This window comes from Cajanus cajan, chromosome 3 (genome assembly GCF_000230855.2).
Source record: "Cajanus cajan strain Asha chromosome 3, NIPB_CcT2T_4, whole genome shotgun sequence".
Taxonomy (NCBI): Eukaryota; Viridiplantae; Streptophyta; class Magnoliopsida; order Fabales; family Fabaceae; genus Cajanus; species Cajanus cajan.
Window position 1 is genome coordinate 22,346,686 of NC_138519.1, and position 72,089 is coordinate 22,418,774.

A 72,089-nucleotide genomic window follows, 5' to 3' on the forward strand; every position below is an offset into this window, starting at 1 on the left:
AAAAGAATTCTTATAACAGTAGCATTGTTTGCTTAAATTATTTATTACAACAAATCACATTCTTATTGCTTTTTGTTAGCTTAGTTAGTATAACAAGTGAATTTGTAAAGTGTTGCGCAAGTCCCTTGGAAGACGATACTCATACTTTCATTGAACCACTTATGCGATTTGGTACACTTTTCAAGGGAGATAACACTAATCATACAACAGTCATTATTAAAGGATACATTGTAATTATTTCACAAAACTAGCTAATATTGAGCAAATTATATTTAAGACCTTTTACATATAGAAAATTTTCAATAAGGCTATTAGAATTGTTACCAATTGTCCCTGAACCTAGTATTTTTCCTTTTTTTGTTATCTCCACAGGTTACTATACCACTTTCTCTTTCTCTTAGGGTAATAAAATTTCTTTTATACCCTATCATATGCTTTGGGCAACCACTTTCTAGATACCACATTATTTGCTAGGCTCTCAAGCCCACCTACAAATCCAAATTTTACTTTATTTTGGTACATACCCAAAGGAACTTGGGTCCTTGAGAATTAGTGTGTACATAATCAAACTTTTTAATCCATCTAAAACCTCCACGAGGAACACCATATTTCCTAATCATACATATAGAATAATTGTGTCCAAGTTTCATACAACAGTTACATGAATAATGTGGAGTCATGAATTTTCTATAATTATTATTCAAGTCAACTCTATTTGAACGTGCTGCCCAAGAGCACTCTTGACAAGCTAACAATCAAGGGGGCCCAAATATGACCAAGCAATATAATTGTCCAATCCAAGTCTGGCCCACCATCTTCAATATAGAGTTTCAAGTGATGGACATTGCTCCCACCTATAGTTGCCTCCTTGGAAGACCATGGATACATCAGGAAAAGGTAGTACCTTTAACACTTCATAAAAAAATCAAGTTCATATTCGATGACAAGCTAATAGTTGTGCAAACAAAAAAAGACATGATCATTAGCAAATCGTTGACCATTTCGTACGTAGACCTAACTGAAGAAGCCTTGGAGACAACTTTCCAGGAATTGGAGATCGCCCATGTTGAGAAGGTCTCAAGCAAAAGGAATCTAGTAACTCAGATCTTATTCAAGAACGATTACTGACTAGGTCAAGGGCTTGGTAAAAATGCTCAAGGAATAATAAAACTGTAAAATTGTAGAAGCAATCCAGGATGACAAGGCTTGGGATACGAACCAACAATGTCATACAAAGAAAAGAAGCCAAGCATCCCATTACACGAGATCTTCCAAAGTGTTAGTGATGGAATAGCACTAAGGCCAAGAAGTCCAAGAGGTGATGTATTGAAGGAAGCAAAAGGAATGGGTTAGTATTGAAAAATCATAGGAGGAGTGAGGCCACTTTTGGACCTTAGCTCCTAAGTTTTTATTTGCATAGCATTTACTTTTATTCCTATTTTACCCTTGTCTTTGATTTTCCATTTTTACCCTTGTATTTTGGGGTATCTTAGACATAGGATCTATTTTAATTATATTTCCAATTTTACCCTTGTATTTTGGGGTATTTTAGTCATAGGATTTATTTTCTTTTGTATTTCCCATTTTACCCTTGTATTATGGGGTGCTTTAGATCATAGGTTTTTATTTTTGGGCTAAGGTATTTGATTAGGGTGGGAGAAAAACCTAGACATATTTTTTGTGGCTCTTGGACCTATTTTTGGTGTTAGAAAGGCTTTGGCCCAAGTGGAGGGCAAAGGTTGCATGGTCTTATCATGCACCTGGATGTAGCCTAACTAATCCCAAAGATTCCATCCTTGGCCACCAAGTTGCATCTAGGGTTCATTTGCATTTCATTTGGTGCACATTTGGCTTGTGAATTTCATCGATGCACTCTCCAAATGCAACCCTACATGCCTCCCACTCCTATAAATACCCTAGGTTATGCATCATGTAAAGACTTTGGAATCTATGAATTTGAGTGAGCATTTTTGCCTCAAATCCTCTTCTTAGTCACTAGGTCTACATGGCCTACCTCTCCTATCTCCTCCCTAGAGTGAGTTTAGGGTTACCTTGAGTGGCCTTCATCTCCACTTGGTGAAGAGAGCCAACTAGAACACCCAAAAACACCATCCTCCCAACCTTTCTCCTATTCTCCCAAGACTCCACCTTTCACGCCCACCATCACTTAGCCTCACCCTTGAAGGAACATCCACCCCTTAAGGTCACTATCTTGGCCTTAGCAAGGAGACTTCCCACCTTGAATGTCCATGATCAACCCCTTGGTGGAAGGAGTCCATCATTTGATACTATCTTTTAAAGGGCCAAGACCACTATAGTAGCCTTGATGAAGTTACTTCTTCTTCTTCAAGTCATGAAGAAGACATCTTAGAGTCCGAGGAAGAAACCTACCCTTATGAACCAGGCTCTGATACCACTTGATGGAGACCTCCCTTCCATGGTTGACAATGGCTTCTTGAAGAAGGTCACCTTTCCCTTGATCTAGGTTCACCAAAAGGGAAAAGATTGGGGGTGTTTAAGGTGGGGTTGTTTTGGACGTGAAAGTAGAGGTGAAATGGTGAGGGGTGGCGGAAGTGTATGGTGCTCAAAAGATTGGCTCACTCCAAGTGAAGGTGGAGGCCACTCTAGGGTTTCACTCTCCAAGGGTGGAGAATGAAGGGGGTTAGCCGAACTAACCTAGGGACTAAGGATAGGATTTGAGGCAAAAAATGCTCACTCAAATTCATAGATTCCAAAGTCTTTACATGATGCATAGCCTAGAGTATTTATAGGAGTGGGAGGCATCTAGGATTGCATTTGGAAAGTGCATGGACAAAATTCACAAGCCAAATGCACACCAAATGAAATGCAAATGAACCCTAGATGCAACTTGGTGACCAAGGATGGAATCTTTGGGATTAGTTAGGCTACATCCAGGTGAATGATAAGACCATGCAACCTTTGCCCTCCACTTGGGCCTAAGCCTTTCCAACACCAAAAATAGGTCCAAGAGCCACAAAAAATATGTCTAGGTTTTTCTCCCACCCTAATCAAATACCTTAGCCCATAAATAAAAACCTATGATCTAAAGCACCCCATAATACAAGGGTAAAATGGGAAATACAAAAGAAAATAAATCCTATGACTAAAATACCCCAAAATACAAGGGTAAAATTGAAAATACAAGTAAAATAGATCCTATGTCTAAGATACCCCAAAATACATGGGTAAAAATGGAAAATCAAAGACAACGGTAAAATAGGAATAAAAATAAATGCTATGCTAATAAAAACTTAGGAGCTAAGGTCCAAAGTGGCCTCACTCCTCCTATGGTTTTTAAACACTAACCCATTCCTTTTGCTTCCTTTAATACATCACCTCTTGGACTTCTTAGCCTTAATGCTATTCCATCATTCCCTCCCTCTTGAAAAGGATTTGACCTCATATCAAGAGGTTCCTCATGGTGGGCATCATGACCAACAAAAACATAAAAATAAGCATTAGAGGTAATAGTATATGGTAGAAATGGAAAGTGTATCCTAAGAGGAGTTATACTAAAAATGCTAAAAAGATTGTCTAAATTAAAAGGACTAGACTCTCTAATGCGAAAGATAGGATCCTCCCCATGGTGAAGTCTAGATGTATAACCAAAACCTAAAAAGGTAAAAAGACTAAAACTATAGCACCCTAATGCATTAGTCCTAAAAACTAAAATATCTTGTTGGAGGTACCCAATGTAATGATCTAGGTATGTACTAGAAAATAAAGAAAACTTAACTAAACAATTACCTAAACAACTTTGTATTGCATTATTTGTTAGATACTTATGAGAAAAAAGTGTTAAGAGAAGTCTAGAAAACTCATATAATCTAAGTTTGTCTTGTAGGGAAGTAACCAAGTTAAGTTCAAATAAGTTTGAACTTCCCTCTAGATCAAAAATAGAAAATAGGACATCATGAGATGTATCCAACAAACCATACAAATCAAAAGTTGGGTGCTTTTTGAGGACAAGTAAAGTAGAAAGAGTTTTAAAGAAAGAAGGTTTATCTTCCTTAGCCACCACCAATGGAGTAGCACAAGAAGTGGGACTAAGTGAAGTCCACTTCTTCTTCACTAAATCTTGAAGTTGAGATTCTTTTTCTTTAAAAAGGATTTGTTTTTGAATCTCCACTTCATGACTAGTGGCAAAGTGAGAGAAAGAGTTAAGCTCTTGATGAATGAAAAGAGTCCTTTCTAAATCATTTTCAATGGGAAAGTGACTCTCTTCAAGCATAAGCCCTTTGGAAGAAACATTATCCTCCTTACTCTTCTCTAAGAGTGTTGGTTGTTGTCTTTCATAACCACTCTTGAACTTTTTCTATACTTTTCTTTACTTTTTCTTTCTTTTCTATTTTCTTTTCTTTTTCTTTTCTCCTAAGTCCTACCTCTCTTGTTGTATTTTCTTCCTCATGCATACTCCTAGGGACTCTAACTTATTTGCCTATTTGAGATCTAGTTGGAACAATCCTAGGTTTGGATCCACTAGTTTCTCTCCGCTTAACTAATTTTGCAAGTAATTGTTTTATTTCCTCCTTATTCCTAGCATTTTCTTTTTCCCTTTTTCTAATTTCTTCCTCTCTTTTTATGTGTTCCTCTTCTTTTTTTCTTATGTACTCTTTTAACTCTCTAATCTCATCTCTAACACTAGACCTAGAACTACAAGAGTTATGACCATGTACACTAGAATGATCACTCATCTTTGATCAAAACAATTTTCAAAAAGTTATTTTTAAAAAGGTTTGGAAAAGCTTTTCACAAAGAATGAGTGAGAAAAAGTTTTCCACAAATGGTTTTCAAGGTTAAAGATAGGTAGAAAAAGGCCTAAGTGTACAAAGTGAACTATGAAAGGGAGGTGGACTACTAGGATCACTTAATAACCAAGCCTTATCAAGTAAAAATCACTAAGCCTTTTCTACTTTTCTCACAAAACAATTTGGCACAAAAATAAAGTGTGTTTGTGCACTTTCCCCCTAGTAGGAAAAAGCAAGCCTTCTAAACGAAAATTAAGACAAAAATAAAGTTCTAAGCAATTATACTACTAAAAGCTTTAAAACATGCAAAAGAAAAACACCTTCAACTACACGAACTAAAACCAAAATGAAGAGGTTTAAAAATGGCCAATTACAAACCAAGATAAAAGAAAGCAAAGGCCAAAATACAAAAGGCCAAAAATTCACAAGAAAGAAACAATTAGGAAAACAAAATTTTCAAGTCTTCAACTCCTCCAATTCGGATCCTCTTCACAAGGAACAAACAAAGTTAGCCCTCTCCTTTGGTGTTTGCACTCTTTGAGATATGATATCCTTCTCCAAAGCACTTGGGACCTCACGGATTTAGTCTCCACTCAATCCCCCAAAGAAATTTTGCTAAGGGTATCTTGGAGATAGTACTTCACCTACACTCAAAGACAACAAACCAACCAAGACAAAGAAGGAGGCCAAAGGAATAAAAACTGAAAAAAACTCAATTAAAAAGCTAAATTCAAAGAGAGATTAATGAGACAAACATAAGAATTTCAAGGAAGACAAGCAAAAATTAAGACACATTAAAAAGGCTAGCACTCAAAAGAGAAAATCCTAGAATGACACTAGAATGGAGTGAGTCTTTAAAGGTTTTGCAATTGTAAACTTAAGTCCTTTTTGGTAAAGGTCCAGCCACGATTTTGTGTCTCAAAGAGGGTCCAATAAGGTCCAAAAATTCAGTCAAAGTCCAACTCCAATGTGCAAGGGTAATTAGGTCAAGTCCACAAGTCTAGCAACAAGTCCTTTTTGTTTACTTTTTGTTCCTTTTATTTCCTTGTGGGCCTTTTTGGTCACTTATTTTTAATTTTCTGTCCAGATTTTGTGTCTATTTTTCTTTTAAAATGTTGCTTGTTTTTTACACTTGTGGGTGAATAAAAATTCAGCACATAAAGGAGTCAAATTTAGAGAGACAAGTGGCAACACATGAGTGGGTGATAAGGCATATTGTGAGTGAAGTGTGTCTTGTACTAATTCTTTCTTTTTGTGCAGATTTTGTCAAAGATTCCAGCACTCACACACAACATTTAATCACTTCACACATGTGCACAAAGGACAAAGGAATAATCATGTAATGATATGCATGGAAAGGTGGCTAATCATGTATGTGTAGAAAGCAAATAACACATATATTTCAACACAAATTTGGAGCATGCCAAGGACTAATCAACATGCATGAATGACTTCTAAATGGTGCAGTAAATTTTCAGCCACCTCATGGAAAAGCACATACATCAAATATTTTCATTTTTTTCATACATCAAATGGGTGCATCATACATATAGATATTTGTCTTTTTGAGATGGGTGAGAGAAACACACTTTTGACAAAACTTAAAAGGTAAAAAGAATCAAAAGGAGATGCAATATATGTTCTTCATGTTCTTGAAATATTTTTTCTAGCAAATAAAAATGAAAAGCAAGAAATGGCATACAAGAACCTAAGACTCAAGAAAAATCCTAAAGCACAAAAGGAGGCTCATGAATAAGCAATGAATCATGGAGTAACATAAAAGACATTTATAACAAGGTTTTCATGGATGAAAATAGACACAAAGATGCGCAAATAATGACTCAAAAAAGATAAAGACTCAAAGAAAATGAAAGAACACTAGTTACCCTTGAAGATAACCAAAGCTCTAGATACCAAATGATGGACTCCTTCCACCAAGGGGTTGATCATGGACGTCCAAGGTAGGAAGAATCTCCTTGCTAAGGCCAAGATAGTGACCTTAGGGGGTGGATGTTCCTTCAAGTGTGAGGCTAAGTGATGGTGGGCGTGAAAGGTGGAGTCTTGGGGGAATAGGAGAAAGGTTGGGAGGATGGTGTTTTTAGGTGTTCTAGTTGGCTCTCTTCACCAAGTGCAGATGAAGGCCACTCAAGGTAACCCTAAACTCACTCTATGGAGGAGATAGGAGAGGTAGGCCATGTAGACCTAGTGACTAAGGAGAGGATTTGAGGCAAAAATGTTCACTCAAATTCATTGATTCCAAAGTCTTTACATGATGCATAGCCTGGGGTATTTATAGGAGTGGGAGGCATCTAGGGTTGCATTTGGAGAGTGCATGGACGAAATTCACAAGCCAAATGCACACCAAATGAAATGTAAATGAACCCCAGATGCAACTTGGTGGCCAAGGATGGAATCTTTGGGATTAGTTAGGCTACATCTAGGTGCATGATAAGACCATGCAACCTTTGCCCTCCACTTGGGCCTAAGCCTTTCTAACACCAAAAATAGGTCCAAGAGCCACAAAAAATATGTCTAGGTTTTTCTCCCACCCTAATCAAATACCTTAGCCCAAAAATAAAAACCTATGATCTAAAGCACCCCATAATACAAGGGTAAAATGGGAAATACAAAAGAAAATAAATCCTGACTAAAATACCCCAAAATACAAGGCAAAATTGGAAATACAAGTGAAATAGATCCTATGTCTAAGATACCCCAAAATACATGGTTAAAAATGGAAAATCAAAGACAAGGGTGAAATAGGAATAAAAATAAATGCTATGCTAATAAAAACTTAGGAGCTAAGGTCCAAAAGTGGCCTCACTCCTCCTATGGTTTTTCAACACTAACCCATTCCTTTTGCTTCCTTCAATACATCACCTCTTGGACTTCTTGGCCTTAGTGTTATTCCATCAGTTAGCATTCAAGAAAGTGGAGGAATAACTTTAATAGTCAGACCATCAAGACTCCCTATGGAGCAATCTCTTTCTATATCTCTATGTACGAATCATGAATTCAAGGTAGGCTGAGCCCCTAAGCTACGTTAAAGGGCACATGTAAATTGGAAGTGTCGCCTTTAATGCCATAACATTCTATTATGTTTTATTTCTTTTCTCTCTTCAAACACATATTGTAGGCATCACTAACTAACCCATAATAAACAAGGCATATTCAGAATAGGACCGCAGCCTAACATGCACAAAAATTGGAAAATGCAATAAAAGGAATAATCACACAACACTAACATGACTAGGGTTAATAAAATCAAGCTAAGAAGGAATTTCACATCTCAAACAAATGCTACAAGAATTAAAAGTCTGGCAGCAAACTCGCTAAGGGGGCTTCACAAAAATGAGGCAATTTCTGCTAGGGCACACATCATAAGTAACTTAGGCAAAAGTTAGGACGCCAAGGTAGCAACCCGAAAATCGAAAGACGGCTCAAGGAGACATCATTTAATCAAAACATAACCTCAATTTATCACTCAATTTCTTAAAAGAAAAGGATAAGCACAAGAATAACTTCCCTATAACGAATATGCCTCACTTATTAACTTAAACATCAACCTACCTCAGCTAGTCGTTCTTCTTAAAACAAGTTTTTGAAAAATCCTTTCTAACGAACCCTTTGCGAAAACATGTACATCCCTTTTTCTTCTTTTCACTTGACCTTCATGATGTTAAGACGTTACCTAGAGAGACACAAAAAATGCCAAATGAATACTCATAGAGTTAAAACTAAGTTATCCCTGAATGAAGCCTAGGACATTTGACTTAACATGGTTCAAGATAAACAAGGTGTGACTAAAACCTTGGGCTAGAGGAATATATCCTGGTAGTAATAAAAAATGGCACGAATAAGGAAGGAATCGTTTTCTTTAACAATAACATATATAGTTTAATTTCCTGACATTAAAATTGAATTTCACTTTTTAGGGATAAAAAACATGGGCATAAGTCGCATCACATGCATCTGATCTAGGGCATATAAAAGGGCATTAAATTTTTTTAAGAAAAACCCTTTTTGGTTGGAACGGGTCATTCTAAAATCAGAGCACTCGTTCCCCTTCTTGTTACATAGAATGGGTCATTAAGAGAAGCAAAACAACCGTTCTACGTGTTTTTAGTGCCTATATAACGGGGTCCCCCACCCCCATTTTCCTTATCCACTCCAAAACTTCCATATTTGCTTTCCCTAATTTCATTTTTAGCATATTACCTACATTTCCCTCCAAACCCGTCACTCTAAAATGAGCCAAGGTGAATCCTCTCACGCAAGGTCCAACAAGGGGACTTGAGGTCCTCCTCTGACAGCACCAATCCCAGACCCACCAATAACTAGCCCTACAGTCATGAGCAACAAGACTCGTAGGCATAAGCCTGCTTGAGGAGCTTTGATTTCACTCTCGCTAGGATGCTGGATTTGGACATCCTAGAGCAGGTGAGGATTTTAGGCAAAGTCTAATATCGGTTGGTAGCCATTGGATGGGAGTTTCTCATAAAGCCACTTAGGTGTGCCTACAAGGATGCCATTATCGAGTTCTTGGCATCTGTCGCATAGTACACCACCAAGGATCATATCAAACTAGATGTCTCAATCGTGCTCTTTTGGATGGGAAAATTCCTCTACACCCTCACCTTGGTAGAGCTCAATAGTTTCATTGACTTTGTAACTTTGGAGCAATTCATGATGGAGAGTATGCAATCGGCCTTCTCTTTCTTATCATTGAGACTTGAATCAACGTCATATGGCAGAAGCTCACTAGTGAAGTTGTCATGTCAAGGACCGCCGAGGCCTTAAAAATTATGGACCCAACAATTTGGGTGATCCATAAGCTTATGACAAGCACCATTCATGTGTGCTTCTAAAGCATAGGCTTTGTGACTTAGAGGGACCTCTTCCCTCTCTACTACATGACCCATGACATCCACTGTAACCCTTGACTATTCTGTTTATAGCAAATCCATGACTATGGCAAGCAGGTTGGAACAACCTACCACTCTAGATATATAGTGGTGTGAGCTTTGCTTGGGCATATAGTAGAGCACTTTGCAGTTGTAGACGATGATGACACCAGACCAGTCCCTCAGCTTGGACGACCTTAATGACCTTTTTCAGGATGAGACTGTTTGGCTTGAGGATCGACCTGAGGATCGAATGGAACCCTCCTAACCACGAGGGGGAGCAGACATAAAGAGCCTCTACCAACAAATGGAGCAGTGGCAACTGGCCTCTGATGCTCACCTTGACCAGTTGGGCTAAAGCATCATGGGCTTAGAGGCTTAGATGCATCGTTAGCACCACCAACAATAGCAATGGCACAAGCAATAATAGAGCTACCATGAACAGATGATGGGTTGGCTACAGTGTCGCTTCCTAGATCCTCCAGTTGAGGATTATGATATTTTATTGCTTTATTTGTATTTTTCCTTATTTCTTTATCATTGGATCCCAAAAAAATTTGAATAATGAGATCACGTTCTTTTCTTGTCACATCATTGCTTACATTTACTTTACAAATTGAGAACATGGGGTAAAACAAAAGAAATAGAAGAAAAAAAATAATAGCATAGAAAAAAGGCCAAGTTTCCACAAAAGAAAAACTTGAAGCTAAAAGTAATAAAATCAACCCTCAAAAAATTCTCAACATAGGGGGCCTTAATTATAAGCAAGGGATAGGTAGCCCTTCCCAGAAGTAGTCCCATCATATAATTAAGTCAGGTAGTCCGACAAGACCAAGGCCCATAAAACATGAAAATCAACCACTCTTTCACCCCAACAAGTTAAAGGAACAATCTGAACATCAACACAAGACCCTTCCACCGACAATAGAAAGTGCGACATAGAAGTTCTCTAGAGTCTTCCTGCTCCTTATCCACATCTTCCCCTAAGTTCTTTGATGGGATCATACCAAGAAAAGATCACCCTTGAAGATCACCTAGCACTCTCGACATTCACTCAAATCTACTCCGACAAGTACCAAGCAAGCAGCACTTCAATAAGCGCCACTCAAATAGCACTCCAACAACATATCCACTTGAATCCATCTCAGCAATCATCATTCAACAAGAACCTTGACAACACAACCATTGCCTAAAGAGGCATCAAAATACTCACATAGTAGGAGCACCAAGTTCCTGTTGACCATAACCCTAACTAGGGGCACATTAGCATTTTCTACCTATCTTCCCTAGGGCAATTCTCATAAAACTAAGTGAAAAAAAAGAACATCACATGATTCCTTGGAATGGAGAAGAAATAAGATCACAAAATCATGATCCTACAGAAAAATCATGCACCTATCAGCATAAGGGGCATTATCTACAACTTGGAGAGGCATCATAATACTCACACAACTAGAACAACACAAGTTCTGGCCCACAACCAACTACTCAACAAAGGCAGACCAAATCAAGGGCACTAGGAAGTCACTAACACACCATCAAGAAGCACCACTTGCCGTTAGAAGAAAATAAGATCCTAGGCTACAGTCCTCCTCAAAGCAAAGATGAAGGACTTTACTTCTACAAAGTCCCTCAAGTAGAAAGAGGCGAGGTCCCAGCTCATGATCTCTCTCAAAGATAACATCTCTCTCATCATCTCAAGGGCACTCATCATCAATTTTCAAAGCAATAAAGGAATTCTACCAATAAACTCCCCAAATTCAAGGCACAACAAGAACACAAACTATGGTCCTCCTACAAGGATACATTCATCCGCCCTTCGATGATAGGGGCACCTCAGTAAACCACCTACAAATAACTTGGTTTAAACAACCATCAATCTAGAGAGGCACAACTAAAAATAGTTGATCATTAGTTTGGAAAGGCGCAACTAAAAGTACTCAACCATCAGTCTGGAGAGGTGCAACTAAAAATACTCAACCATCAGTCTGGAGAGGCACAACGAAAAATACTCAACCATCAGTTTAGAGAGACGCAGAAAAAAATACTCAACCATTAGCCTGGAGAGGCACAATAAAAAATACTCAACCATCAGTTTGGAGAGGCGCAACAAAAAAATACTCAATCATTATTTTGGAGAGGCATAGCAAAAAATACTTAACCATCGGCCTGGAGAGGCACCATAATACTGACCGGCCTAGAGAGGTCACCTAAATATATGCAACCTCAGCCTGGAGAGGTCACCTAAGAAATATTCACCCCACACAGATGGTTGGATCCTCTAATACCAGCCTAGCATAAAGAGGTTGAGCTCAGAACATACTTACTCTACAACAGACTTATAAGAGATCTTCACCTCACCACCATAACAGAAGTAACCAGGAGAATTGACATGGAGCATTCACACAAAGTCAAAGGTTCAGAAGGTAGACTTTTCCATCCTCACCCATCTAGCCAAAGGAAGTAATGTGGAAGCCCCTACATGAAGAAGTAAAGAATAGATTCGAAAAAAATATTTACATCTTTATCTGTCTTTTGAAAAAACATCTATCCATCCAAAAGACAAGTAAAGAAGGGTAGTTGTAGACACTAGATTTCGTCCAAGCTAAGAAGACCAAGGGCAATGGAGTACCAAAGCAGCACAAAAGCCCCCTAAGGGCCCAATAGAGCACTGGCATGGACCAGTATAGTAACAAGAGGCCCAAAAACTCAAAATAGGGTTTCTAGGCATGGAACAGGCCATTCCAAATAGAAAAATTGGCCTAAAATCCTAATTGGCAATGGCTTGTTCCCAATTCAATTTTGAAAAGATGTCTAACTTGATGGAGAAGAAGGAAAGATACAAAGAGGCAAAGGAAAATATTTGGAGTGCCATAAAAGAGATCTCAAATTTGGATTATCGAACTCGCTACATGGTAGCTAATTTGCTTGATACTAATACAAAGAAAGTTTTTCTTGATGATGTCAATAGAAGAGTGCTCAAATTGGATAAAGTACAAGCTAGGATGAAAAATATTTTTTTGGTGTTATTTTGGTTGTGCTTGATTGAAGTATTTTTTTCATAGTTTGGTTGTGTGTTAACACATGTTGGATTTGTCAAACAATGTTGTATTGGTGTTATTTTGGTTGCACTTGATTGAAGTGTTTGCTTGATATTTTGGTTGTGTGTGAACACATTTTGGAATGATTGAACTATTTTGTTTTGGTGTTATTTTGTTCGTACTTGATTAAAATATTTTAGCATATGTAATGGCAATTCATCCATTAATTCATGTGTTGATTTAGTTTCTAGTTATCATATGTAATGAAAAAATTGAGCGTCCAATAAATTGACAACAAATTACTAACATGGAAAATGACTATATACATTGAGTATTAAATGATGATCTTGTAATATTTTGACAAGTTTATAAGATGTATCCAGATGTGTTTTGAAAGTTATGTGCAATTCTTAGAGAAAAAACACCTTTAGAGGATACACGATGTATTTGTGTTGAAGAAATGCTTATATCATTACTACAAATTGTTGGTTAGAATACTCGATATTGAGTAATTTGTAACATATTTGGCCAATCACAATTTGCTACAAGTGAAAATTTTCACAAGATCTTAAAGGCTTTGAATACGATAGCACCTACATTGATAGCTAAACCAGGATCAATTGTGCCAGCTAAAATTAGAGAAAGCACAAGGTTCTTCCCTTTCTTCAAGGAATGTATTAATTATCTTAAAATAAAAATTATAATTAAATTTGACACTACTATATTTATATTTTTCATATAATGAAGTGTTATATATGCTAAAATTTAGGATTGCATTGGAGCTATTGATAGTACATATATTCCAACAAAGGTGAGAGGATGAGATGTAAGTAGTTATCGTAATCGTCATGGAAATATATCACAAAGTGTATTAGCCCTTTGTAATTTTGATTTGGAGTTCATGTATGTTCTTAGTGGGTGGGAGGGTTTAGCTCATGATTCTGAGCTACTAAACGATGGTATAACAAGGAGGAATGGACTTAAAGTGACTCGAGGTAAATGCTTATTCTTTAAATAACATTAATACTAATAATAATAACTATTATTATTATTATTATACTAATATTATATATATTTCATATATAATTAAGTAAATATTTCTTGGTGGATTGTTGATTTCCTAATTGACGCCAATTTTTAGCTCTATTTTGAGGTGTAAAATATCATCTACAAGATTTTGCAAAGCAGGATAATGATCCTAAAAATGAGAAAGAATTGTTCAATCTTCCTCATGGGTCTTTAAGGAATGTGATCAATAAAATATTTGGTACTTTTAAATCAAGGTTCACAAATTTTAAGTCAACATCTCCATTTTTATTAAAGCACAAGTAGAACTTGTGTTAGCATGTACAATACTACATAACTTTCTTCATAAAGAATGTCGTTCTGATGAATTTTCAATTGAACTGGTGGACTAACCTTCATCTTTAATATTAATGGTTAATGAAGATCATAATTTTAAGCCTATTATTCAAATGTAGGAGCAAGAGCGAGAATACGTTAATGCTTGGAAGACTAGTATAACTATAAATATGTGAGTGAAAGTTATTTACGAGGACATAATATTATGGAGAATTATTATTGTTATTATTATTATTATTATTATTATTTATCTAGACATTGTTGTTTTCCATTAATTTTGTCTTCGACTCCTTTTAACTTTGAATATATGAAAAAACATCTTGAACTCTTATCATATGTCAAAAATCCATGAAATTCCGCAAAGTCCACAAAGTTCCACATAATCCATTAAAATACTGACTTAAAAGTCTTGTAGAATCCATTAAAATCAAGACTTAAAAGTCTTGTAGATCCATTAAAATCCTAATTTAAAGTTTTGCAGAATCCTGCAAAGTCTTCAAAGTCATGAAAATTCTACAAAGTCTTTTAAAATCTTTAGGACTTTTTTCAACTAAAACAGTCCTGTAAAACCTATTAGGCAATAATAAATTTCGTAGAATACCCCCTAATAATCATTGAAATGCTGATGAAAAAGATTATAATGTTAATCAATCATGAATGATCATGTAATAAAAAAATTATTAATTAATATAACAATTACTTTTAAAACATTCCATACACAATGTTATAAAAGCTAACTTAAACCAATAAATTGGACCAATCTCAATTTGTTGAATAAAAGTTTTTATAAAATAAAATCAATGTAAAGAAAATTTATTTATTTACTCAATGATCTAACAAGGTTATAAGTGAATCAATATGTTGATTTTTTTTAACTATGGTGTATATGTGTATATATATTAAAATAATTAATTATAAATTTTGTTATAAATAATATTTTTTTTTATCATATATAACTTCGTGTTATTCAATTAATGATTCATTAATTCAACCCAAATGCACTGAAATCATTGTAAGAATAACTTGAATGGAGTAGAACATAGCATGACTAGCTAGTTTCTTAATAAATGAAGGTAAAACAGGAAAATGTAGAAATAAAGAATAACTCAAGTCTTGAATTTCTTGGAGTGTTTTCAATGACACGTTACTTGATTGTAATAAACTTGTTTGGAGACATGAGAATCACAATACCTTTGACCAAAACACTGACTCAAGAGAAAACAATAATCCATGGAGTTTGAGTGGGTTAGAAAGGATTTGTGTTATTGGCAAAACCTTAGACCATAAGATATTCTCAAGGCCAAGAACTATAATTCCAACTAGGTAACCACAAGGGGGCCAATGCTTTCTTGCATGCTTCAGCTCCATAGATACCACATAGGACAGATGAAAATTTTTTCAAGTGTAGAAATCAATGACTATATAATGATAATCCAACAAAACTCTCGATGGTAGAACTATTGAAACTTTAAGATTTGGATCAGAACTAGTAAAAGATTTTCACATGTGATGAATAAATAAGATGGATTGGAAATCATTGCAACATATATGATGTTAATAAAAGTCATGTTATTTCGATTTAGTGGTAAGCAACTTCTAACGACATTGTCACTTTTTGCACATCAAGAAAGAGGGGAAGGTTGGCCACATTCTAGTGATTGTCTTAGTTAGATGCTAAAATTTTAAAGGTGACGAAATTAGTAATCTTGTTTTACTATACTCCCTTTGAATCATTTATATTTGGAAGTAAAAAAGAAAAAGTAAAAAAAAAATTGATTTTAATAGAAGAATGCCCTTAGCTCATTTTCTGTTATTAGATGTTCAAGGAAAGTACTAAAGCCTTTCTTAGACTTCAATAGGGGAAATGCAATTAAAATGAGATTACACATATCAAACATAATAAGATTAACACAATTTTGGTATTTTATAAGTAAATTATAAAGCAAATGATATTACTATTAATTATAGAATTAAAATAAATGTTTTTTTATTTTTGTATTTTGTTTAAAAATCTTTGAAGACCGATCTATGAATAAAATATTTGAGAGAAAATCAATTTTATTTTTGGAAGACAAACATTTTTTTTTTCAATGATTATTATAAACATAAAGTAAATTAAATTCATTCAATCCATAAACATTCAACCATTAGCAAATAGTAATAGCCAATAAAATCATCCAACTATCATGTTCATACATTAAATGGAAAGGTTCAGAAACCACTTACATAATTTAACGTAAATTCATATAAGCAAAGCAAAGCAAAGCACATGGGGGGAGTTTAAATCCAATATGGCAAAAACAAACTTGGAATGTATTCAAGGAAGGAACGTAAATCATCTACTTCAAAATGGTTTACTCTATTATCTTTCTTATTGTAGACAATGTAATAGTGATATTCTTGGTTTTTAAACAATAGGACATCTTCATCTTCAGACATGCACAAAGGTGTGCACAATTCTTTTCTATGAATAGGTTCATGAATTTGAAGATGCTCATAACTTATATTCAGCAATTGAGTCCAAGATTTATCAACTCCATATTCCCTCATTTGCCAAACAAAAAAATAGGTTTTCATGTGATCATAATAAAGACACAAATAATCCTATAGAACCCTAAGATTAGGCTCAGTATCAACATGACTAGGCATCGACATATATGTGCATGTCTCATTCTTCATATCAAAAGATAAAATTTCCATTTGATCGATGGTACCAGTTTTGCCTTGATGATGGGAACACAACTTAGGATGATCTACCAACCAATTAATAGTGCCACTCACAAACTCTCCAATCATTTCATGTCCCGTAATGGGATAATTAGACAAAGTTAAAATCTTTTTCCAACAATTTTCACCTAAGTTGTAAGATATCACCTCCATTTGTTGTGCTTCAGTATTCATAAGGACTACCACCACCTTGAAAATGTCACTTTGATCATTGTAACCAAACCCAAACTTTTGATCCAATAGATCAAATTTATCATTGTTTTCATAAATACGGAAACGTGGTGATTCTTCAAACATAAGCTTAGCGGCCGGGTTCCAAAGTTGAACCCAGAATTCAAGATATTGTTTATAAGAAAAATCAAAATAGAGTATACAAACCAACCCTTTGCAGACCATTAAGACATTATATGTTTCTAATATTTCGCATCCAGGTTTGATAACAGAGGATGGGTCCTCCAACAAGCAATGTAAAGAGCATGATGAGACACTATATCTCGATTCTATGAAGACATGAGTGTTTCTTGAAGATCTTTGATAATGAAATTTAACAAATGTAGGAGTAAACATGAGGGAATTCCAAGACTTAGAGACACAGATGAATCGCATTAGAGCTTTTACTGGAATCCATGATAGAATTTCCATTATAAGTTCCTCAGGAAGTACAAGAGCAGCAAACATTTGATTTTAGTGAACACACAAATTTGAATCTTGAGGGAGAGTTAAAAGGGACGGGTTGAGTGCTCTATTTTTCACATTCCCTCCCTTGGAAAATAGCGGTTAAATAATGTTACCATTGTTATTTAAAGCAAAAATTCATTGAAAGACATGTTCTTTTGGTGAGGAAAAATAGGAAAACCAATGAATTAAAAGAATGTAAGAAAATAGAAAAACAAATATGAGATAATAGAAATTTTGTATAAATGTATGAATAACACCATACAATAACTACAAAAAGTAATTTCAACTATGATAAAGATTAATATGTAATTAAATTAAAAGTAGTTAATTAATATCAAAATTATTTGGATGATTAATTTTTCATTGATTATTTACACAAATAATTAATATATTAATTTTTAATAATATATAATTTAATATTTATATTTTTTGGGTAGATATTTACTGTTATATAAAAATAATAGTAATAATTGTTTAATATTTTTACTTGGAAAATTGTTAAAAAAATTTAATGTATTTGTTAATAAATTTTTTTAACTTATTGATTTAATTAATTAAGTTAAATTACAAATCATTAATTAGCTAGTATCAATCTTGTCAAAATTAATATATATATATATATATATATATTATTTATTTAATATTGGAAAATTATATAAAAAATATATTTAAAAAAAATTTACTTATTAACTAATGCAAAAAATTAAATATATCAAATCAACTTTAAATCCTGCAAATAGAGAAACACATAGTTAGGAGAGAATATTCTATTAAAAGTGGTTACTCATTTTTTTTAAATATGAAAATTGGTCATTGAAAAAGCCAAAGAATACTCCATATCAATAACATTTATAAAAAATCAAATAATTTATTTGATTGATTCAAGTTAACTTATTGGTTATGAGTGATAGTGTATTTGGGAAACATATTTCAATGTATTAATTTGGAATGATTGATATTTAATAGTGTAAATAATTGATATATTAGATGTGATTTGTATTAATGGATTAAGTCAGTGATGATTGTCAATTCTTATTAATTTCATAATTTGACGCATTTTTACACTTTGTTCTTGTGTAAGCCATATATGGAGCTCCTAACATTAGATTCAAACATTCTTGATGTCTTTAGAAAGATAAGAGAGATTAATACAACTTCTTTGTATGGAGAAAAGGCCAAATCAATCTTAAGTGAATCAAAAATGTATTGCAATATTGCAGTCTTACACAATATTTTTTTTTTTATTTTTAGAATATAATGTTAGGACTTATTTAGTGATGTAATTAGTTGATTTAGTAAGTTGGGCCTTTAATTACTTTAATTTGACTGATTTGTGTACTCCATTAATAAGTGTAACCCATGTAAACTTGATATCATATACCTCATTTTTTTACAAATTGAGTTTTCTCTCTTAGAAGTCTCTCAAAATTTTTTCTTTCTCTCTCATTTCTCTTTCTTTGCCTGAATTTTATTCTTTGTTCTTCTCAACATGAATTTGTATAGCATCTTAATCAAGATGTTTGACTATTTTCATTTTACTGATTCAAGGATTTAATAATTGCGATAAATTTTCGTTTATCCTAATTTCAATTTTGTTTTTTGTTTTTGCATGTGAACGTCTTAAAACGCCAAATTGTATTCAATTCAGATTCAATTTCATATAGTTAAAAATTTCAATTGCATTTACATTTTTGGTGAAATTTCATAGAATGTGATTGCATTCTTTATTTCTTTGTTTGAATTAATTTTTAAACGATGAAATTCAGATTATTCTTTGTAATCACATTAATGATTGTCATCTTGAGTTATAATTTTTTTATTTGAATTTAATTTTATTCTATAATTTTCATACATTTTAGCATTGCATTTAAACTGTTTGATAAAAATCCCCTTGCTAATTTGCCTTATGAAATTCATGTTCAAGGATTTGTGTCTCTAGATTCTAACTTAGGGTTCCCTATATTAAGGGGAAACTAGTTTGATTTGGTAGCATCTCACTAATGCTTATCAATGACAACCTATGTTAAAGTTACTATGTATGTATATCTATGTGTGTGTATATTATATATATATAAAGCATATGCAATGAGAGTATGTCTTATATTGAGAGTGATAAGTGTGTATGTTAATTAAAGAATATATTTTTCTTGACACTTATTTGGTTAGGTTTAAAAGGAAAAATTACTTTTAACCCCAAAAATATTTTGAAAATCAAAAGGATGTGTAAATTGGTTAGTTGTTGAAGAGTTGATAATATTTGGACTAATGAACCTCATTTTCTTAAAAATTTGATCAAGTTTCAAAGGTATGCAAATTTATGGAAAACATTGAGTCAAAGCAAATTTCGCTCAAAGAATCAAGGAAAAATAAAGGGGAGTCATTGCCAACATTTGACTCAGCTAAATTAGAAATGGCTATGAAAAATTTAATCAGATAGTAAAAGTTTTCTACCAAATAGAAATGACTAAGCGAATTTAATGACACCCTCTACCGCACATGCATAATAAACAAATAAATATCATAATAATTTTCTTAATAGACTAAAACTCAAGGTAGAAGTATTAAATTATACGAAACTCAACATCAAACAAACTAAATCCAAAAGTAATTATAAGAAATTAAAACGTGGTACTAAAGAAATTTCAACTAATAAGTCGAAACTCCTAATGCAAATACTATAAGAAATGGTTCCCTAAATATCGCTCTAATGTCACATTTGTTAAGTCAAAAGATGATCTTGGATCCTTCAAGTTTTAATGTTAACAAATGAAATATTTTCTTCTAAATAAAATGAATTATTTGCAAAATATTCCATATCAAAGAAAGCGTAAAATATATATTGTCTATAAGATGAAAAAAATCAGACAAAATATATAGTTTGTCTTATTATTCATTAATTGTAATATTTCAAATGAAACTAGCAATAAATTTCATCAAATGATTTATTCCTTAATAGATCAAACAAGAATGAAATTTTGGAACCTTCAAAATCTTTTAAAGAAAGAAAAGTCGAATTATTTGTTAGAAGGCCAACTCAAATTGTCACAATGGTCATCTTCTTTGAAACTATTATAAAAGGATTAAGTCTTCAAGAAAGACACAATAATCATAAAGAAAATAAAAAGACATATAGAGTAAAAACTCACTACAAAAAAACACTTGTTATAAATTTTGTATATATTTCTTTGTAGAATACTTGTGCTTTCATTAATGATTACACCATATCTAGAAGAGACAACACAATATTGCAATCATCTATTACCTTTGTTATATGGGTTTAGCCTGGAGAGACTTGCTTGAAAGAATATGTAGTGTTGAGTCTGAAGAGACTTGATTGAAAGAATACTTGGTGTTAAGCTTGGAGAGGCTCATTGCTCAAACAATACCTGGATAGTTGCTTGAAGAGATGTAGACACCAAATTTTGTTTGGGCTACCAATATTAAGGAGAAAAGGATACTAGGATGACACGAGCAGCCCTTAAGGGTCTAATAAAGCATCGAAATGGACTGAAACAACATCAAAGGGCCTAGAAACTTGAAAAGTAGGTTTTATGCGTGGAACAATCGTTCCCAAACTAGAACAGGTCATTCTAAACCATAAAAATGGTTTAAAACCCTAGTTGGAAAGGGTTTGTTCCCAAACCAGAACAGGTCATTCCAAGCCACAAAAAATGGCCTAAAACCTTAGTTGGGAATGACCCGTTCCCAAACCAAAACAACCCAGTCTCAGCTTAAAATTAAGCCTAAAACCCTTATTTGGAATGGTCTATTCCAAAATCTAGAACAACCATTCTATGCCTTAGACTACCTATAAATATGTGTTCGATGCACATTTTCCCACACACCTGAAACTACCTAACTCCCCTCTTTCTATGTAAATCTCTGAGTGACGGTGAGGCTTTTGTAGAGTGAAAGATTGCCAAAATGCGCCTCCATATGTATTTGGGAAGATTTTTATTATAAAAAGCTTGCTTCAGAGGTTCAAAATTTCTTCTCTTTTATTTATTATTTTATTCATTCTTTTATTTATTATTTTGTTTATTGTTTTATTTATTATCTTATTGATTGTTTTATTTCTTGTTTTTATTTATTATTTTTAATATGAAATAAATAAATAAATAAATAGTCATGTAAATAATACATTTTTATCCTGTAAATAACATGTAATATAAATTATCATGAGCATAATAAAAAAGGGTAAATATTTAATTATGTTTATTATTATGCTAAATTCATTATAGGGTAGCAAGTTAGGGTGCTATGGGGTGCTTAATACCTTCCTCGCATAATTGACCCCTGAGCATAATTTTAGCTATAAAGGCCATTATTAATTTTGAGTTAATCACTTATACACTGTCAGTGTAAAGTTTTTTTTACACTGGCAACCAATCATATCTTTTAATAGTGACATGTCAGTTGCTTATTTAATGAAATAATAATAAAATAAGCAACTTTAAAAGATATGATTGGTTGCCAGTGTAAAAAACTTTACATTGAGTGTATGAATGATTATCTCATTAATTTTTGAAAACCCTTTTCTTTTTTCCAATTTTTTGAGTAAAATATCAGTGGCGACTTCTTCGAATTCTTTTCAAAATCATTGGTGAATGATTAGTCTGGCCCTCGGGCATTCCTAAACTAATGTGATTTTCAAAATAAAGTCCAAACTATATTTATGGGCAATATCAAAATTTTCGGGTTCTGACAGATGGCGACTTCACTAGAGAAACTTAAAGAGGGTTAGGCCCATTTAATGATGAATTTGGCATAATAAAAATAATAATCAATTTTTTACCTCTTTTGCCTTGTTTTTAAACACCTATTTTCTTAGTATAACTTTAATATCTGCATATTTGTTTAAATTCCACACTTGATTGAAATTAACTGTACACGAACCTTTTCACACTTTAAGTTCCATCTATACTTAGGGGTAAGAGAGATAACCATAGGGAGTGGTTGATGTATGGTCGATCGAAGGGATGGCCTTCAGCTTGCATGTCATTATCTAAAGTCACACTCAAGGTTATAATCAGTTACTCTAGCTCAAATACTTTGGATGGACCGTAGAGTTTGCTAGTTGATAGCGATAGAGATACTAGGTCCCTATAATGGGGGCACCTTGGGAGCCTTTTAAAGATCGCTGAGAATAGTTAGAACTACCTTATACCACACACCTTTCTTTATAGGGACCTCAATCCATGGATTTGAATGTAACTGTTCATGGGTGTACATTGTTTGAGCATATGTCTGTACATTTGTTTGTCTATATTGTTTGATTTTAATATGAGTGGATTGGAATTTTAAAACAAGCAAACAAATAATAAAAAAATATAACAAAATAAATAAAGAAATTAATACCCATTTGTGCATTCTTTGGCCATCATTCCATTAACATTGTAACAACCCAATTTTTCAAATTGTACGAGGACCCAAAGCCCAATAGGGGTGATTTAGTAGCCTAGAACTGGCCATTCCCAAATTGGAATGGGCCATTCCAAACTACTAAAGCAAAGGTGATTTAGTACCTCAGAACAGGCCATTCCCAGATTAGAACAGGTCGTTCCAAAATACTAAAAGTGCCTACATATCTTAGTTGGGAGCAAGGGGTTCCAAATTACCAAAAAGGCTTGTAACCTTAGTTGGAAACGGACCGTTCTGTTTTAAGAAAAGTCTATTTCAAATATGGCCATTATGGTTTAAATACAACCCCAGAACGACCCGTTCTGGTTTGAGAATGGGCCGTTCTAGTTTGAGAATAGGCCGTTTTGGATGTGAAATTTTATGCATGACAAAAAGTCCAGAATGGGCCGTTACGGGTTTGAAACGGGCCATTTCGGACACTCTTGATGCCTATAAATAGTTTCTATTGAGTATTGAGTATGATTCCTCTTTTTAGTCTCATAGTCTCTATTGTACATTGTAGACCCCTAAAATTGTCTGGGTCGGAAATAAAGCTCGAAGACTCTCAAAGACCGAAGGAAAGTCAGCCGGAAGGACTCCTAGAAGACCCTAGGATGATTCTTTGTAGGTCTAGAAGTCTTAGAATAGCTTAGAATAAGGGTGTGCGAGGTTTGGAGCTCAATACACCCTCCCAGAGGTTCAGTACGGCCGTACTGAGCCATTTGAACTGCAATACGGCCGTACTGAACTCAATACGACCGTACTGAACTCAATACGGCCGTACTGAAGTTTTTGAACTTCAGTACGGCCGTACCAAATTCAATACGGCCGTACTGTAGTTCAAAAACCCAGTACGGGCCGTATTGACCTCCCAGGCCGTATTGCGCCTCAATCCTATAAATAGGACGTCATTGGCACGTCCTTCCACACTTTTTACTGATTCCTCAACCCTCCTGCTGAGTATTCTTGGGTTTTTGAGCTTTTCTCTGCCCTAGATATCTCTCCGGGAGCTGATCCGACGAAGTTCTTGAGTCATCAGCCATTAGCTTGAGATTCAAACAAGTCGAAGGGAAATCTCTTTGATTTCCATAGTAAAAAATTTTGTCTTTAGGGGAAAGGAGCGAGTGGACGTGTAGTGGGAAGGAGCGCCAAAAAGCCTCCTAACGTTGTTCTGAATATATAAAAGCCCGCTTCGAAGGTTTCTTTCTAAATCCTTTCTTTTACTGCTTTCATTTATTGCTCTTTGATTGTTGCATTGCATGTTTAGAGCTTTCATCATGTAAACATTTTATCTATAATCGTTTCTAATAAATAGGGGTAATTTAGTAACTTTATACTATTATTTATGAAATAATTCGTCATAGGGAACCCGAAAGGGGCGTTGTGGGGTGCTAACACCTTCCTCGCACGTAACCGACTCCCTTACCCGACTCTGGTTGTAATGGCCAAAGTTGATTTACGAAAATCAATTGCCTTATATCTTTTTCCAATGTTTTGAGTAAAATATTGGTGGCGACTCCAAGAACCCTTCTTTTTACGAAAACCGCTAATCTATGGAGGGTCCCGTTTGGGATTAACATAGGTTGGTGATAATCATTTAATAAGTATTGTTAGTTCGATGAGGTCTCAGTTTGAGAATAAGTCGCTCTAACAATCCAACACTTTTCCAAAACTTTAATAAGAGTCCAACCATCGTCGCGAATGCCAACGTCCGTTTCGGCGGGTGGCGACAGATGACGACTCTACTGGGGAAGCCTCGAGAGTCAGTCCCATTTAGTGATGGATTGTTTCTAAAATAATAGTTTAAAATTACTTCATTACCCCTCGCTTGTATGATAACATGTTTTACCTAGTTGGCTTCAATAACTGTTGGATGTTTAAAATTTTTGCAATTGTTTGAAATATAAACTGCACATGAACCTTTGCACACAACAGTTCCCTCTATACCCGGGGGCATGAGTGGAAAGCCATAGGGAGTGGATGTTAGTACGGCCGGTTGTCGAATGGGTCTATAGGTGCCCGTAGACCGTTGTCGGAAAGCATCACTCAAGGTGATAACCATGAACTCAAGTCCGATAGTGCGTTGGAACTTTCCATCGACTTACGACGAGAGGGATTGGGTCCCTATAATGGGGGCACCTTGGGGGCCTCATACCAGTGAGAACAGTTAGAACCTCCTTGAATATGCACTTTTCTGCAGGATACCCCTACCTCGTGATTCGCTCGTGACTGTTCGTGGATGAGTGAATTGTTTGTGTATAGGTCTATGTGACATTGTTTGTGCATTAATAATAAACCTCGTAATAAGGTCTAAGAATAAACCCCATGCATGAAAAAAAAAAAAAAAAAGGTCATGACATGAGAAGAAAGACCATGTGTGAAAATATAAGTAAGGAGCATGTGCATCATTATCAATAAGACATCATGCATCCTCATAATCATTCATTTTGGGCTCACCAATACCCCTTGACGTAAGTGAAAGAGACCCATGACTATTGAGATTCTCCGTTGGGGAGAGATCATAAGTCAAGGAGGGTGGTAAACCTCCGTCTTAAAAAGGCAGCGCCTTAAAGATGGAAGATTATCAAACTCATGTCAAGAGTGTATTCATTCCATAAATAAACTAATTAGATCAAGCATTCATTTTAGAAAGTGGCTGGTCATCTCTCTGTCCTCACGCGCGCGCAAAAACTCAAGAAAATGGAAGCGTTGGAGGAACAAAATAGGAAGCTTATAGCCGAGCTCTCACAGCTCAAGGAGCAAATGGCGCAAATGATGGAACTCATGCGTCACCGAAACGAACACGGGGCTCAACACAGTGACCATGAATCCCATCATGAGGAGGAACAAGAACAAGAGCCTCCGCAAGCTGTACCCCCTAGGGCGGGGATTACAATTAAAGAGCCCGAGATTTCAAAGGAGCAATTCCACGCTCTCGAGGACCGGCTGAGGGCTATGGAGGGGCATGACTTTGATATCAAAGATGCCGCCGACATGTGCTTAGTAAGGGACATCCAATTCCCTCCCAAATTTAAAGTGCCCGATTTCCCAAAGTATGTGGGATCGACTTGCCCCAAAAGTCATCTCACTATGTACTGTCGAAAGATGGCTGCATATGCCACTAATGAAAAGCTCTTAATCCATTGCTTCCAAGAGAGCTTAGCTGACATCACACTCAACTGGTATATGCAGCTGGATGGGAATCAAGTGCGTACATGGAAACAGTTGGCTGACGCGTTTCTCAAACGCTACAAGTATAACATCGACCTAACACCCGATAGGTCCGATCTTCAGGCCTTGAGTAAGAAAAATGATGAATCCTTTAAGGCGTACGCCCAACGATGGAGGGAGTTGGCGGCACAAATAGAGCCCCCGCTGTCGGATAAGGAGACGGTGTCCCTATTTATAAACTCGTTGACCGGTCCCTATTATGACAAGATGATAGGGAACACGACAACGCTCTTCTCGGACGTCATCACCATCGGAGAAAGAGTGGAACAAGGGCTGAAAAGTGGGAAGCTAGCTGGGCCTTCCCAATCATTTGAAGCTAAGAAGACCTAGGGGAAGAAGAAAGAAGGAGGAGTCAACGCCGTAACTATTTCTTCGTCTTCCTCCGCTTCGAAGTCAGGAAAGTCGCAGTACAACCCTGTGAAGAAGTTTGATAAACTTCCGACCACATATAGCGACCTCCTGCCGAAGCTAGTACAAGCTCATCTTCTAGCTTATATTCCACCAAGGAAAATTGATCCACCTTACCCCGATTGGTACAATCCGCAAGACAAATGTCTATACCATTCGGGGGCACCGGGGCATTCAACGGAGAACTGTAGAGCTCTCAAATATAAGGTCCAAGACCTTATCGATGCTGGGTGGATCACTTTTGATTCGACAGAACCCGACGTGAGCAAGAATCCTCTGCCGAAGCAGGAATAGAGAGAAGAGCAAGCCACGATAGGGCCCCTCCATGTTTTTCTTTTCTTTTAAGGACTCATGATCAGTACCTGAGATCATGAGATCCTTTTCATATGAATAAGGGTTTTTTTGTACAGTTTTTTACATATCAATAAAGAGGCATTTTTCACATATCATTCTCTCATTTGTTCTTTTCTCTCTTTCTCTCATTAACATTAATAATTCTAAACCAAAAACAGAACCGATAAACCAATTATGTCTGTGATTGTTCGCTCCGACCGGGATCCGAAAGTCAAGGATGAATGGGTTGAGTTGGACAGTGATGAGGAGACCATCTCTCCGGATCTGCAAAGACTGCTAGATCAAGAAACTCGCCTACTCCAACCGTATCAAGAGAAGTTGGAGACCGTGAATTTGGGGCAGGGCCAAGAGATAAAAGAGGTCAACATTGGGACCCATATCAACGATGAAGTAAGGATACAATTGATCCAATTGCTAAGGGAATATAAGGACGTATTTGCATGGTCGTATCATGATATGCCCGGTTTGGACTCTAATATCGTCGAGCACAAGTTACCGTTGAAAGAAGGGTTTCGACCCGTCAAACAAAAGCTCCGACGAATCAAGCCCGAGTGGTCTTTAAAGATCAAGGAGGAGGTAGAAAAGCAATTAGATGCGGGATTCTTGGTTGTATCTCAGTATCCCGAATGGCTGGCTAACATCGTGCCGGTCATTAAAAAGAATGGAAAGGTTAGAGTTTGTGTTGACTACAGGGATCTGAATCGTGCCAGTCCAAAGGACGATTTTCCCTTACCTCACATCGATACACTAGTGGATCATACAGCCACGAACACACTCTATTCCTTTATGGATGGGTACTCTGGGTACAACCAAATCAAGATGAATGTGGAAGACCGCGAGAAAACTTCCTTCATTACACCCTGGGATACTTTCTGCTACAGGGTGATGCCTTTTGGACTCAAAAATGCGGGTGCCACCTACCAACGAGCAATGGTGACGTTATTCCACGACATGATCCACAAAGAAATTGAAGTATACGTGGACGACATGATCGCAAAGTCGAAAGACGAAATGGACCATATCCAATATTTGAGAAAATTATTCAACCGGCTTCGCAAGTATCAGCTTAAGCTAAATCCGGCTAAGTGTACTTTCGGAGTTCGGTCGGGTAAGCTTCTCGGGTTCATCGTCAGTAAAAAGGGCATAGAGGTGGACCCCGATAAAGCGAAGGCAATAATGGAAATGCCTCCTCCTAAAACCGAGAAAGAAATAAGAGGATTCCTCGGCAGGGTGAACTATGTCGCAAGGTTCATCGCACAGTTGACCGACACGTGTAGACCAATATTCAGGCTGTTGCGCAAGAATCATTCCGAATCTTGGAATGAGGATTGTCAACAAGCTTTCGACAAGATCAAACAGTGCTTCGCCAATCCACCAGTATTGGTGCCACCTGTCGAGGGAAGACCATTAATCCTCTACTTAACCGTGCTTGATGAGTCCATGGGAGTTGTGCTAGGACAACAAGATGAAACGGGAAAGAAAGAACGAGCCATCTACTACCTGAGCAAGAAATTTCTCGACTATGAGACCCGCTACACGCCATTAGAAAAGACGTGTTGTGCATTAGCATGGGCAACGCAGCGACTCAGGCAGTATATGATTAGGCATACTACTTGGCTGGTTTCCAAAATGGATCCAATTAAGTACGTGTTCGAAAAACCAATAATCACTGGGAAGATTGCCCGATGGTAAGTACAGTTATTAGAATTTGACATCATACATGTCACACAAAAGGCCATCAAGGGCAGTACCCTAGCTGATTACCTAGCACACGGGCCGACCAACGACTACCAGTCCCTTCAGGATGATTTCCCCGATGAGGATATAATGAATCTACAACATGAAGAACCAAAAGATGATGCATGGACCATGTATTTTGATGGAGCCTCCAACATGCTTGGACGAGGGATTGGCACAGTGCTAATCTCTCCACAAGGAAAATACATTCCCATAACGACAAGACTCAACTTCGATTGTACAAACAACATGGCTGAATACGAGGCTTGCGCATTGGGAATCCAAGCGGCCATCAACAATGGTATCCTAAAGCTCAAAGTGTTTGGTGATTCGGCCCTAGTCATCCACCAACTACGAGGTGATTGGGAAGTCCGAAATCCTAAACTGATACCATATGTTGAACATATCAAAGATTTGACGCATCTCTTCCAAAGTGTCGTCTTTGAATACATTCCAAGGGAGGAGAATCAGTTTGTCGACGCTCTTGCTACACTCTCGTCGATGTTCGCCTTGGATAAGGAGCATGAAATGCCCATCATCAATATCCGGCGGCACGATAAGCAAGCATTCTGCCTTCTGATAGATGAAGCTGTCGATAGTTGTCCATGGTTCCATGATATCAAGTAATATTTAACAAAAGGGGAATATCCTGATGCGGCCAACGACAATGACAAGAAGCATATCCGAAGAAGGGCCATGGGATTTCTGCTAGTCGGTGAAACCCTCTACAAGAAAAATTATGACTCGGTCTTGTTAAGATGTATAGACCAAGTCGAAGCTCAAAATATGATCAAAGAAGTACATGAGGGGATTTTCGGCACCCATATCCCCGGGCTTGCAATGGCTAAAAAGATCCTCAGGGCGGGATACTATTGGTCGACCATGGAAAGGGATTGTTACCAGTACGTGCGAAAATGCCATAAATGTCAAGCATACGCCGACAATATTCATGTCCCACCGACTCCACTCAATGTATTGGCTTCACCTTGGCCATTCGCAATGTGGGGCATGGGTGTTATTGGGCCCATCGAGCCGAAAGCATCCAATGGACATAGATTCATCCTTGTGGCCATTGACTACTTCACCAAATGGGTAGAAGCGGCATCGTATGCTCATGTGACCCGAAAGGTGGTAACATCCTTCATCAGGAAGAATATTATATGCAGATACAGTATTCCCGATAAAATCATAACTGATAATGGGTCTAATTTGAATAACAAAATGGTGGAAGAACTGTGCCAAGAATTCAAGATCCAGCACCACAACTCTTCCCCATATCAGCCAAAGATGAATGGGGCAGTCGAGGCAGCCAATAAAAACATCAAGAAAATAGTGCAAAAGATGGTTGTCTCATTTAAAGACTGGCATGAGATGTTACCCTTCGCTCTTCATGGTTATAGGACTTCAGTACGTACATCTACAGGAGCTACTCCATTCTCCCTCGTCTATGGGATGGAGGCAGTTCTGCCTGTCGAAGTCGAGATACCTTTTCTAAGGGTAATCATGGAAGCGAAACTTTCCGAGGCAGAATAGGTTCAAAGCCGATACAACCAGTTGAATCTTATCGAAGAGAAACGGCTGAACGCCATATGCCATGGTCAAGCCTATCAGAGGAAGATCAAAAAGGCTTTTGACAAGAAAGTCCACCCTCGAGTCTACCATGAGGGAGAACTGGTAATGAAGAAACTGCTACCGGCTCAAAAGGACAAAATCGGAAAGTGGGCCCCGAATTACGAAGGACCATACGTGGTGAAGCGAGCCTTCTCAGGAAGAGCATTGATCCTCACGGACATGGATGGAGAAAAACTTCGATACCCGGTCAACGCTGACGTGGTAAAGAAGTACTATGCTTGAAGACGTTGCTTGCGTAGGCCCGCTAGGACGAAAACCCGAAAAGGGCGTCCTAGGCAAAAGTTAGGGCAAAATAAAAAGCCCGCCAGTACAAGGGTACTAGGCAAAACAAAGGCAAATTTATCCCCGCTAGGATACGTCCTAGGCAAAAATTAGGGGCAAAAGAATAACACACAAAAACAAAGCAAGCAACGATCACTTGAACCGAAAACCAAAAGGCGGTTCAAGTGATTATCTTCTAGAAGCAAGCGTCTTGCAGTGTCTACACTCCTGGCTCAGGCATCTCACCCGAAGCGATTAGGGGAACGTAAGAGCAACAATTACAGATATAATTGTTAAGCCTAATGTATATAGCCTACCCTGCCCTGGCCAGCCATTCTTCAGAAATTCCTTTTGTATATCTTTCTGTAAAAAACATTTGTGAATATCAATAAAATATCTATTCATTTCTCTTCTCTCTTGACCATGTGATTATGCCTCTAAATTGGTGTTTCTTTAAAATTGTACGAAATTCCTTTAATAATCGGTCAATAAAGAAAGTGAGAGGGGTTCCTATAAAATTCGTAATCTCCTGCGTAAGAGGCTCACAGAAATCCTCCCTCACGTCGACGACAGAAATTCCTCCAAAAAGAGGAGGATAGGGAGAACCATTCATTTTTCTAAAAACATTAACAAAATAATTAAACTTGCATTTTGTACATCACGCACATTAGTTGCACATTCAAAGACCTTATTACGAGGCAATCGCATAAAATAGAAAAATAGGAAGAATTCTTGTGTATGACAGAAGAAAAACAGAAACAGCCAAAATCAACAAAAAGGCAGAAAATCCAACAAATTGTACAGAATAACTGAGCCTGGAGAGGCTCGCAGAAATAATACTCCCCAGAGACATCTCAGCTTGCACTCTTGGGCCAAATTCCCAGTGAAAGCTATCAGAGCAAGATCAGCAAAATTCCTCAACGGAAGCATGATCGTCCAAAACAAAGCATCCGAGTCGAAGGACTCAGACTTCCTCAGTGGAAGATGGCTTTCCAACTCAAGCGACGAGTGAAGCTAAGCCTGAAGAGGCTTTCTAAATAATACTCTGGGATACATAAGATCCTCAATTCCCATTCGCCTACTCAGAGGCACTCCTTCAAAAAAGGAGAATCAGAAAAGATCAAAATGACAAAATCCCCCAGCGGATAACAGCCTACGCAGAGGCAACAAAACCAAAAAATCAAAAAAGAGCCACCCGAATAAGGATAATCGGGATACTCCACAAACGTCGAAAGGACGTCAGCCAATCATAAGGCACCGCTCACCTCAGAAAGAGCATCTTTGTGTCTACATCCCCAAGGAATCAGAAATTCCCCAGTGGGCACCGACTATGCAATGGAAAGTTGGGACACAAGAACCTATGAGTAACTGCACATCTCCTAGACGGATCCCTGCATTATCCAGCCCTCAGCGGCAGCAAAATCAACAACGACCGTCGAAGCAGCATCATGGACTGTGGAGACAAAATCATCTCAAACCCCTGGAGAGGGCAAACTCACGCTGCCAACGTCGTCAGAAACACGGAGGCATGCAACCCTGGGGAGGGCAAACTGCAGACCCTGGAGAGGGCAAACTCACGCTACTGAGGTTGTCAGAAACACCGAAGTATGCACGAGCCTGGAGAGGCGACGACTAATACTCAGCTACCGACGTCGTCAAAAACACGGAGGTATGCAGCTGCCGAGGTTGTCAGAAACACCGAGGTATGCAACGAGCCTGGAGAGGCGATGACTAATACTCAGCTACCGACGTCGTCAGAAACACGGAGGTATGCAGCTTGATGAGTCATTATTTTCCCTTATTTTCTTACCTTTCTGTGCTTATCTTAATCTCTGATTTGTGCTTAATTGTTTATATTCTGCACTGTTTTCTATTTGGGCTTTAATTGGACCGGTAATTCATATTTTAACTAAATTGAATTTTCTAGATCTTATTATCCCAATTTTTATTTTCAGGGCAATTTAATAATTATTTGGGCTTGGAATAAATTTTTGGACTTCAAGAAGAGCTGCCACGTCATCTGCCACATCACATGCCATGTCACCATTGCACCACTTATGCCATATCAACATTTTATTTTATTTTTCGTTTATTTTTCGTTTTCTGCTGGTGGCTCTTTGTTCTTCACGTTTTCTGGTTGTTTTCTGGTTGATCTTCCTCTTGTATCTGAACATTCACGTTTTGCTATTATTATTCACATTTTGTGTTCTGTTCCTGCTTCCATTTTCGTTTTCTTCTTCCTCTTCTCTGTTACGTTTTGCTTGCATCGCTGTTGCCACTTTCATGTTTTCTTCTATTTTCGTTTCTGTTGCTATTTTAATGGAGGGCTAAATCCCAGGGTTTGGGCCCTTGGACAGAATGCAATCCTCTGAAAGAGGTTCTCTATGCGTTGCATTTCTGCTCCGCTTGATCCTCCCTTGTGGGATCTCTGTTCTGAGGCGTTCAACATCTGAGCCATGCTTAATGACTCTGGGTTGTTCACGTTCAGTATCTCAGGTTGCTTAATCCTGGGGAAGGAGGTCTTGCAAGGTTCACGTTTGCTTAATTCGTGTAGTGAGGTCTCATGTTAGTCTTCGCTTAGTTGATTAATCATGGACTGAACAGGATTATGTTGGACAGATTATTTGTTGTGAACCAAGGAAATCAGAGGTGCATTATGTTCAGGGGTCTGACCTATTTTAATTACTGCAAGTAATCCATACTTCTGCTCGTTTTATTTAACTCGATAATCTGAACCAACCCCCCCCCCACTGTGTGTTGGAACCTTTGACTGAGACAATTGGTCCTTGGGAGACGACCTAGGAGTCACTTCCTAGTACTACATTAATTGTTTTTTTTATTTGACCGGGTACGGCCTCGATCAAATTTGGCGCCGTTGCCGGGGGACCATCGGTTCTTGTCAAAGGTTTTGTGTTTGTTGTGTGTTTTGTGTTTTTGTTAGTAGTTTTAAGTTTCTGTTGTGTTCTGTTTGTTCTTGGTGTTCTTGGTGGTGTGTTAGAGTGTGTCAGTTCCATATCAGTTTCATTTCAGTTTTGTGAGTTAGTTTGATGCTTGCATTTTCGTGTCATATTGCATGTTATGTTGTGTAATTTTGTGTGTTATTAGTCCCTAAGGTCATGCAATTAGAGAACCAATTCAACAGTAAATCAATGGAACAGTAACTTAGTCTGATATTTGGTTCAATTTTTGGTTCGAAATCTGGTTTGGTTTCTGGTGCATTTTGGTTCAAATTCTGGTGCATGTTGGTTAGAAATGTGGTCCGGTTTTTGGTTTGATTTCTGGCTCATGTGGTGAAAAATCTGGTCTAGTCTGGTGCCAAATCTGGTGCGTTTTGTGGCTTGAATTCTGGTCCGTTTTGTAGCTTGTTTGCTCTGTTTTTGGTCCGAATTTTGGTGCATGCTCTGTTCCGGTTGTGCATACTCTGTTTTCTCTCCCTACTAATACTCTGTTCGGGTTCCAATTTGGTGGGAAAGGGTGTGAAAATTGGCTCAAAAGCTGGTGCATCAAGTGGCTGAGAATAGTGCTGAATAGTGCTAGAATTTTCCAATTAATTGTGATTTTTGGTTTCCATAGCTAGACTTGTTATTTTTGTCTGATTTTTTTTGTGGTAACTTCTTTCAACCTATATTTTGTGTAAAAAATAGCTAGGGCACATAGTTTGGTCAAAATTTGGAGATACAAATTTTTAAAAAAAACTTTTTCAGCAAAACTTCAAACGGCCATAACTTTCGCTCTGGTTATCGGAATTAGGCAAACTTTTTTTTCATTTTGTGTAGAAAAAAAAGATCTATCCAACCCACACAGCTACGCCGTGTGGCCCCAGCCAGATCTTCAAAAAAACGTCATTTACTATTTCTTTTGTATTTTTGAAGTTTTATTTCACTATTTTTCCAAACTTTTATAATTTTTAAAAAATAGTTAGGTTTGGAATTTTGTTCTCAACTTTTTTGTGGTAGTGTCTTATGATTTTAGGATGATGTTGGTGCATTAGTTTTGATATTTTCTGAGCTTTCATGGAAATTCCCAGTTTACCCCTACTGTTCACGTGTCCTGATGCATGTGTTGCATGTAGTGCATGACTAGGAGCAACCCTGGATTTTTGTATCGATTTGATCCTGAGATTGATAGGACATTCCATAGATTAATTAGAGAGCATATCATTCCATCTTTAGATAGTGATAGTGATAGTGTTAGTGATAGTATAAGTGTTGCATCTGAACTTCATTCAAGTCAACAACAAAACATGGGTGAACATAATGGACCTCGTGAGAGGACTCTTAGGGAGATGGCTGCACCTGATTTCACTTATGAGACTTTGTGCATCCAATATCCTGAAGAAGATGTTCCTTTCGTGCTTAAAACTGGACTAATTCATTTGTTGCCCAAGTTTCATGGTCATGCAGGTGAGGATCCACACAAACATCTAAAGGAGTTTCATATTGTATGTTCTACCATGAAGCCTCCTGATGTTCAAGAGGATCACATCTACCTGAAGGCATTTCCACATTCATTGGAGGGAGTTGCTAAGGACTGGCTGTATTATTTGGCTCCCAGGTCCATCACTAGCTGGGATGATCTCAAAAGAATGTTTCTGGAGAAATTCTTCCCTGCCTCACGGACCACTGCAATTAGGAAGGATATATCAGGGATCAGACAACTCAGTGGAGAAACCTTGTATGAGTACTGGGAAAGATTCAAGAAATTATGTGCAAGCTGTCCTCACCACCAGATTTCAGAGCAGTTGTTGCTACAATATTTCTATGAGGGGCTGAATAACATGGAGCGGAGTATGATAGATGCAGCAAGTGGTGGAGCACTTGGTGACATGACCCCAGCTGAAGCCAGGAACTTAATAGAAAAGATGGCCTCCAACTCTCAACAATTCAGTACCAGAAACGACAATGCAATTGTTGTTAGAGGAGTTCATGATGTGGCCACTGATACAGATAAAAAGCTGGAGAGTAAACTTGATGCCTTGGTCAGCCTGGTGAGTCAACTTGCTGCGAATCAAAAGTCAGCATCTGTGGCAAGAGTTTGCGGCCTTTGCACATCAAATGATCATCATACAGATTCGTGTCCATCATTGCAGCAGTCTTCTGATGTTAATGCTCCTCAAGCCTATGCTGCAAATATCTACAATAACAGACCAATGCAGCAGCAGCAACAACAAAATTGTGATTTGTCCAGCAACAGATATAATCCAGGATGGAGGAATCATCCTAATCTTAGATGGTCTTCGCAGCAGCAGCAACAACCTTCACCACCATTTCAGAGTTCTGCTGGTCCAAGCAGACCTTATGTGCCTCCACCAGTTCAGCAGCAGCAACAGCAGCAATATCACAGGCAGCAGAATGAAGCTCCTGCACCATCAGCTCCTCAATCTTCTACTTCCGAACCTTCATTGGAGGAGTTAGTGAGGCAGATGACAATTCAAAATATGCAATTCCAGCAAGAGACCAGAGCTTCCATTCAGAGCTTGACCAATCAGATGGGACAGATGGCTACTCAACTTAATCAGGCACAGTCACAAAATTCAGATAAGTTGCCTTCACAGACTGTGCAGAATCCAAGAAATGTGAGTGCCATCACATTGAGGTCCGGGAAACAGATTGACATGCCCACTATAGTACCTCCACCGCCATCTGCACCTGTACCAGTTCCAGTTCCAACATCTGCATCTGAGCAAAATGATCAACCAGTTGGTGTCAAAAATTTTCATGCAGGTGGACCTTCTTCCAGCACCAGTTCAGATTTGCAGCCTCCTATCCCTCTTCCATTTCCTCCTAAGGTGATTCCAACCAAAAAAATGGAAGAGGTGGATAAGGAAATCTTGGAGACCTTCAGGAAAGTAGAGGTGAACATACCTTTGCTTGATGCCATAAAGCAAATCCCGAGATATGCAAAATTCCTCAAGGAGCTGTGCACTCATAAAAGGAAGATGAAGGGAAATGAGAGAATCAGCATGGGCAGAAATGTGTCTGCTTTGATAGGTAAATCTGTTCCTCACATTCCTGAAAAATGTAAGGACCCAGGTACTTTCTGCATACCTTGTATTATTGGGAATAACAAATTTGAAAATGCCATGCTTGATCTGGGTGCTTCTATAAATGTCATGCCTCTGTCCATTTTTAAATCTTTGTCTCTTGGTCCTATGCAACCTACGGGTGTGGTGATACAGTTGGCAAATAGAAGTGTTGCCCACCCTACAGGTTTGATTGAGGATGTTTTAGTTCGGGTTGGTGAACTGATTTTCCCTGCCGATTTTTATGTGCTTGATATGGAGGAGGGATTCTCCCATGGATCTGCCCCAATCATTTTAGGCAGACCATTTTTGAAAACAGCCCGAACTAAGATTGATGTGTATGCTGGTACATTATCCATGGAATTTGGTGATAGTATTGTCCATTTTAACATTCTTGATGCCATGAAACATCCATCTGAAAACCATTCTGTTTTTCGTGCTGAGATACTTGATGATATTGTTGATGAGTATTCTTCTAATTTTCATTCTCTGCATGATAAGAAACATTGTTTTCTGTCTGATCTATATACTTCTCTTGCATGCACTGATTCTGATTCTGTTTTTGATTTTGAATCTGTTTCTGTATCAGATTTTGATTCCTGTCCCAAGAATAATTGTGATTTTGTAACTGATTGTGCATATGATGTTTTGGGTGCTGTACCTCTGGATATTATCTCTTTAGAGTCAGAATGCACTAACCATGTTTCAGGAAGTACACGTGAGTCTGACTTGCAGGTTGAGGTACATGCTGTGGAACCCTTAGTTCCTTCCACTGTTCAGCCAGCACCCATTCCAGAATTAAAGCCTCTACCAGAAAACCTCAAGTATGCCTACTTGGAGGATGATGAGAAGTTTCCAGTTATCATTTCCACCTCCCTTGATGCTGTTCAAGAGGAGAAACTGTTGCACGTTCTAAAAAAGCATAAGAAAGCCATCGGTTGGACCCTGGCGGACATCCCTGGTATCAGCCCATCCACTTGCATGCATAGGATACTCTTAGAGGATGGAGCTAAACCAGTCAGACAACCCCAGAGGCGACTCAACCCTGTCATTTTGGATGTAGTGAAGAAGGAGGTGACCAAGCTTCTTCAAGCTGGGATCATTTATCCTATATCAGATAGTCAGTGGGTGAGTCCGGTCCAGGTTGTCCCCAAGAAGACAGGTCTCACTGTTGTGAAAAATGAGAGGGACGAGCTCATTCCCACTAGAGTGCAAAACAGTTGGAGGGTCTGCATCGACTACCGGAGGCTGAATCAAGCAACTAGGAAGGATCACTTTCCTCTGCCCTTCATTGATCAGATGCTTGAGCGTCTGGCAGGTAAATCTCACTACTGTTTTCTTGATGGTTTTTCTGGTTACTTTCAAATCCACATTGCTCCTGAGGATCAAGAGAAAACCACATTCACCTGTCCCTTTGGCACTTTTGCCTATAGGAGGATGCCTTTTGGCCTATGCAATGCCCCTGGTACCTTCCAGCGATGCATGCTCAGTATTTTTAGTGATTTTCTTGAAACTTGCATAGAGGTGTTTATGGATGATTTTACTGTTTATGGATCCTCTTTTGATGCATGCTTGGATAGTTTGGATAGAGTTCTGAATAGATGCATTGAGACTAACCTTGTTCTTAATTTTGAGAAATGTCATTTCATGGTTGAACAGGGTATAGTTTTGGGGCATATCATTTCTAGTAAAGGCATTGAAGTTGATCCTGCCAAGATATCTGTTATTGCACAATTGCCTTACCCCTCTTGCGTGCGAGAGGTGCGATCTTTTCTTGGCCATGCAGGTTTCTACAGGCGCTTCATTAAGGACTTCAGCAAGAAAGCCCTTCCACTATCCAGCTTGCTTCAGAAAGATATTGAATTTGATTTTGATGACAGGTGCAAGGAGGCATTTGATTGCCTCAAGACAGCCTTGACCACCACTCCTATCATACAGGCACCAGACTGGACAGTTCCCTTTGAGTTGATGTGCGATGCTTCAAATTATGCACTAGGGGCTGTCTTAGCACAGAGGGTTGACAGATCACCTAGGGTGATATACTACGCTTCCAGGACATTGGATGCTGCTCAAGCAAATTACACGACCACGGAAAAGGAACTTTTAGCTATTGTTTTTGCACTTGATAAATTTCGATCATATTTGCTTGGTTCTCGTGTTGTTGTTTTTACAGATCATGCAGCTCTAAAGTACCTGTTGAAGAAGGCTGACTCAAAGCCTAGGCTTATCAGATGGATGCTCTGGCTGCAGGAGTTTGATTTGGACATCCGAGACAGGAGTGGAGCACAAAACTTAGTGGCAGACCATCTCAGTAGGATTGAGAGAGCTGAGGACAGTGCTGATGTCATGCCCATCCAGGATAACTTTCCTGATGAAAATTTGTTGATTATTTCTTCTATTTCTGCTTCTACCACCCCTTGGTTTGCGAACATTGTTAATTATTTAGTTGCTTCTGTTTTTCCTCCCTTAGCATCTAAAGCTCAGATTGATAAACTTAAAAGTGATGCTAAGCATTATATTTGGGATGACCCCTATTTGTGGAAGTTGTGCAGTGACCAGGTTATTAGGAGATGCATACCAGATCATGAGATTGATTCGGTCCTGCAGTTTTGTCACTCTTCCGCACCAGGTGGCCATCTTGGCATTCAGAGGACAGCTCGCAAGGTGCTTGACTGTGGTTTTTACTGGCCCACCATCTTCAAGGATGCGTGGAAGATTTGTAGCACTTGTGAGCAGTGTCAACGAGCAGGAGGATCCCTTACATGGAGACAGCAGATGCCTCAACAGCCCATGCTATTCTGTGAGGTGTTTGATGTCTGGGGTATTGATTTCATGGGTCCTTTTCCTGTTTCTTTTGGTTTTTCCTACATTCTTTTAGCTGTTGATTATGTTTCAAAATGGGTGGAAGCCAAACCCACCAGAACTAATGATGCTCGGGTTGTTGTAGATTTTGTCAGATCTAACATATTCTGCAGGTTTGGAGTACCCAGAGCTATTGTTAGTGATCAGGGCACCCATTTTTGTAACAGATCCATGCAGGCCTTGCTTAGGAAGTATGGGGTTGTGCACAGAATTTCTACACCCTACCACCCCCAGACTAATGGGCAAGCTGAGATTTCAAATAGGGAGATCAAAAGGATCTTAGAGAAGATTGTGCAGCCCAACAGAAAAGATTGGAGTAACAGGTTGGATGATGCTCTTTGGGCACATAGGACTGCCTACAAAGCACCCATAGGAATGTCTCCTTATCGGGTTGTCTTTGGCAAGGCATGTCATTTACCAGTTGAGATTGAGCATCGGGCCTACTGGGCTGTGAAGACCTGTAACTTCTCAATTGATCAGGCTGGTGAGGAAAGGAGGTTGCAACTAAATGAGCTTGATGAGATCCGCTTGGAAGCCTACGAGAATTCAAAATTCTACAAGGAGAAAACCAAGAAGTTCCATGACAGCTTGATAGCTAGGAAGGACTTCGTGGTTGGACAACAAGTTCTCTTGTACAATTCTCGGCTCGGACTCATGGGTGGTAAGTTACGATCTAAGTGGATTGGACCTTTTGTTGTTACTAATGTTTATCCTTATGGTACAGTTGAGATCAAAAGTCAATCCACAGATAAGAGCTTTAAAGTCAATGGGCACCGTCTGAAGCCTTTTCTTAGCAATCCCTCCCTGTTGAATGCAGTGGTAGAGGAGATGTCTCTGCTTGACCCTGCTTCTCTCCCACCATGATTTAGGGAGTCTTCTTTCCCCTTCTCCTTCTTTACTTTCATTGCACTTGTCCAGATTTATTGATTGTTCTAATTGCTCTGATCATCTGTTTGGGCCACATTGGGACAATGTGTGATTTAAGTGTGGGGGGGGGACTGTTTTGGTTACATGTTTTTAGGGTTTATTTGTTATTTTTGGTTTAGGTTTTACGTTTAGTTGTGTTGTTATATATAGTTTTGCATGTTTCTCTTTGATTTCTGGGTTTTGATAGTTTGTGGGCACTTGCTTCACTCTTGGATATGAGTTACTTGATATTCTATGGATTGAAATCCCTGTCTTTCTCTGCTTGGCAATTTGAATGGGATCTCTGTTCTGAGGCGTTCAACATCTGAGCCATGCTTAATGACTCTGGGTTGTTCACGTTCAGTATCTCAGGTTGCTTAATCCTGGGGAAGGAGGTCTTGCAAGGTTCACGTTTGCTTAATTCGTGTAGTGAGGTCTCATGTTAGTCTTCGCTTAGTTGATTAATCATGGACTGAACAGGATTATGTTGGACAGATTATTTGTTGTGAACCAAGGAAATCAGAGGTGCATTATGTTCAGGGGTCTGACCTATTTTAATTACTGCAAGTAATCCATACTTCTGCTCGTTTTATTTAACTCGATAATCTGAACCAACCCCCCCCCCCACTGTGTGTTGGAACCTTTGACTGAGACAATTGGTCCTTGGGAGACGACCTAGGAGTCACTTCCTAGTACTACATTAATTGTTTTTTTTATTTGACCGGGTACGGCCTCGATCACAGCTGCCGAGGTTGTCAGAAACACCAAGGTATGCAACGAGCCTGGAGAGGCGACGACTAATACTCAGCTACCCCGTCGTCAGAAACACGGAGGTATGCAGCTGCCAACGTCGTCAGAAACACGGAGGCATGCAGACCCTGGAGAGGGCAAACTCACGCTACTGAGGTTGCCAGAAACACCGAAGTATGCATGAGCCTGGAGAGGCGATGACTAATACTCAGCTACCGACGTCGTCAGAAACACGGAGGTATGCAGCTACCGAGGTTGTCAGAAACACCGAGGTATGCACGAGCGTGGAGAGGTGACGACTAATACTCAACCTGGAGAGGCTACTCAACAGTTTTCCCACCTGAAGACACTACAAGTCGGAAGGGTGGCTTACTCCCCGAACAATTGGGTCAACTCCTTTACTTGTCAACCGGTACACCAAAAAGCCGTTCGACTAAGTAAAGGGGGGCAGCTGTAGACCCCTAAAATTGTCCGGGTCAGAAATAAAGCTCGAAGACTCTCAAAGACCGAAGGAAAGTCAGCCTGAAGGACTCCTGGAAGACCCTAGGATGATTCTTTGTAGGTCTAGAAGTCTTAGAATAGCTTAGAATAAGGGTGTGCGAGGATTGGAGCTCAATACACCCTCCCAGAGGTTCAGTACGGCCGTACTGAGCCATTTGAACTGCAATACGGCCGTACTGAACTCAATACGGCCGTACTGAAGTTTTTGAACTTCAGTACGGCCGTACCAAATTCAATACGGCCGTACTGTAGTTCAAAAACCCAGTACGGGCCGTATTGACCTCCCAGGCTGTATTGCGCCTCAATCCTATAAATAGGACGTCATTGGCACGTCCTTCCACACTTTTTACTGATTCCTCAACCCTCCTGCTGAGTATTCTTGGGTTTTTGAGCTTTTCTCTGCCCTAGATATCTCTCTGGGAGTCGATCCGACGAAGTTCTTGAGTCATGAGCCATTAGCTTGAGATTCGAACAAGTCGAAGGGAAATCTCTTTGATTTCCATAGTAAAAAATTTTGTCTTTAGGGGAAAGGAGCGAGTGGACGTGTAGTGGGAAGGAGCGCCTGTCGCCACCCGGCCCGAAACGGGCTTTCGGCATTCGCGAAGACGGTCGAGCTCGCTTTTATTTTAGTTTTGAAAATGTATTGGATTATTAGAACGACTTGTTCTCAAACTGAGACCTTGTCGATCTTATCCAATTTATTTATTAAAAGTCTCACTAATCCATATTAATCCCAAGCGGGACCCTCCATGGATTAGTGGTTTTCATAAAAGGAGGGTTCGTGGAGTCGCCACCAATGTTTTACTCAAAACATTGGAAAAAGGGATAAGGCAATTGATTTAAAAATCAACTTTGGCCACTACAACCAGAGTTGGGTAAGGGAGTCGGTTACGCGTGGGGAAGGTGTTAGCACCCCACGGCGCCCCTTTCGGGTTCCCTATGACAGATTATTTTCTAAAATAACAGCGTAAAATTACTAAATTACCCCTATTTATTCTAAACAATTATGAATTGACTATCTACATGACGACAGTTTAAATATGCACACAGAAAGCAGTAAAAGGAAGGATTGAAGGGAAACCTCTTGAAGCGTGCTTTTTATAAAAAATGAACTGGGAAGCGTTTTGGCGTTCCCTCGCTCTACAAGCCCGCTCCTCGCTCTCCTAGAACAAAATTTTAACTAAGGGAAAAAAAGATTTCCCCTCGACTAGGTTCGATCCTCAAGCAAAATGGCTCGGGGCTCAAGAACTTCGTCGGATCAACTCTCCGAGTGATTTCTAGGGCAGAACACTGCTCAAAAACCCCAGAATACTCAAGGAGAGGGTTCAAACTATGTTGAAAAGTGTCCAATGACGTCCAATTGACGTCATATTTATAGGGAATAGGCGCAGTACGGCCTACAGGGCCAATACGGCCGTATTGAAATTTTTGAACTTCAATACGGTCGTATTGGAGTTCAATACGGTCGTATTGAAAGTCAGAAATTTCAATACGCCCGTATTGAGTTCGCAGCGGTCGTATTGAAGTGTCAATACGGTCGTACTGACTTCAGTACGGCCGTATTGAAGCTTCAATACGGCCGTATTAAGTTCAGTACGGCCGTATTGGGCTTTTTCCCTCCACTTCCTTATTTCTAGCTATTCTAAGACCTCTGGACCTACAGAGAACCCACCCAGGGCCTTCGAGGAGTCCTTCTGGCTGATTATCCTTCAGTCTTCGAGAGTCTTCAAGCTTTATTTCCGACCCGGACAATTTTAGGGGTCTACAGCTGCCCCCCCTTTACTTAGTCGGACGGCCTCTTGGTGTATCGGCTGACAAGTAAAGGAGTTGACCCAATTGTCCGGGTATTGTGCCGACCTTCTGACTTGTAGCGTCTTCCGGTGGGAAAATGTTGAGTAGCCTCTCCAGGTGGGTGCATACCTCGGCGCTTCTGACATCCTCGGTAGCTGAGTTTACCTTCTCCAAGGCCAACTTCACTCGACGCCCGAGCCGGAAATTGGACATCAACGCGCCTCTGATGACGCTGATGGTTGAGTACCGCCTCTCCAGGCTTAGCTTCACTCTTTGTTCGAGCCGGAAGCTAAGTACCTTTGTGACGACGGTGAGCGGTGTGAGTTTTGCCTCTCCAGGCCTTGCTTTGCTTGTTGCCCAAGCTGGAAGCTGTAAGTACCGTCTCTCCAGGCTTAACTTCACTCTTTGTTCGAGCCGGAAGCTAAGTACCCTTACGACAACGGTAAGCGGTGAGTACCCCTTTTCCAGAGATAGCTTCGCTCATTGTCCGAGCCGGAAGCTGCATACCTCCGTGTTTGTGACGACGGGGGTAGCGTGAATATCTCCTTTCCAGGGATTTGTGACGATTTTGTCTCCACAGTCCACGGTGCTGCTTCGACGGTTGTTTCTGATTTTGTGCCACTAAGGGCTGGATAACGCAGGGATCCGTCTAGGGGATGTGCAGTTACTCATAGGTTCTTGTGCCCCAACTTTCTATAGCGTAGTTGGTTTCCACTGGGGAATTTCTGATTCCTTTGGGTGTAGACACAAAGATGCTCTTTCTGATGTGAGCGGTGCCTTATGATTGGCTGACGTCCTTTCGACGTTGGTGGAGTATCCCGGTTATCCTTGTTCGGGTGTCTCTTTTGGTTTTCTGATTTTGCTGCCTCTGTGTAGGCTGTTATCCACTGGGGGATTTTGTCGTTGATTTTGATTAGCCTCTTCTGTTAGGCGTATCAGCTTGACGTTCAATGATTGGCTGAGATCCAGATTCCACTTGGGGAATGATCATCGATTTTTATTTTCTTCTCCTTCTGCAGGGATGCCTCTTGAGTAGGCGACTGGGGATTTGGGGATCTTATGTATCCCAGAGTATTATTTAGGAAGCCTCTACAGGCTTAGCCTCACTCGACACTTGAGTTGGAGAGCTATCTTCACTGAGGAAGTTTAAGTCCTTTGACTTGGATATTCTGCTTGGGTGATCGTACTTCCATTGGGAATGTCGTCGATCTTGTTTTGATAGCTCTTGCTGGGGATTTTGAGTCCAAGAGCGTGAGTTGAGGTTTCTCTGGGGAGTATTATTTCTGCGAGCCTCTCCAGGCTCAATTATTTTGAGATGTGGGGGATGAGGAGTATTGTTTCGGCAAGCCTCTCCAGGCTCAGTTATTCTGTGCAAACTGATTGTTGGATTTTCTGAATCTTTGCCTTTTTTATTTTTTGGCTTTTTCTGTATTTTGCCTTTTTCTTTATGTTTTTGGCTTTTGCTGTATAGAATTTAAATTGCTAGAGAATTTTGAATTCAAAAGTGGCAAATTTCATTAAAAATGATTTTGTACAAGAAAAATTTGGGAAATGGGGCTAAGCCCAACCAAACTAGTACATGAAAAAGCACTAAAACAGAAGCCAGTCTTCACTCCTCTGCTGGCGGGTCCTGTGGCGAGTCCGGGAAGCGGCGATGCATCCAGACGGAGAGGTTGTCGAACCCCTGCACCAAGGTATCTAGTCGAGCATCGGTACTCTGCTGCCATGTACCGACACTATGCTGAAAGGCATCGAATCGCGTGTCGATGCTCTGCTGAAAAGCATCGAATCGCGTGTCAATGCTCTGCTGCAGCGTGTCGAAGCGGGCGTCAAAGTATCCCCTGTCCGACCGTGACGTGCTAGCCTCTGGCTGCGGGGTGTCGCCTCCCTCCAAGTCGAGATTGTTGAGGAGGTCGTCGAAGGTCTCGAGGCCATCTACTCGCACAAACCCCCCTCCTGGCGATCTAGCGATGATCTTCATGTTAATCAGGGTGGAGGCACCAATCAACTTTGGCGCCAACGCCCCTGGCTCCGCACCATCGGGACATCCCCATGTCTCCGCCAGCTGTGAGAGGAGTGGGGCAACCAAGATGTACCCCTGTCTGGACTCTCCCCCCTCTCGTATCCCAAACTTCTTCACGTGCTCAAGGAAGAAATATCCAGGGTTGGCCTTCCGGCCGGTGGCCATGCAATATAAGGCCAGCAGATCCGGTCGTGTAATCGACTCCTGACTCTTGGACCTGCCATGAATGGTACTGGTGAGGATCTTGTGACAGATCCTAAGAGCAGTCGGGAGCCGGGAGCCCTTCACCCCTGAATGATAATCCCGTCGGCCAGTGAGCAAACTCCACATCTCAACCGGAGTCCACTGATCAGGCCACTCGCATATGGCATCTCGGAAGGCCAGCTGATCAGTGCGGCTGAAAAACCCTGCCTGGACGTTGAACTCGTCCAACGTCAACGTGCGGTATCCTTCATTCATCCAGAAATCCACCGCGCAAACATCCTCCCCATAGCTGTTAGTCGACTCCGTGACGCCGACTGTGGCCAAGAACTCCTTCGTGGCCGTCAAATATAGCTGGGATGGTGGATTAAGGACAAATCCCCATCCTATGGCGTCGAAGTAGTTCCTGACATCGTTCTCCAAGCCCACTGCTTGGAGAAGCTCAAAGTCGAGCACTCTTGACGGCTCGATGGTGAATGTCTCTATGAGCTGCAGCCGGTCTCGGTGTCGGTCTGTCATCACACGTCTGGCCGGGGCTCTCTGCCTTTTGCGAGAAGATTCCGCCATTTCCGATAATCTCTCTAGGAATGCACTCACAAGCAAGGAATGTGGAGAATGAAGAAAGGTATGCAAAATGAGAGAAGGGAAACCTTTATTTATAGGCAAAATTCCGCCAATACGGCCCGTATTGGATTCAATACGGCCGTATTGGCCTTTCCGTTGATGTACAAAATTTACAACCAATACGGACCGTATTGGGTTCAATACGATCGTATTGGGATTCAATACGATCGTACTGGATTTTAATACGCCCGTATTGGAGTTGAAACGTTGTGCTTAACGTTAACTTCAATACGACCGTATTAATACCAATACGGGCGTATTGGATTTTTCTGATTTTATGAATTTTTTTTTTTTTTTTTTTTTTTTTTTTTTTTTTTTTTTTTTTTTTTTTAGATAAACAGAGAATAAGTGATCTTCTAGTACACCTATCATCTGTATGCATGTATGCAAATGAGATGCACCTAATTCTATTTGATTCAGTTTTTCAAAAGAATTAATCGATTCGTTCTTTGTTTGGATCTTGCCATTCCTCCATACAGACTGTGCTTTGCCGATTTCTGTAACCGAGGAACGATGCGTATTTGATTTTTGGTGTTATCAACCAAATGATTCTCCCTTCCTTTAGAAAATGTGTCAACCCTCTTATTGACCACTATATCTCCATGTTTCCACTAGATTATTCAAAAATCGTTAGGGACAAGAGAGAAAAGAAGGAAAAGGTATATTTTCAAAAGTTTGTGTTTTAGAGGGGATTGTTTTATTTTTGAAAAATGGATTTTGTAAGAATGGCTGGCCAATGGCAGGCTTATTGGGTTTAGGTTTGTTCGATTAAACACTCATGAAGTTAAGCACATCTTTGTTATTAATGATTGTGTTTTGACAACTTGGATAGCTTTTCTTGAGCCTCTTGTTGAATTCGATTGATGGTACCATCATGGATTTATTTTGTTTTTCCTTTTTTGACGGCCCTAACTTTTGCCTAAAACACCCATTTGTGATGTCTTAGCGGGCTTTTGTTTTTGTTCATTATTTTGTAACCCTAATTTTTGCCTAGGTCACCCTTTTGTGGGATTCCTAGCGGGTCTTTTGCTCTTATTTTGCACAGTCCCCTTTTGGGTTTCCTGCCGAGCTTATTATCTTTAGGATTTCTTTATCCATGATGGCATTTATTGATGCCAAGAAAAGGTGCTCCAAGCTGTCATGCACATTTCCACATAAAAATGATGCGGGTTTATTGATTATTAAGACGATTTTAACCTCACTTATGTTTATCCAAACAGGGTTAAATGACGTGGTTTAGAATTTTATGGTAAGCAAGAAAAGAATCAATAAGAAATTAATGAAGAATGATTTTATTATAATCGTGATGGAAACATGTGCCCTATCGAGGCTCGGGGGTCGGGCTGTCCCCGAGGAGTGATCTCTAATAGTCACTGAATTTACACATCCCTTTTAGAAGGAAAAGGACACTTGATGACGACGACCGGCCTTGACGTTTGTGAACCCGCCTTCTTAAAGATCTGGCTTAAAGAACGTTGAGAAGGATCTTGATTCCTCTTCGTTCTTTGACTTTTAACAGGGTTGTATCCTAACCCTTGTTTCCCCGGATTGTCCTTGATAATAGGTAGCTCCGGGATTCCTTGGGAGTACTTGCCCAATCCTTGTCCTGGCAAGTATCCGTTCTTTGTGAGCATATGGGCTACCTTCTTCATTTCTCGGGGAAACGTTTCAACATTGGCAATTTCCAATGCTTGGAAGGCGGTTTCCAAAGCTTCCTCTGCTGCATCCACATAAGGTATGTTGGATGGCTTGCTGATGAGTATGTCATCTTCAGCTTGTACAGTCACCAGTTTGTCACCCACAATGAATTTGACTTTTTGATGGAGCGTAGAGGGCACAGCTTTCGCATCATGAATCCAAGGTCGGCCTAGGAGACAGCTGTATGCAGGAGTAATATCCATCACTTGGAATTCGACGTTGAAGATGGTAGGTCCAATTTGGATCGGAAGATTGACTTCTCCCACCACTTCTCTCTTAGAACCATCGAAAGCTCGAACGATCATGTTGCTCGGGCGCATTTGGACTCCCTTGATTGCCACTTGATCAAAAGTTCTTTTGGGCATCACATTCAAGGAAGACCCGTTATCCACCAAGACTTTTGCGATGTGGTACTCCTTGCACTTTACAGAGATGTGCAAGGGTTTGTTGTGATTAGGTCCCTCGGCGGGGATTTCTTCATCGGTGAAAGTGAGGTGATCATTAGCCGTGATGTGGCTAACAATTCCCTCAAACTTGTCTTGGGAGATGGTATGCGACACATATGCCTCGTTCAAGACCTTCAACAGAGCTTGCCGATGCGGTTCGGAGCTTAGGATCAATGACAACAAAGTGATCTTTGCTGGTGTCTTGTGAAGTTGATCCACAATGGAGTACTCGCTTTGTTTGATGAATTTTAACAGCTCATCAGTCTCCTCCTCGGATTCTCTATCTTCCTCGGTTTTCTCCTTTTCTTTTCCTTTATTCTTGGGAGCTTTATCGTGCAGATCTTCGGGAGTGTAGATCCTGCCACTCCTAGTCATGCCCCCAAGTCCAGCGATGTTGGAGATATCACTGCCGGTAGAAGTATGGATGTCGTATATCCATGGCACAGCCTTATTTGATTCGTAAGGGAAAGGTCTTGGAGCGACAATCCTTAACGGCGTGGGGCCTTCCCCTTTTTCAATCTTGACTACCAACAACGGCGTCGTCGTGTGTTTGCTTTGCGTAGTTGTTGGTTTGCATTTTATCACAAATGGCGTGCGATCCATTCTGAACATACACATCGATTAATTCTTTCTTTTTATTAATCTTTATTATTAATTACTAGGAGAGATAAATGCAAAATGAATGACTAATGAGATGCAAAGGCGATAAATCTCAAGAATTCGATTTTATTCATTGAAGAAAGTGTACAACTTTTATACAATGCTTTGAAGCAATTTTTTACAAAAAGAGAAAAGCCGGTAGAAACCCACAGGCGGGTTCATACGTCGTTGCCATTCTTCTTCGGCTTCCTCAACATGGCGTGCCATTGCTTCAACTTGCAAGTGGACGGCTTGGCTCATATCATCACAAGTCTTCTGAGCCTCCTTCGCTTTCTGAATGTGATAGTTGATCATGGCCTGCAGCTCGTTCAGCTCGTCTTCGGCTCGATCCTTCTCCTCTTGGAGTTTAGCCATTCGTGCCAATCCTTCCCTTTCCTTTTTGCGGAAATCGGAAAGGTTTGCGGCTTGTCGTTGAGCGACTTCCCGCCATTTCTGTGCGTCGGATCGAGTCGATAGCAAGTCCTCTTGCATGTCCCTGATCAACTGTGCCTGCTTTGCATGTTCGGCTTCCAGGTGCGCTATCTTTACGCTGACTTCTTGGAGTTGACTACTCGGTTCAATTTTTTGCATTTTGGATGCCCGAGTAGTCTCCTCATTGAGGTTAGCACACTCATCCTTGAGCCGCTCTATCTCGTGGTCTTTCTTCTTGCATTGCCTTTGAAGACCGTCAATAGTAAAACTGGATTCTTCATTTTTCTCTTCAAGAACTCTCATTTGAGCTCCCATAATTTCCAGTTTTTTGGTCAAGGCGTCGACTTGTTCTTGCAATGCCTTCCTTGTTGCTGTGGTTGCACAAGAAGTGGATGGTTGAGGCACCACCCTCTTGCTCCTCCATTCCTCATAATCAATGGAGACGGATACCCGAGGCTTTCCAAGTTCGAGATCTCCCTCATAGGTTGGTCTCTCCCACGCTCTTATGACAGAGTGCATATCCCTTTGATGTTCGGAATCATAGGAGAAACACGACCCTCCAAGCTCCTCTTTAGCAGGAATAATTTGGGTCCTCATTAGTTGTCTCATAACCAATTTAGGCGAGTAGGCTATGCAACCTCTGAGGCCCATCAATGGTATGCTTGGATAACTGCCGCATTTCGTCAATATATGGCTCGGATGGAACCAAGGGCAAACCCATGTGAAGTGATTAATGTTCCACTGTTCCATCTCTTCCTTCCACTCGGAAGCATATCGGCGGCGTACGGGGATCTTGGAGAAACTCCTCAATGGATCGGGCAAGGTCCCCATATGACTAGAAGCATAGAAGTGTGTAATGCCCCATACATACAGCAAGGAGGTGCAGCATCGAATGGTTTTCCCTTGCTTCTGTTGAGATAAATGAACAGAGAGCAAGGTGTCGGCAAGAATGGCAGGCACGGGACTCTTCATGTGTACGTCCCAAGCGAAGAAAGCGTCCATTGCAGCATGGTCCACTGTGTTAGCGTAGAAGGGGAAAAGGATCATCCCAAATACGGCTAATGCTAGAGTCTTGTTGAAAGCTAACCAATCTCCCTCACCAGCCAAGGAAGAAAGGTGGTCTTCAATCATAGCAAGCTTCCAACCTTTAACATTGCCGTTCCCCACCAAGGCAGCTGATCGTGATGGTAATTTGACCTGAGTGGCAACTCTCTCCACGGCCACATGGTTATCATGAAAGATATAGACCCCAGCTGATTTGGGCCATCGTAGCATGAGCTCGTATTCCTCGAGAGTAGGAACTAGGTCAAACTGGGGGAACTCGAAACAATGTAGATCGAGACTCCAAAAGTGGACCAATGCTCTCAGAAAGGATGGATCTACACAAATCTTCATCAAGTCGAGAACTCGTCCATAGGATTTTTCAAACTCCAAACGAGCCTCTCGTGGCATCAAAGTACAGAGGTGATCCAATCTCTCGGCACGGTATAATAAGAAGTCCACTTTCTTCAATTGCCCTTGCACTCCCCTAGATCCCTCCATGATCTACAGTAAAATGCATGATATGAGATGATGGAGATGAATATGCATGCATAGTGTTTATTTAACTAGGCATTATCATGTTTCTTGGGATTTTCCTAACATGATGCATGATATTGCTTGGTTTGGGTAAATATTATTTTTTGTATTTTGTATTTTTTTTGGGTGAAAAGGGAAACTGCCTACATGAATGTGATGAGGGTAGATGTCAACACCATGCACTAGAAGATCCTTATTTCTATTTATTTTTATTTTACTAGGAATGTTGTATGTTTAAAAAATGCAAATGTATGCTCATACAATGTCACATAGTCAATGCACAGACAATTCACTCATCCACGAACAGTCACGAGCAAATTACGAGGTAGGGGTCTCCTGCAGAAAAGTGCATATTCAAGGAGGATCTAACTGTTCTCACTTGGTCAAAGGCCCCCAAGGTGCCCCCATTATAGGGACCCAATTCCTCTCGTCGTAGGTCGATGGAAAGCTCCAACGCACCGTCGGACTCAAGTTCATGGTTATCACCTTGAGTGATGCTTTTCGACAACGGTCTCATAGGCTCCTATAAACCCATCAACCGGCCGTACTAACATCCACTCCCTATGGATTACCACTCATGCCCCCGGGTATAGAGGGAACTGTTGTGTGCAAAGGTTTGTGTACAGTTTTTATTTCAAACAATTGCGTAAATTTAAAAATACAACAGTTATTAAAGCCAAATAGATAAACATGTTATCATACAAGTGAGGGGTAATGAAGTAATTTTAACTATTATTTGTTAAAAATAATCTGTCACTAAATGGGACTGACTCTCGAGGCTTCCCCAGTGGAGTCGCCATCTGTCGCCACCGGCCCGAAACGGGCTTTCGGCATTCGCGAAGACGGTCGAGCTCGCTTTTATTTTAGTTTTGAAAATGTATTGGATTATTAGAACGACTTGTTCTCAAACTGAGACCTTGTCGATCTTATCCAATTTATTTATTAAAAGTCTCACTAATCCATATTAATCCCAAGCGGGACCCTCCATGGATTAGTGGTTTTCATAAAAGGAGGGTTCGTGGAGTCGCCACCAATGTTTTACTCAAAACATTGGAAAAAGGGATAAGGCAATTGATTTAAAAATCAACTTTGGCCACTACAACCAGAGTTGGGTAAGGGAGTCGGTTACGCGTGGGGAAGGTGTTAGCACCCCACGGCGCCCCTTTCGGGTTCCCTATGACAGATTATTTTCTAAAATAACAGCGTAAAATTACTAAATTACCCCTATTTATTCTAAACAATTATGAATTGACTATCTACATGACGACAGTTTAAATATGCACACAGAAAGCAGTAAAAGGAAGGATTGAAGGGAAACCTCTTGAAGCGTGCTTTTTATAAAAAATGAACTGGGAAGCGTTTTGGCGTTCCCTCGCTCTACAAGCCCGCTCCTCGCTCTCCTAGAACAAAATTTTAACTAAGGGAAAAAAAGATTTCCCCTCGACTAGGTTCGATCCTCAAGCAAAATGGCTCGGGGCTCAAGAACTTCGTCGGATCAACTCTCCGAGTGATTTCTAGGGCAGAACACTGCTCAAAAACCCCAGAATACTCAAGGAGAGGGTTCAAACTATGTTGAAAAGTGTCCAATGACGTCCAATTGACGTCATATTTATAGGGAATAGGCGCAGTACGGCCTACAGGGCCAATACGGCCGTATTGAAATTTTTGAACTTCAATACGGTCGTATTGGAGTTCAATACGGTCGTATTGAAAGTCAGAAATTTCAATACGCCCGTATTGAGTTCGCAGCGGTCGTATTGAAGTGTCAATACGGTCGTACTGACTTCAGTACGGCCGTATTGAAGCTTCAATACGGCCGTATTAAGTTCAGTACGGCCGTATTGGGCTTTTTCCCTCCACTTCCTTATTTCTAGCTATTCTAAGACCTCTGGACCTACAGAGAACCCACCCAGGGCCTTCGAGGAGTCCTTCTGGCTGATTATCCTTCAGTCTTCGAGAGTCTTCAAGCTTTATTTCCGACCCGGACAATTTTAGGGGTCTACAGCGCCAAAAAGCCTCCTAACGTTGTTCTGAATATATAAAAGCCCGCTTCGAAGGTTTCTTTCTAAATCCTTTCTTTTACTGCTTTCATTTATTGCTCTTTGATTGTTGCATTGCATGTTAGAGCTTTCATCATGTAAACATTTTATCTATAATCGTTTCTAATAAATAGGGGTAATTTAGTAACTTTATACTATTATTTATGAAATAATTCGTCATAGGGAACCCGAAAGGGGCGTTGTGGGGTGCTAACACCTTCCTCGCACGTAACCGACTCCCTTACCCGACTCTGGTTGTAATGGCCAAAGTTGATTTACGAAAATCAATTGCCTTATATCTTTTTCCAATGTTTTGAGTAAAATATTGGTGGCGACTCCAAGAACCCTTCTTTTTACGAAAACCGCTAATCTATGGAGGGTCCCGTTTGGGATTAACATAGGTTGGTGAGAATCATTTAATAAGTATTGTTAGTTCGATGAGGTCTCAGTTTGAGAATAAGTCGCTCTAACAATCCAACACTTTTCCAAAACTTTAATAAGAGTCCAACCATCGTCGCGAATGCCAACGTCCGTTTCGGTGGGTGGCGACATACATACATTGTATAGTTTGATTTCTTGTACCTTGTATATAGTAGATACTTGTATAGGTGTATTTTTCCTTTGTATTTGTGAGACACTTTCTTTCTTTATTTTAGGTTATCCTTTATGAATTTAGGGTATGTTACTTGGAGACTTTTGCTCCATTTGACCTTGTATTAAGGGTCATTCATTCTTGTATTTTTCAATAGTATAAGTGGGGTGACAAATAGCAAGGCGTGTAGGTGCAACTAGTAATTGGTCTAGAATTGGGCCTAGGCCAAATTTTACATATTGGGCTTGTTTTACTCCATATTTTCCAAGGAATTGATTTAGCTAGGTCTCACCATCATATGGTGAACCTAACTAAACTAACTCAAAGTTTTTGGATTAGATTAAATATGGAAAGAAGCAAGTGGGCCACCTAGCTTGGTTCATTGGCCGGATTGCTTAGTTTCTCTTGCACACTTGGGAAACTTGTGCTACAAGCTTCTAACTTAGCTTGCTTCCCAAGCTTCTAAGTTAGAAGCTTGCTCCATAAGCCTCCTAAACCAACTAGGATGGTCAAGACAAGCTAACCATGGTTCTCTACCATGTTCTTCTACTTTTTCTTTTACGTTTTCCCTGTTTCTGGAGCTATTTCTTCATGTTTTGCTTCTTCTCCATTTATGTTTTTTCTTTGCTCTTCTCTTCTCTGGTTGTAGAAACTGAAATGAACCTTTATATTTGAAGAATACAAATTTCTCACTTCTTGTCCTTCTTCTTCCTTGCCTTTTCGCTTCTATTTTTTTTTTGTTTCTATTTTTGTTTTAATGGAAGGTTGAACCCTTGGGGCTGGCTCCTTGCTGTGGGTTGTAATCTCTATTTGAGGTTGGATACATTTTTCATATCTCTGTTCTACTTGGTCATTCGTCATTAAATCTCTGTATTAAGGTGTTCATGCTTAATGAGTTGTCCTTCATGCCACAGTTGCTTAATCTGTGAGAGGTTCAATGTTGTATACGTTTGCTTAATTCATGTAGGGAAGTCTTGAGTAAATCTTCTCTTAGTTGGTTAACTCAGATGGAATAAGGATTAAGTGGTTAATAGAGTAATCTCATTGTGAACCAAGGATAAGAGAGTTACAATCCAAATCAAGGAGTCAATCTATTTTACTTGCTGTATTACTGAAAAATTTGAACAAACCCTCCCCCCACCACTTCATGTTTAAGCCTTTGACAAAGACAAATGGTCCTTGGGAGATGACCTAGGACAATATCCTAGTACTGCATTTAATTGTTTTATTTGACTGGATACAGCTTCGATGAAATTTGGCGTCGTTGTCGGGGACCATAGGTTCCTGTTAAAGGGTGTGTGTTCTTTGTTTTTGTTGTTTAATGTGTTCTATTGTGTGTTTTTTGTTTTTGTTAGTAGTGTAGTGCTTTAGAGTCTTTGTTATGTTATCTGTGTTTTTGGTGTAGTGTCTTAGTGTATGAGTTGTGTGTATCAGTTTTGTGTATCAGTTTTATAAACCAGTTGGTGTATCAGTTGCGTGTTTGTGTTTTTGTGTCCCACTACATGTTATGTTGTGTATTTATGTTTTTTATTATCCCCCAGGTATAGCAATTAAGCCAATTGAAGAATTCGTGCTATTCATGCAACTAAGAGAAGCAATGGAACAGTAAATTCGAATTCTGAGTTGTATATTGTATGGTATACTCTGTTTTCAATTCGTGCATACTTTGTTTCAATTAGGGGTGCTCTATTTTCTCTCCCTACTACTCCTCTGTTCGGGTTCTAAAATTATGGGAAATGGTGTGAAAATATTGCAAATCTGGTGCATTTCATGTGGCGGTGAATAGTGTTGAATAGTGCTAGAATTTTCCAATTAATTGTGATTTTTGGTTTTGATAGCTAGACTTGTTATTTTTGCCTCAAATTTTGTGTGGTAACTTCTTTCAACCCATATTTTGTGTGAAAAATACCAGGGGCCCAAAAGGTGGTCTAGATTTGGAGATACAAAAATTTTTGAAGCTGTTTTTCCAAAATTTCAAACGGCCATAACTTTTGCTCTAGTTATCAGAATTGGGCAAACTTTTCTTTTCAAATTGTGTAGAAAAATGAGATCTATCAAACCCAGACTACAAAGCCGTCTGGCCCCAGCTAGATTTTCAAAAAAGGCCATTTACTATTTTTTTTTTTCTTCTTTTGAAGTTTTATTTCCCTATTTTTCTAAACTTTTCATAGGTGGTTCATATAGTTAGGCTTTGAATTTTGCTCTCAAATTTTTTGTGGTAGTTTCTAATGATTTTAGGATGATATTGGTGCATTATTTTTTATGTTTTCTAAGTTGTCATGGAAATTCCCATTTTACCCCTACTGTTCACGTGTCCTAATGCATGTGTTGCATGTAGTGCATGACTTGGAGCTACCCAGGTTTTTCGCATCCATTTGATCCTCAGATTGATAGGACATTCCATAGACTAATTAGAGAGCATATCATTCCATCTTTAGATAGTAATAGTCATAGTGTAAGTGTTGCATCTGTGTTTGATTCAGTTCAAACAGAAAACATGTGTGAACAACCTTATAATGGACCCCGTGAGAGGACTCTTAGGGAGATGGTTGCTTCTGATATCACATATGAGAGTTTGTGCATTCAATATCCTGAAGAGGATGTTCCTTTTGTGCTTAAAACTGGACTAATATATTTGTTGCCCAAGTTTCATGGTCATGCAGATGAGGATCCACATAAACATCTGAAGGAGTTCCATATTGTTTGTTCTACCATGAAGCCTTCTGATGTTCAATAGGACCACATTTACTTGAAGGCATTTCTGTTAGAAAAGAATGGCTCAATCCAAGAGAGGGGTGAATTGGATTCTATGAAACTTTAAAAATTTTCAGAGTTCTTAGGATCTTTATTTAAATTCAAACTTTTCTAATATGAATTTTCAAAGAAGTTCCTTAAAGACTTGTTAATGAAAAATGAGTCTTATATGCTTTCTTGATTAATCTTTAATAAACTTCAAAGTTAAGAGCAATCAATATGCAATACTTTGATTCAGTTTAATGAAATGTTGTGCATACAAACATGTTAATCAACAATGATCTTTTTAACACACAACCAAGATGTTACTCAAAGTAAAAGATAAGGCTAAGAGAAGATTGCAGAAGTCTTTTATCCCTGTTCAGCCACTCCACATGTGACCTACATCCAGTCCTCAATCATAACCTGATCAAGATTTATTCCACTATTTTAATGAAGAAGTTTTACAAGCATACCACACATGCATACACTCCGACATTCAAGATAATCACTTTCTTAACCCCAAGAAAACACCTCTTGTAGAAACCCACTACAAGAATTCCTTACCACTTGAGACACCTACTCAAGATTTACAATTATTCACAAAGAATTAAAGGAACGAATTCACTTGGAAAATAAACAAATCAGATAGTGAACTCAGAAGCAAATCTTAATCTTTCTCTTTTCAAGAATGTGATGATCATGATGATCTTTTCTCAAAGCATTTCAAAAAAAATTTACTTCTTGGCTTCACAAAGAAAACACTCCAAGAAGGTCACAAAGACTTCACAATAACATTTTTCTCTTTTTGATTGTTAACTCATTCTCTGTTCTATCTTTTTCTACTCTTGTTCTGAAGTTTCAAAATGTGAAAACTATTTATAACATTTTCAGAACCAGATAATTGATTATTTTAAAGGATAATCGATTATTTTGCTCTTCATGATTTCTGGAAATCAACCAAGAACAGATTAATCGATTATTTTACAATATAATCGATTATTCCAGAGAGTTATTCCTAGGATAATCGATTATTTCACAAATAAATGATTTTTACAGCAAGGCATCCTTTTTACCTGTTGATGGAATAATCGATTATATTTAATGATAATCGATTATTTTGAGTCAATTTTCAAAAACTCCATTTTATGTCTCAAAATAACTTTTCAAGTTTCTAACACATCATCATACTCATTCTTAATCAGATTAGATAAAGATTAACCTATGCACAAAGCACACACATGAAAAAATAAGCTCAACAAACAATACAACTTATGAGCTACTCCTATTACACATCATAATAGCCATATTTTCTTCTTTACTTTGTTTTTTGACTTGTTGATGTCCTTGGTCAACCTTGATTCTCAGAATCAACACTTTGTTATCATCAAAACCTTCATTCTCCAAGTTTGAGTTGATTCACCACTCCATGAATCTCAACAATTTCCACACTCATTGGAGGGAGTTGCTAAAGATTGGTTGTATTATTTAGCTCCCAAGTCCATCACTAGCTAGGATGATCTGAAAAGAATGTTTCTAGAGAAATTCTTCCCTGCCTCAAGGACCACTACAATCAAAAAAGATATATCAGGAATCAAGCAACTTGGTGGAGAAAGTTTGTATGAGTACTGGGAGAGATTCAAGAAATTGTGTGCAAGCTTTCCTCACTACCAGATTTCTGAGCAGTTATTGCTGCAATATTTTTATGAAGGGCTAAATAACATAGAGAGGAGTATGATAGATGTTGCAAGTGATGGAGCACTTGGTGACATGACCCCAGCTGAAGCGAGGCACTTGATAGAAAAGATGGCCTCCAACTCTCAATAATTTAGTACCAGAAATGACAATGCAATTTTCATCAGAGGAGTTCATGATGTGGCCACTGATGCAGATAAAAAGTTGGAGAGTAAACTTGATGCATTGGTCAACCTAATGACTTAACTTGCTGCAAATCAAAAATCTACATCTGTAGCAAGGGTCTGTGGCCTTTGTTCTTCAATTGATCATCACACAAATGTATGCCCTTCTCTGCAGTAGTCAGGAGTAAATGAGCACCCAAAGGCATATGCTGCAAATATTTACAATAGACCTCCTGTCCAGCAACAACCGCAGCAGAGTTATGACCTCTCCAATAATAGGTACAATCTAGGTTGGAGAAATCATCCCAATCTCAGATGGTATAACCAGAAGCACCAACAATAGCCATCCCCTCCCTTCCAAAACAATGTTGGTCCTAACAGATATATGCCTCCCCCTATCCAACAGCAGCAACAGAGACAACATGATGTTCCTGCACCTCCACCAGCTCAATCTTCTACTTCTTCTAAGCCTTCATTGGACGAGTTGGTGAGGCAGTTGACCATTGATAACATGCAATTCCAGCAAGAGACCAGAGCCTCTATTCAGAGTTTGACAAATCAGATGGGGTAGATGGCCACTCAACTCAATCAGACATAGTCTCAAAATTCAGATAAGTTGCCTTCACAGACTGTGCAAAATCTAAAGAATGTGAATGCCATCACCTTGAGGTCTGGCAAACGAATTGACGCACCAATACCAGTACCAGCACCAGTAACGGTACCTGTACCTGTAACTTGAGGTTCCTTCAGGTGGTATTAGAAATTCAAATACAGGTGGACCTTCTTCTAGTGCACACAATGGTGACTAACAACCTCCTATCCCTCTTCCATTTCCACCAAAATTAATTCCAAGAAAAAGATGGAAGAGGTGGATAAGGAGATATTGGAGACCTTCAAGAAGGTGGAGGTGAACATACCTCTACTAGATTCCATCAAGCAAATTCCCAAATATGCTAAGTTTCTAAAGGAGTTGTGCACCCACGAGAGGAAGCTGAAGGGCAATAAGAAAATTAGCATGAGCATAAATGTCTTAGCACTTATAGGTAAAGTTGTTCCACTCATTCCTGAAAAATGTAAGGACTCAGGTACATTCTGTATACCTTGCATTATTGGTAACAATAAATTTGAAAATTCCATGCTTGATTTAGGAGCTTTAATTAATTTCATGCCTCTGTCTATCTTTAATTCTCTGTCTCTTAGACCTTTGTAACCTACGGCTGTGGTCATTCAGTTGACCAACAGAAGTGTTGCCCACCCCAAAGGTTTTGTAAAAGATGTCTTGGTTCGAGTTGGTGAACTTATTTTCCCTGCAAAATTTTATGCTCTTGATATGGAGGAGAGATTCTCCAATGGTTATGCCCCAATAATTTTAGGTAAACCATTTATGAAAATAGCTTGAACCAAGATTGATGTATATGTTGGTACCTTGTCCATGGAAATTGGTGATATTATTGTTCATTTTAATATTTTGGATGCCATGAAATTTCCTTCTGGTGAGCACATTCATGATTTTGATTCTTTTCATTATAAGAAACATTCACTCTTATCTAAATTGTATAACTTCCTTTCATGCATTGAATCTAAATCTGAATTTGGAAGTGATCTTGATTGTGACGATGCATCTGAATTTGATACTTTGGGTGTTGTACCTCTAGGTCTTGATTTTATAGAGTCAGAATGCATTAACCATGTTGTAGAAAGTACAAAAGAATCTGACTTGCAGGTTGAGACATAGGCTGCGGAACCCTTTCTCTCTTCTTTGGTTCCTTTTGATGTTCAGCCAGCACCCACACCAGAGTTGAATCCTCTTTCAGAGAACCTCAAGTATGCTTACTTGGAAGATGATGAGAGATTTCTTGTGATCATATCCACCTCCCTTGATGCTAATCAAGAGGATAAGTTGTTGCATGTGCTTCGGAAGCACAAGAAGGCAATTGGTTGGACCCTGGCAGACATTCCTGGCATTAGCCCATCTACGTGCATGCATAGGATACTATTGGAGGATGGAGCTAAACCAGTGAGACAGCCTCAGAGGAGAACCTAGTCATTTTGGACGTTGTATAGAAAGAGGTGACAAAGCTTCTACAGGCTAGGATCATCTATCCTATTTCAGGCAGTCAGTGGGTGAGTCCAGTCCAGGTGGTCCTCAAGAAGACAGGCCTCACTGTTGTCAAGAATGAGAGGGATGAGCTCATACCCATTAGAGTGCAAAATAGTTAGAGAGTCTGTATTGACTACCGAAGGCTCAACCAAGCAACACGGAAGGATCATTTTCCTCTACCCTTCATTGATCAGATGCTTGGGCGTCTGGCAGGTAAATCTCATTACTATTTTCTTAATGGTTTCTCTGGTTATTTTTATATTCATATTGCTCCTAAGGATCAAGAAAATACCATATTCACCTACCCTTTTGGCACTTTTGCCTACAGGAGGATGCCTTATGGCCTATGCAATGCGCCTGGCACATTCCAGCGGTGCATGCTCAGTATTTTTAGTGATTTTCTTGAAAATTGCATAGAGGTGTTTATGGATGATTAGACTGTTTATGGATCCTCTTTTGATGCATGTTTGGATAGTTTGGATCGAGTTCTGAATATCTGTATTGAGACTAACCTTGTTCTTAATTTTGAGAATTGTCATTTCATGGTTCAGCAAGGTATAGTCCTAGGGCATATCATTTCTAGTAAGAGCATTGAGGTAAACCCTGCAAAGATATCTATTATTGCAAAATTGCCTTACCCTTCTTGCATGTGAGAGGTCCGATCTTTTCTTGTCCATGCAGGTTTCTACAGATGGTTCATTAAGGACTTTAGCAAGAAAGACCTTCCACTATCCAGCTTGTTGCAAAAGGATATTGATTTTAATTTTGATGACAGGTGCAAGGAGGCATTTGATTACCTCAAGAGAGCCTTGACCACCACTCCTATCATTCAGGCACCAGACTCGACAGTTCCCTTTGAGCTAATGTGCGATGCTTCAAATTATGCACTAGGGGCTATCTTAGCACAGAGGGTTGACAGATTGCCTAGGGTGATATACTATGCTTCCAAGACATTAGATGCTGCTCAAGCAAATTACACAACCACGGAAAAGGAACTTTTAGCAATTATTTTTGCACTTGATAAATTTCGATCATATTTGCTTGGTTCTCGTGTCATTATTTTTATAGATCATGCAGCTCTAAAGTGCTTGTTCAAGAAGGTTGATTCAAAGCCTAGGTTGATTAGATGGATGCTTTGGCTTCAAGAGTTTGACTTGGACATCTGTGACAGGAGTAGAGCACAAAACTTAGTGGTAGACCATCTCAGTAGGATTGAGAGAGCTGAGGATGAGGACACTTTGCCCATTCAGGATGATTTTCCTAATGAAAATTTATTAATTATTTCTATTCCTTCCCCCTACCCCTTGGTTTGCAAACAATGTAAACTATTTAGTTGCTTCTATTTTCCCTCCTTTGGAATCTAGAGCTCAAATTGATAAACTTAAGAGCGATGCCAAACATTATGTCTGGGATGACCCCTATTTGTGGAATTTGTGCAGTGATCAGGTAATCAGGAGATGCTTTCCAGACCAGGAGATTGATTCGGTCCTGCACTTTTGTCATTCTTCTGCACCTGGTGGTTATCTTCGCATTTAGAGGACACCTCATAAGGTTCTTGGTTGTGGTTTCTACTGGCCCACCATCTTTAAGGATGCATGGAAGATTTGTAGCACCTATGAGCAGTGTTAGAGAGCAGAAGGATCCCTTTCTTAGAGACAGCAGATGCCTCAGCAACCCAAGTTGTTTTGTGAGGTCTTTGATGTCTGGGGTATAGATTTCATGGGCCATTTTCCTATTTCTTTTATTTTTTTTGTATATTCTCTTGGCTGTTAATTATGTTTCAAAATAGGTGGAAGCCAAAGCCACCATAACTAATAATGCTCATTTTGTTGTGGATTTTGTTAGATCTAACATATTTTATAGATTTGGAGTACCTAGAGCTATTGTTAGTGATCAGGGCACCTATTTTTGTAACATATCCATGCAGGCCTTGCTCAGGAAGTATGGGGTTGTTCATAGAATTTCTACACCCTTCCACCCCCAAACTAATGGGCAAGCCGAGATTTCAAATAGGGAGATCAAGAGGATCTTGGAGAAGATTGTATAGCCCAACATGAAAGATTTGAGCAGCAGGCTAGAGGATTCTCTCTGGGCACACAGAAATGCTTACAAAGCACCCATAGGGATGTCTCCTTATTGGGTTGTCTTTGGCAAAGCATGTCATCTTCCTGTGGAGATAGAGCACCAAGCCTATTGGGTTGTGAAGACCTGCAACTTCTCTATTGATCAGGCCAGAGAGGAAAGAAAGTTGTAACTGAGTAAGCTTGATGAGATACGCCTGGAAGCCTATGAGAGTTCTAAGTTCTATAAGGAGAAAACCAAGAAGTTCCATGATAGTTTGATTGTTAGAAAGGACTTCACGGTTAGGCAAAAAGTTTTACTATATAATTCAAGGCTTGGTCTCATGGGTGGTAAGTGACGTTCTAATTGGATTGGACACTTTGTTGTTACTAATGTTTTTCCTTATGGCACAGTTGAGATCAAAAGTGAATCCATAGACAAGAGTTTCAAAGTTAATGGGCACTAACTAAAGCCTTTCCTCAATAATCCTTCCCTGTTGAATGTAGTTGTAGAGGAGATGTCTTTGCTCGACCCCACTTCTCTCCAACCCCCATGACTTAGGGAGTTTTCTTTCCCCTTTCCTTCTTTTATTTTATTACACATGTCCAATTCTGTTAATTGTTCTGATTGCTCTGATCTTATGTGTGTGCCACATTGGGATAATGTGTGATTTAAGTGTGGGGGCAAACTGTTTTGGTTATATGCTTTTAGGGTTTATTTTTTATTTTTGGTTTAGGCTTTATGTTTAGGTGTTATGTACAGTTTTGCTTGTTTCTCTTTGATTTCTGGGTTTTGATAGTTTGTAAGCACTTGCTTCACTCTTGGATATGAGTTACTTGATATTTTATGGATTGAAATCCCTATCTTTCTCTGCTTGGCAAGTTGATTATGAGGTTTGAGAGGTTGAATTGAATGTGACATATTTACCCTGTGTGAGGTTTTGACTCTTTCTCTGTTCTTTCTTGTGTTTTTTTCCTCTTGATTGCTTGCACAATATCCTTGGCTTGAATCTGTTTGATGTTTCTTGGTCCACATGCATGTTTGGAAAGGATTAAGGCATTTTAATTTTGATAAGTCTCTAGCCAAATAAGCCTACCTTAAATAAACTCCTCTAATAACCCCTACTGAGCCTATTTCCCTTTCTTTGTTTGAAGATCATTACAACCCTTAAGTGAAAAACCATGATTACCTTAACCTTAGGGAGTTTTGGAGCTTTGAAATTATTTTGGGAATAAGTTCTTGAATAAGTGTGTGGGTGTTGTAGACCCCTAAAATTGTCCGGGTCGGAAATAAAGCTTGAAGACTCTCGAAGACTGAAGGAAGATCAGCCAGAAGGACTCCTGGAAGGCCCTAGGAGGGTTCTCTGTAGGTCTAGAGGTCTTAGAATAGCTCAAAATAAGGAAGTGGAGGGAATGAAGCCCAATACGGCCGTACTAAACTTAATACGGCCGTATTGAAGCTTCAATACGGCCGCAGTGAACTCAATACGGCGTATTGAAGTTTCTGAAACTTCAATACGGCCGTACTGAAATCAATACAGCCGTATTGAAGCTTCAATACAGCCGTATTGAACTTAATACGGCCTTATTGAAATTTCTGAATTTCAATACGGCCGTATTGAACTCAATACGGCCGTATTGAAGTTCAAAAATTTCAATACGGCCGTATTGCTTCTGTAGGCCGTATTGCGCCTATTCCCTATAAATATGACGTCAATTGGATGTCATTCCACACTTTTTCAGATAGTTTTAACCCTCTCCTTGAGTATTCTGGGGTTTTTGAGCAGTGTTCTGCCCTAGAAATCACTCGGAGAGTTGATCCGACAAAGTTCTTGAGCCCCGAGCCATTTTGCTTGAGGATCGAACCTAGTCGAAGGGAAATCCTCCGGATTTCCATAGTTAAAAGTTTTTAGGAAGGAGCGAGCGAGCTTGTAGAGCGAGGGAACGCCAAAAAGCTTCCCAGTTTCACTCAATATATAAAAGCACGCTTCAAGAGGTTTCTTCTTAAATCCTTCCTTTTACTGCTTTCTGTGTGCATATTTAAACTGTCATCATGTAGATAGTTAATTTATAATTGCTTAGAATAAATAGGGGTAATTTAGTAATTTTACGCTGTTATTTTAGAAAATAATCTGTCATAGGGAACCCGAAAGGGGCGCTGTGGGGTGCTAACACCTTCCCCACGCGTAACCGACTCCCTTACCCAACTCTGGTTGTAATGGCCAAAGTTGATTTGTAAAATCAATTGCCTTATCCCTTTTTCCAATGTTTTGAGTAAAACATTGGTGGCGACTCCACGAACCCCTCCTTTTGCGAAAACCACTAATCCATGGAGGGTCCCGCTTGGGATTAATATGGATTGGTGAATCATTTAATAAAATTGCTCGTTTGACAAGGTCTCAGTTTGAGAATACGTCATTCTAGCAATCCATATTTTTAAACAAATAAACGAGTCCAAACCATCCTTCGCGAATGCCGAAAGCCCGTTTCGGGCCGGTGGCGACAGATGGCGACTCCACTGGGGAAGCTTTGAGAGTCAGTCCCATTTAGTGACAGATTGTTTTTAACAAATAATAGTTAAAAATTACTTCATTACCCCTTGCTTGTATGATAACATGCTTTATATATTTGGCTTTAAATAACTGTTGTTTGTTTAAATTTCCGCAATCGTTTGAAATAAAAATTGCACACAAACCTTTGCACACAACAGTTCCCTCTATACCCGGGGGCATGAGTGGTAATCCATAGGGAGTGGATGTTAGTACGGCCGGTTGAATGGGTCTATAGGAGCCTACGAGACCGTTGTCGGAAAAACATCACTCAAGGTGATAACCATGAACTTAAGTCCGACAGTGCGTTGGAGCTTTCCATCGACTTACGACGAGAGGAATTGGGTCCCTATAATGGGGGCACCTTGGGGGCCTTTGACCAAGTGAGAACAGTTAGATCCTCCTTGAATATGCACTTTTCTGCAGGAGACCCCTACCTTGTGATTCGTTCGTGACTGTTCGTGGATGAGTGAATTGTTTATGTAAATGCTTATGTGCAATTGTTTGTGCATTAATAAATAACCTCGTAATAAGGTCTAAGAATAAATCCCCATGCATGAAAATGTCATGACATGAGAGGAAAAACCAATGTGTGAAAATATAAAAGTAAGGGGCATGTGCATCATTACCAATAAGAGACCATGCATCCTCATAAAAACATACATTTTAGGGTCACCAATACCTCTTGACATGAGTGAAAGAGACCCATAACTATAGAGATTCTCCGTTGGGGAGAGATCATAGATAAAGAAGGGTGGTAAACTTCCGTCTTAAAAAGGCAGCGCCTTAAAGATGGAGGTTTATCAAGCTCATGTTAAAGAGTGTATTCATTCCATAAAATAAACTAACTAAACATTCATTATTGAAAGTGGCTGGTCATCTCTCTGTCCTTACGCGCGCACAGAGAATCAAGAAAATGGAAGCATTGGAGGAGCAAAACAAGAAGCTCACAACCGAGCTTTCACAGCTTAAAGAGCAAATGGCGCAAATGATGGAACTCATGCGTCACCACAACGTCCATGGATCTCATCACAGTGAACATGGGTCCCATCATGAGGGAGAGGAGGAAGAGCATGAAAAAGATCCTCCACACACTGTACCCCTTGGGGCTGGAATTATGATTAAAGAGCCCGAGTTTTCAAAAGAACAATTCCACGCCCTAGAAGATCGGTTGAGGGCTATGGAGGGGCATGATTTTGACATCAAAGATGCCGCTGACATGTGCTTAGTGAGGGACATCCAATTCCCTCCTAAATTTAAAGTGCCGGATTTCCCAAAGTACGTGGGATCGACTTGCCCCAAAAGTCATCTCACCATGTACTGTCGCAAGATGGCTGCATATGCCACAAATGAAAAGCTCTTGATCCACTGCTTTCAAGAGAGCTTAGCTGAAACTGCACTCAATTGGTATATGCAGCTGGATGGAAATCAAGTGTGCACGTGGAGGCAGTTGGCCGACGCCTTTCTCAAGCGCTATAAATACAACATCGACCTAACACCCGATAGGTCTGATCTTCAAGCCTTGAGTAAAAAGAATGATGAATCCTTCAAGGCGTACGCCCAACGTTGGAGGGAGTTGGCGGCACAGATAGAGCCCCCGCTGTCGGATAAGGAGACGGTGTCCTTATTCATCAACTCGTTGACTGGTCCCTATTACGATAAAATGATAGGGAACACAACGACACTCTTCTCGGACATCATCACCATTGGAGAAAGGGTGGAACAAGGACTTAAAAGTGGGAAGCTAGCTAAGCCTTCCCAACCATATGAAGCTAAGAAGGCCTTCGGGAAGAAGAAAGAAGGAGGAGTCAACGCTGTAACCATTTCTCCATCTTCTTCCACTTCGAAGTCAGGCAAATCGCAATACAACTCTGTGAAGAAGTTTGACAAACTTCCGACCACTTATAGCGATCTCCTGCCGAAGCTAGTAGAAGCCCAACTTCTAGCCTATATTCCACCAAGAAAGATCGACCCACCTTACCCCGATTGGTACAAGCCTCAAGACAAATGTCTATACCATTCGGGAGCACCAGGGCATTCAACAGAGAACTGTCTAGCTCTCAAACACAAGGTCCAAGGCCTTATTGATGCTGGGTGGGTCACTTTCGATTCGACAGCGCCCGACGTGAGCAAGAATCCTCTACCAAAGCAGGAGTAGAGTATGGCAAGCCACGATAGGGCCCCTCCACATTTTTCTTTTTGGGACTCATGATCAGTACCCGAGATCATGAGGACCTTTTTCATGTAAATAAGGGTTTTGTACAGTTTTACATACATATATCAATAAAAAGGCATTTTTCACATATTATTCTCTCATTCCGTTCTTTTCTCTCTCTCTCATTAACATTAATAAACTCTAAACCTAAACAGAACCAATAAATAATTATGTCTGTGATTGCTCGCTCTGACCGGGATCCAAAAGCCGAGGATGAATGGGTTGAGTCGGACAGTGATGAGGAGACCATCTCTCCGGATCTGCAAAGACTGCTAGATCAAGAAGCTCGTCTACTCCAACCGTATCAAGAAGAATTGGAGACCGTAAATTTGGGGCAGGGTCAAGAAATACAAGAGGTCAACATTGGGACCCATATCAGTGATGAAATAAAATCACAATTGATCCAATTATTAAGGGAATACAAGGATGTATTTGCATGGTCGTACCGTGATATGCCCGGTTTGGACTCTAAAATCGTCGAGCACAAGTTGCCATTGAAAGAAGGGTTTCGACCCGTTAAACAAAAGCTTCGACGAATCAAGCCCGAATGGTCTTTAAAGATCAAGGAGGAGGTGGAAAAACAATTAGACGCGGGATTCTTGGTTGTATCCCAATATCCCGAATGGCTGGCTAACATTGTGCCAGTTATCAAAAAGAATGGAAAGGTTAGAGTGTGTGTTGACTATAGGGATCTGAATCGTGCCAGTCCAAAGGACGATTTTCCCTTGCCACATATTGATACACTCGTGGATCACACAGCCACGAACACGCTCTATTCCTTTATGGATGGATACTCGGGGTATAACCAAATCAAAATGAATAAGGAAGACCGCGAGAAAACTTCTTTCATCACACCCTGGGGCACTTTTTGTTATAGGGTAATGCCTTTTGGACTTAAAAATGCGGGCGCCACCTACCAACGAGCGATGGTGACACTATTCCACGACATGATCCACAAGGAAATTGAAGTATACGTGGATGACATGATCGCAAAGTCGAAAGACGAGATGAACCATATTCAATATTTGAGAAAATTATTCAATCGGCTTCGCAAGTATCAGCTTAAGCTAAATCCGGCTAAGTGTACTTTCGGAGTCCGGTCGGGTAAGCTTCTCGGGTTCATCGTTAGTGAAAAAGGCATAGAGGTGGACCCCGATAAAGTAAAGGCAATAATGGAAATGCCTCCTCCTAAAACCGAGAAGGAGATAAGAGGATTCCTTGGCAGGGTGAACTACATTGCAAGGTTCATCGCACAGTTGACTGACACGTGCAAGCCAATATTCAAGCTATTGCACAAGAATCATTCCGAAACTTGGGATGAGAATTGTCAACGAGCTTTTGACAAGGTCAAACAGTGCTTGGCCAATCCACCAGTATTGGTGCCACCTGTCGAGGGAAGGCCATTAATCCTCTATCTAACAGTGCTTGATGAGTCCATGGGAGCCGTGCTAGGGCAACAGGACGAAACTGGAAAGAAAGAACGAGCCATCTACTACTTGAGCAAGAAATTTCTAGATTATGAAACCCGCTACACGCCATTAGAAAAGACTTGCTGTGCGTTAGCGTGGGCAACACAAAGGCTCAGGCAGTATATGATAAGGCATACTACTTGGTTGGTTTCCAAAATGGATCCAATTAAGTATGTGTTCGACAAGCCAATAATCACTGGGAAGATCGCCCGATGGCAAGTACAATTATCAGAATTTGACATCATACATGTCACACAAAAAGCCATCAAGGGTAGTACCCTAGCTGATTACCTAGCACACGGGCCGACCAATGATTACCAATCCCTTCAGGATGATTTCCCCGATGAGCATATAATGAGTATACAACATGAAGAACCAAAAGATGATGCGTGGACCATGTATTTTGATGGAGCCTCCAACATGCTTGGACAGGGGATTGGGACAGTGTTAATCTCCCCACAAGGAAAGCATATCCCTCTAACAGCAAGACTCAATTTCGACTGTACAAATAATATGGCCGAATACGAGGCTTGCGCGTTAGGAATCCAAGCGGCTATCAACAATGATATCCTCAAACTCAAAGTATTTGGAGATTCGGCTTTAGTCATCCATCAGCTACGAGGTGACTGGGAAGTCCGAAATCCTAAACTGATACCATATGTTGAGCATATCAAAGATTTGACACAATTCTTCCAAAGTGTCATCTTTGAATACGTTCCAAGGGAGGAGAATCAGTTTGCTGACGCCCTTGCTACGCTCTCATCAATGTTCGCCTTGGATAGTGAACATGAAATGCCTGTCATTAATATCCGGCGGCATAATAAGCAAGCGTTCTGCCTTCTGATAGATGAAGATATCGACGATTGTCCATGGTTCCACGATATCAAACAATATCTGAAAAAAGGGGAATATCCTGACATGGCCAACGATAATGACAAAAAGCATATCCGAAGAAGGGCCATGGGATTTCTGCTAATAGGAGAAACCCTCTACAAAAAGAATTATGACTCGGTCTTGTTGAGGTGTATAGACCAAGTCGAAGCTCAAAATGTGATCAAAGAAATACATGAGGGGGTTTTCGGTACCCACATTCCCGGACCTGCAATGGCTAAGAAAATCCTTAGGGCAGGGTACTATTGGTCGACCATGGAAAGGGATTGTTACCAATACGTTCGGAAATGCCACAAATGTCAAGCATATGCCGACAATATTCATGTCCCACCAACGCCACTCAATGTGTTGGCTTCACCTTGGCCATTTGCAATGTGGGGCATGGATGTTATTGGACCCATCGAACCAAAGGCATCCAATGGACACAGATTCATCCTTGTGGCCATTGACTATTTCACCAAATGGGTAGAAGCGGCATCATATGCTCACGTGACCCGAAAGGTGGTAACATCCTTCATAAGGAAAAACATCATATGCAGATACGGTATTCCCGATAAGATCATCACTGATAATGGATCCAATCTAAATAACAAGATGGTGGAAGGATTGTGCCAGGAGTTCAAGATCCAACACCACAACTCTTCCCCATACCGACCAAAGATGAATGGGGCAGTCGAGGCAGCCAATAAGAATATCAAGAAAATAGTACAAAAGATGGTTGTCTCATTCAAAGACTGGCATGATATGTTACCCTTTGCTCTCCATGGATACAGGACTTCAGTACGCACATCCACAGGAGCTACTCCATTTTCCCTTGTTTATGGAATGGAGGCAGTTCTGCCTGTTGAAGTCGAAATACCTTCTCTGAGAGTAATCATGGAAGCAAAACTTTCCGAGGCAGAATGGGTTCAAAGCCGGTATGACCAGTTGAACCTCATTGAAGAGAAACGGCTGAACGCCATATGCCATGGTCAAGCCTATCAGAGGAAGATCAAAAAGGCTTTTGACAAGAAAGTCCACCCTCGAGTCTACCATGAGGGAGAGCTAGTGATGAAGAAATTGCTACCAGCTCAAAGGGACAAAATCGGAAAGTGGGCCCCGAATTACGAAGGACCGTACGTAGTAAAGCGAGCCTTCTCCGGAGGAGCACTGATCCTCACAAACATGGACGGAGAAGAACTTCAATACCCAGTCAACGCTGACGTGGTAAAGAAGTATTATGCTTGAAGACGTTGCTTGCACAAGCCCGCTAGGATGAAAACCCAAAAAGGGCATCCTAGGCAAAAATTAGGGCAAAACAAAAAGCCCGCCAGTACAAGGGTACTAGGCAAAACAAAGGCAAAATTATCCCCGCTAGGATACGTCCTAGGCAAAAATTAGGGGCAAAAGAATAAGATGTAAAAACAAAGCAAGCAACGATCACTTGAATCGAAAACCGAAAGGCGGTACAAGTGATAATCTTCTAGAAGTAAGCGTCTTGCAGTATCTACACTCCTGGCTCAGGCATCTCACCCGAAGCAATTAGGGGAACGGGAAGGGCAACAATTACAGATATAATTGTTTAAAGCTAAAATGTATATAGCCTACCCTGGCCAGCCATTCTTCGGAAATTCCTTCTGTACATCTTTCTGTAAAAACATTTGTGAATATTAATAAAATATCCATTCATTTCTTTTCTCTCTTGACCATGTGATTATGCCTTTAAATTGGTATTTCTAAAAATTGTATGAGATTCCTTAATAATCGGTCAATAAAGAAAATTGGAGGGGTTCCTGTAAAATCCATAATCTCCTGCATAAAAGGCTCACAAAAATCCTCCCTCGCGTCTATGACAGAAACTCCTCCAAAAAAAAAAAAAAAAAAAAAAAAAAAAAAAAAGAAGAGGATAGGGAGAGTCATTCACTTTTCTAAATAAAAGAACAAAAATAAAAACTTGCATCGCGTGCATCACACACATTAGTTGCACATTCAAAGACCTTATCATGAGGCAATTACATAAAATAGAAAAATAGAAAATTGCTTGTGTATGACAGCAGCAAGCAAAATACAAAGATTCAGAAAATCAACAGCATCTTTCAGAATAATTGAGCCTGGAGAGGCTTGCCTAAATAATACTCTCAGAATAATTGAGCCTGGAGAGGCTTGTCGAAATAATACTCCTTCAGAATAATTGAGCCTGGAGAGGCTTGCCTAAATAATACTCTCAGAATAATTGAGCCTGGAGAGGCTTGTCGAAATAATACTCCTTCAGAATAATTGAGCCTGGAGAGGCTCGCAGAAATAATACTCCCCAGAGAAACCTCAACTCAAGCTCACGGGCCAAATTCCTCAGTGAAAGCTATCAAAGTGAGATCAGCAAAATTCCTTAACGGAAGCATGATTCAAACAGTATATCTAGTCAAAGGACTTAAAACTTCCTCAGTGGAAGATAGCTCTCCAACTCAAATGAAGAGTGAAGCTAAGCCTGAAGAGGCTTTCTAAATAATACTCTGGGATACATAAAATCCCCAAATCCCCAGTCGCCTACTCAAGAGGCACCCCTACAAAAGGAGAAAAATATAAAAAATATATATATATCAATAAATATTCCCCAAGCGGAATGTG

At 39.6% G+C, this 72,089-nt stretch overlaps 2 protein-coding genes across 2 annotated transcripts; one reads left to right on the top strand and one right to left on the bottom strand.

Moving 5' to 3' along the window:
* Positions 1-16,680: 16,680 nt before the first annotated feature.
* Positions 16,681-17,481, bottom strand: LOC145956146 (F-box/kelch-repeat protein At3g23880-like). Its single transcript, XM_083071710.1, has one exon. It carries the CDS (start codon positions 17,479-17,481, stop codon positions 16,681-16,683), a length of 801 nt encoding a protein of 266 aa, XP_082927836.1.
* A 15,993-nt stretch (positions 17,482-33,474) lies between these two features.
* On the top strand, positions 33,475-41,251 carry LOC145955676 (uncharacterized). The gene has a single exon (XM_083070669.1). It carries the CDS (start codon positions 34,580-34,582, stop codon positions 40,250-40,252), a length of 5,673 nt encoding a protein of 1,890 aa, XP_082926795.1. The 5' UTR covers positions 33,475-34,579; the 3' UTR covers positions 40,253-41,251.
* The last annotated feature ends 30,838 nt before the right edge of the window (positions 41,252-72,089 follow it).

Coding starts and splice junctions, on each gene's coding strand:
- LOC145956146 (XM_083071710.1), bottom strand. CDS start 17,481: ATGTTTGCTGCTCTTGTACTTCCTGAGGAACTTATAATGGAAATTCTA.
- LOC145955676 (XM_083070669.1), top strand. CDS start 34,580: ATGACTAGGAGCAACCCTGGATTTTTGTATCGATTTGATCCTGAGATT.